At 39.1% G+C, this 70,146-nt stretch overlaps 6 protein-coding genes across 9 annotated transcripts; 5 read left to right on the top strand and 1 right to left on the bottom strand.

The window, feature by feature from the left end:
• Positions 1 to 16,518: 16,518 nt before the first annotated feature.
• On the top strand, positions 16,519 to 23,140 carry mynn (myoneurin). Its single transcript, XM_066708953.1, has 8 exons — positions 16,519 to 16,587; positions 18,129 to 18,429; positions 18,839 to 19,668; positions 20,128 to 20,287; positions 20,752 to 20,930; positions 21,270 to 21,353; positions 21,488 to 21,574; positions 21,754 to 23,140. Exons 2-8 carry the CDS (start codon positions 18,161 to 18,163, stop codon positions 22,011 to 22,013), a joined length of 1,869 nt encoding a protein of 622 aa, XP_066565050.1. The 5' UTR covers positions 16,519 to 16,587; positions 18,129 to 18,160; the 3' UTR covers positions 22,014 to 23,140.
• A 107-nt stretch (positions 23,141 to 23,247) lies between these two features.
• On the top strand, positions 23,248 to 28,152 carry lrrc34 (leucine rich repeat containing 34). The gene is made up of 11 exons (XM_066708954.1): positions 23,248 to 23,391; positions 23,556 to 23,673; positions 24,286 to 24,413; positions 24,635 to 24,699; positions 25,075 to 25,158; positions 25,450 to 25,578; positions 25,850 to 25,945; positions 26,231 to 26,385; positions 26,752 to 26,907; positions 27,251 to 27,377; positions 27,866 to 28,152. The coding sequence occupies exons 2-11, from the start codon at positions 23,567 to 23,569 to the stop codon at positions 28,058 to 28,060; spliced, it is 1,242 nt and encodes a 413-aa protein (XP_066565051.1). The 5' UTR covers positions 23,248 to 23,391; positions 23,556 to 23,566; the 3' UTR covers positions 28,061 to 28,152.
• A 305-nt stretch (positions 28,153 to 28,457) lies between these two features.
• Positions 28,458 to 32,712, top strand: LOC136753106 (leucine-rich repeat and IQ domain-containing protein 4). Of its 2 annotated transcripts, none has more exons than XM_066708951.1 (6): positions 28,458 to 28,499; positions 29,182 to 30,292; positions 30,386 to 30,559; positions 30,742 to 30,880; positions 31,781 to 31,977; positions 32,374 to 32,712. In XM_066708951.1, exons 2-6 carry the CDS (start codon positions 29,240 to 29,242, stop codon positions 32,509 to 32,511), a joined length of 1,701 nt encoding a protein of 566 aa, XP_066565048.1. In that variant the 5' UTR covers positions 28,458 to 28,499; positions 29,182 to 29,239; the 3' UTR covers positions 32,512 to 32,712. The 2 variants fall into 2 exon arrangements, with proteins under 2 accessions (XP_066565048.1, XP_066565047.1); XM_066708950.1 differs by having other exon boundaries at positions 28,466 to 28,776.
• A 277-nt stretch (positions 32,713 to 32,989) lies between these two features.
• On the bottom strand, positions 32,990 to 40,478 carry lrrc31 (leucine rich repeat containing 31). Of its 3 annotated transcripts, none has more exons than XM_066708947.1 (11): positions 40,370 to 40,478; positions 39,805 to 39,876; positions 38,156 to 38,401; positions 37,714 to 37,863; positions 37,410 to 37,577; positions 36,895 to 37,062; positions 36,011 to 36,178; positions 35,663 to 35,830; positions 35,057 to 35,221; positions 34,298 to 34,465; positions 32,990 to 33,664 (listed from the first exon to the last, which is right to left on the bottom strand). In XM_066708947.1, the coding sequence occupies exons 2-11, from the start codon at positions 39,815 to 39,817 to the stop codon at positions 33,264 to 33,266; spliced, it is 1,815 nt and encodes a 604-aa protein (XP_066565044.1). In that variant the 5' UTR covers positions 39,818 to 39,876; positions 40,370 to 40,478; the 3' UTR covers positions 32,990 to 33,263. The 3 variants fall into 3 exon arrangements, with proteins under 3 accessions (XP_066565044.1, XP_066565046.1, XP_066565045.1); XM_066708949.1 differs by having other exon boundaries at positions 38,174 to 38,401; XM_066708948.1 differs by lacking the exon at positions 40,370 to 40,478 and adding an exon at positions 40,206 to 40,363.
• A 4,413-nt stretch (positions 40,479 to 44,891) lies between these two features.
• samd7 (sterile alpha motif domain containing 7) lies at positions 44,892 to 56,921 on the top strand. Its single transcript, XM_066708946.1, has 10 exons — positions 44,892 to 45,204; positions 48,989 to 49,075; positions 50,482 to 50,620; positions 51,581 to 51,704; positions 52,704 to 52,828; positions 52,970 to 53,048; positions 53,546 to 54,234; positions 54,583 to 54,704; positions 54,830 to 54,940; positions 55,614 to 56,921. Exons 3-10 carry the CDS (start codon positions 50,518 to 50,520, stop codon positions 55,851 to 55,853), a joined length of 1,593 nt encoding a protein of 530 aa, XP_066565043.1. The 5' UTR covers positions 44,892 to 45,204; positions 48,989 to 49,075; positions 50,482 to 50,517; the 3' UTR covers positions 55,854 to 56,921.
• A 1,136-nt stretch (positions 56,922 to 58,057) lies between these two features.
• sec62 (SEC62 homolog, preprotein translocation factor) lies at positions 58,058 to 69,917 on the top strand. Its single transcript, XM_066708945.1, has 8 exons — positions 58,058 to 58,162; positions 61,104 to 61,212; positions 62,411 to 62,516; positions 63,224 to 63,425; positions 63,989 to 64,084; positions 64,588 to 64,648; positions 65,388 to 65,507; positions 65,619 to 69,917. Exons 1-8 carry the CDS (start codon positions 58,127 to 58,129, stop codon positions 66,143 to 66,145), a joined length of 1,257 nt encoding a protein of 418 aa, XP_066565042.1. The 5' UTR covers positions 58,058 to 58,126; the 3' UTR covers positions 66,146 to 69,917.
• The last annotated feature ends 229 nt before the right edge of the window (positions 69,918 to 70,146 follow it).

The following is a 70,146-nucleotide window of genomic DNA, read 5'->3' as shown; positions in this document are numbered from 1 at the left end:
TGACATGGTGCATTATCCTGCTGGAAGTAGCCATCAGAGGATGGGTACATGGTGGTCATAAAGGGATGGACATGGTCAGAAACAATGCTCAGGTAGGCCGTGGCATTTAAACGATGCCCAATTGGCACTAAGGGGCCTAAAGTGTGCCAAGAAAACATCCCCCACACCATTACACCACCACCACCAGCCTGCACAGTGGTAACAAGGCATGATGGATCCATGTTCTCATTCTGTTTACGCCAAATTCTGACTCTACCATCTGAATGTCTCAACAGAAATCGAGACTCATCAGACCAGGCAACATTTTTCCAGTCTTCAACTGTCCAATTTTGGTGAGCTTGTGCAAATTGTAGCCTCTTTTTCCTATTTGTAGTGGAGATGAGTGGTACCCGGTGGGGTCTTCTGCTGTTGTAGCCCATCCGCCTCAAGGTTGTACGTGTTGTGGCTTCACAAATGCTTTGCTGCATACCTCGGTTGTAACGAGTGGTTATTTCAGTCAAAGTTGCTCCTCTATCAGCTTGAATCAGTCGGCCCATTCTCCTCTGACCTCTAGCATCAACAAGGCATTTTCGCCCACAGGACTGCCGCATACTGGATGTTTTTCCCTTTTCACACCATTCTTTGTAAACCCTAGAAATGGTTGTGCGTGAAAATCCCAGTAAGTGAGCAGATTGTGAAATACTCAGACCGGCCCGTCTGGCACCAACAACCATGCCACGCACAAAATTGCTTAAATCACCTTTCTTTCCCATTCAGACATTCAGTTTGGAGTTCAGGAGATTGTCTTGACCAGGACCACACCCCTAAATGCATTGAAGCAACTGCCATGTGATTGGTTGGTTAGATAATTGCATTAATGAGAAATTGAACAGGTGTTCCTAATAATCCTTTAGGTGAGTGTATATATACACTCAAGGGATTGCTTTGTTGTTATTATGCTTTCACCATGAAAGGGGTCATTCTCTCAGCATTTATTTTTAAAATTGGTGCTCATTTATGTGGTCCTGGCAGGTAAATACACATAGTTGTAGTTAGAAATGTGATAACCAGAGTAGTGACAAAATAATGCTTAGTGTACAGATCAGTCGACCCACAATTGTTAATTACCATTGTTTTCCTAGTTATTATGAAACATTGCACAATTTAAACTTGAACATATATTAACCAAAAGTGTATGTTATTATTATTAAGACAAGATGTGAAAAGATTGTGAATGTTGCAGCTACTTCATCTTTCCATCTTGGCTCTCTTATTTAAAAAAAAAAAAAAAAAAAAACAGTTTGAAAGTGTGCTGCACTCTTGATGTACTGTAGAACATCCATTATTTATCATTTAAATAGCCATACAATTCCCATCTGCTCGGAACAATATCCCAATCATCTTTATTTCAGAAGGATAATATACAGTACATGTTGATGCATAAGAAACAATTTGTTCTATTCTTTTTATTCTTAATTCTGTAAATACATGTAGGATTACATAAACTATGAGACACTTTTTTTACTTTGACAACTGACTGATCCCACTCTTGTCTGAGAATAATGTATATTTAATACCACATCACCGATATACACCAAAACAATTAATGTTTTCAGATTGGGAAAGAGATTTTGTTAGGTTTGTGTTTTTTTGTTTTTTTTTATAGGCATGGAACCCTGTGGCTTCACAACGCAATGTCTGGAGTCGATTACAGTGTCAAGAGATCTCAGGAAAGAATGTTTTCACAGGTAAATGCATCTGTGGAATTGTACACATTTTAAGGTGGACTACAGTGTAATTAGCTTGAGGTAATTCTTCTCCGTGACCTAAAAGCATAATAACTAAGTTCTACCCAAAATACCTGAACTCTGTTGGGCCTACCAATTCCCTTTATGTTAAGACCTGTATATATGTCTGGTTTGTACAGACCATGAAATAGGTAATCTTATCACAGCTGTAGTCTTATATCCATCCATACCAGTGTCACATATGTTAGTCGGAGGGGATGTACTGCATTTGTATATTTTAAAAGCACTGAAAATTGACAGGAGCGCTAGCCTCCACTTTTATCCTAATACTTCTTCTCAAGGTTAGTTGCCTCTGGACTTCCCCCCTCAAAAAGTGGCAGATGCCCCCTGCTCAGCCCTCAATCACAGCATGTGCAGCTGGCTGGAAACCCACTAAATTGTATAACTGATAAAAAAGTTGTTTCCTTAGTAAGATATTCTCCTTATACCATTGTATATTGAACTTAAAACCCTTACTGTTAAAAGTAATTTAAAAGCTCTGATTTAGGAAATTATTAGCTCAATTAAGTGTTCAATTAAGTAAATGAGAGCTTGGTTGGAAGAAAAAACAGCAGGGTAGGGGGTCCTCCAGGACCAAGGTTGAGAACCACTGATCAAGATAGATATCTATAGATCTATATATAACATCACATACACACTATTAAGAGCAGTCCTGATTTGTTTCTGTTTTGGATTTATTAGACACCCTGAAATGTGTAGAATGTGTGTTAAAACAAAAAGATACAATAAGGCACTGAAGGAATATTTTCCATTTTTTCTTCATTTTGTGGGTTAGACATTCTCCACAGAAGAATACATACATAAATGATAGTGTTAATTACCTCTCCATCTTTCATCGTTGCCATAGAAGGATTCATGCTTCAAGTTTTGATATTGTAATTTTTATTGATGTACACCTCCCCTAGTCTAATGCCAGCCATGTTTCAAACAAGTCCACCGCTCTCTCTTCCTGGCCTGCTCTGCTCTGGCTCTACTGCGCTTCAGGAGACCCAGACAGCCTAGGTCTTTATGAAACCGCCATTTGTAGAATGTCTCCTCCTTAATGAAGTCTTCATCGTCAAGGGGGGGTAGAAAAGAAAAATTAGTTTGCGATTACAGGTTTGGTAAGATTTCCAGCCCATTAGCACTATTATTCTATTCTATTCTAACTTCTATACTGTGTCCCCAGTCTGTCAGCCAGCATGTACCTCTCTCTTTGCTCCTGGCTCTCTCCACCACAACGGTGGAGTTGCCAAAAAAACAAAAAATCCACAAATGGAACGTAAGCCGTTTAAGTCTGGGGGCTGGGACTCAAGGACTGGGGCTACAAGCATGCATACACTGACACGGTGCTGCTCCAGCTGGCAGAGACTGGGATATGTAAGCACTGCATGAATGCATCAATGTGCTACAATTTATAAACACAAAGACCAGACAACCCATGTTAACAGAGATGCCGAGCTGGTGTGGTAACTACCTACCCTGCACAGTGGGCCTGGAGCCAGAGTCGCCACTGCAGCCCTTGACCCAGCTCAGCCTGCCCCAGGGAGACAGATGCAGGTTATTGGAGTCCATCGCTCCAGGCTGCAGCAGAGAGAAAAACAGGCAACAGAGCATGTAAATTAGTTCTTTCCCCACATAAGAATGGCTTCAGCTGAAAAACGTTGCACTATATCATGTATTCAGACGTCAAATAATACTCAGTTGACGTTTTCAATCAAAAAGTCGATCCTGAGGAATAGTCGACACAAACTGGAAAGTCAACAACATTTTGTTGTCTAGTAGCTTGCTTGGTGGATACATAGCACACATTTATCATTTCAAATAACAATCACAATTAGAAAGCAGTTGACAAAAAACATGTAACATTTTATGTAAGTACAAATGAGACAGTCCAATATCAACATCCGAACAATGCAGGTAACTCAAGCATAAGGTTTTATATATAAAAATAACAAAATAAAACTCTAGGGTCCTGTAGACAAACAGGCGGCAGCACACCTTATCCAGCACCACATCACTAATGTGGAGTGTCTGCATGCCAGCACAGATTAACTCTAAGCCCAGCAGAAACTCCTGGTCATTTTTATTCTTCTCCTCAGTCTCCTCGGCTGGCGAGTGCTGGTCTCCAGGTCTGAGAGCCTCGGGTTCAGTGCTCTCGGCATCCAGCTTGTCCTCCTTCTCCTCAGTCTCATTGGCTGGCGAGTGCTGGGGCTCCTCGCTTTCGGGAGTGGAGGCAGCAAGCTGGGCCTGGTCTGGCTCACAGGGGCTGTCCTTCACCTGCTCCTGAGGGAGGATGCAAGAGCAGGAAATTAACAGATGAACTGCACTCCAGCTTGGTATTATTAATCCACAAGTCCAGAGAGAGAAAAAGTGTGAGTGAGCCGGCAACCAACTGCTTCAACTACAAATGTGGGCCTATTCTGGTACCCTCACGGATAGAAAAAAATTGAATAAAAAAGCAAAAATATGCAGCAATTGTTCAGTTTTCCCAAAACACTCGTGTCAAATAATAAGTGGATAGAGTCTGGAAGTTATATTCTTGAAAATGTGCCAAGTCGTTAACCTGGCTTCACACTCCTAGTATTCATTCTAGTGAAGTTACATTCATGACTTGATCATATTGTAGGCAGATTCACTTAACTTTCCTCAGCTCCGTTGCTGTATTTGTGATGGAGGTGTTTGGCACAAGCAAGATCCACACAACAAATATGTCAACTTTAAACCTATGATAACAGAAGTCTGAAGATATGGCCTCTGAGCCCCCTGTCGTGTGAAGCAGTGGAAAATTCCCTTACCTTGGCACCAGTGATGTGGAGATCCTCCTCAGTGATGGCCTTTGACTTCTTGTCCATGCTATCTTCGCTCAGGGTGGCTTTGACTGGGTCAGGTGGAGATGTGGACACTGCCTCCCGTTTCACTATCAACACACAACAGCCTTCGTTCACACAAACTCAACAGCTCCACTTAAAGAGGTTTGTTGGGGCTCACTAAGCATCCAAGTGTTATTGCTGCAGTTTTGCCTGGCAGTACCTTTACATTTGCTCCCATCTCTGTCCCTCTGTTAGTGGAAGTCTCTGAGACCTTGTCTCTATCACTGCGTACCTGTCTACCACTCTACTCACCACTGTATGAAAATATCCATCCCCCACTCTATATCTTTTTGCTTCTTAAGTCTCTCAACCGCTCAATAGCCCTCTCCATACCCATATCCTGTCCCTTGTCTGTCAGTCAGCACATACCCATCTCTTTGCTCTTGGCTCTCTTAACCTCAACAGTTTAAGTTGCCAAAAAACAATGTATAAACACCAAGAACAGACATACCATGTTAACAGAGATGCCAAGCTGTTGGGAACAAGTATGAAGAATACATACCCTGCACAGTGGGCTTGGAGACAGAGCCGCCGCTGCAGCCCTTGACCCAGCTCAGCCTGCACCAGGGAGACAGATGCAGGTTATCAAAGTTTTTCACTCCAAGCTGCAGGAGAGAGAAAAAATAGGCAACAGAGCATGCAAATTACTTCTTTCCCCACATACAGAATGGCTTCAGCTGAAAAACTTTGCACTGTATCATGTGTTCAGACATCAAATAACACTCAGTTGACGTTTTTTCAATCAAAAAGACGTTCCTGAGGAATTGTCGACGCAAACTGGGAAGTCGACAACATCTGTAGCGGTTATCTCCTCACTGGTGGTATAGTGCGTCTCAGTTTCAACTGTAATACAAGCATGCGAACAACTACACAGCCTGCCACAACCACTCTAGAGCTATCAACAAAACAGGGGTCAGAAACTGGGGTTTTGCTGAAAGAAAGTGTACAAATTAAGTCACTTGGATAGCACTATCGTTAGGGTTTTGTAGACATTTCAAAAGATGACTGTAAAAGCTTCAGAAGTGGCTCAGTGTAGTGGGTGGCAGCATGAGTACGTCTTTCAGTTACCTTTGAGATCTGGCCCAGGATAGGGACAGAATTCCAGCCTTCATCCCGAGTCGGACTGCTGCATCGCCCGGCTGCAGCGTTAGGAGAGAGAGAACAGGTGGGTTAGACACAAATTATATCCAGTATCAATAACTGTTTCCATCTTCACTGTACATTCTGCATTTTTCTTCTGTATCAAGAGCAGTCACGGCCGGTGACCTCAGAGACACGTAGGGCGAGTGGAGCTTCATGTAAATATTATTAGAACTGTGTATAAATATTAGGAGCACCATATCTTATTAATAAAATCATTGTTTTATTTGTTTTGTTTATTGACCAGAATGTTTATTTGTTCTTGTGGAAAAGTGACTTAACAATAATTAAATATTAGCAGGTATTGTAAATTATAGGGATTACTAAAATACAATCAATTTCACAGACTGTCAAGCAACAGTTAAAAAAAGAAAATGCATTTACGTTCAACTGTTGTATGTCTGTTAAAATGTGTTACATTAATACATTGTGAACATCTCCACCTAGACGACAGTGTATATAATTTTATATAGGCTATAGGATACAAGGTTTCATTTATCTGAACACTGCACTTACTGAACACTTTGTCAGCAACCCCCCCTCCCTGTCAGCACTTCTCAGCACCACCGGGTTTTTGCTTGTGTTTTTTTATGTCGTTGTTGTTTCTGTTTTTGACATGCTGACATGTATAGCATCACATTTCTTAAATCGAACTGTACTCACTATATAGCAACTTTACTCTGTGATCCTTAAGGGCTGCACATTGTTCAGCAAACTCTGTGGTCACCACAAAGAAAACTGTAATGATTACTGCAAGCACACATTGGTACTGTAATGAGCGTTACTAGTGGCCATCGATTAATTAGAAATGTAATATTAATATTATATGTGTACTATTAATAAATTTAGTTAAAATATTTGATACAAACCTTTCTGCTTTTTACACGTTGAATTTAAACAGGTGGCCGCTTATAGACCTGCAGTCACTGACTGAGAGCTCACCTTCTTTGTCCTGGGATTTCTGGTCTCCAGGTCTGAGAGCCTCGGGTTCAATGCACTCGGCTTCCAGCTTGTCCTCCTTCTCCTCAGTCTCCTCGGCTGGCGAGTGCTGGTCTCCAGGTCTGAGAGCCTCGGGTTCAGTGCTCTCTGCATCCAGCTTGTCCTCCTTCTCCTCAGTCTCATCGGCTGGCGAGTGCTGGTCTCCAGGTCTGAGAGCCTCGGGTTCAATGCTCTCGGCATCCAGCTTGTCCTCCTTCTCCTCAGTCTCATCGGCTGGCGAGTGCTGGTCTCCAGGTCTGAGAGCCTCGGGTTCAGTGCTCTCAGCATCCAGCTTGTCCTCCTTCTCCTTAGTCTCCTCAGCTGGCAAGTACTGGGGCTCCTCGCTTTCAGGAGCGGAGGCAGCAAGCTGGGTCTGGTCTGGCTCACAGGGACTCTCCTTCACCTGCTCCTGAGAGAAGATGCCAGAGCAGGAAATTAGTCAGTGTCTGAAAGTTATATTTTTGAAAATGTCATTTACCTGGCTTCACACTGCTAGTATTCATTCTAGTGAAGTTACATTCATGACTTGATCATATTGCAGGCAGATTCACTTAACTTTCCTCAGCTCCATTGCTGTATATTTGTGATGGAGGTGTTTGACACAAGCAAGATCCACACAACAAATATGTCAACGTTAAACCTATGATAACAGAAGTCTGAAGATATGGCTTCTGAGCCCCCTGTCATGTGAAGCAGTGGAACATCCCCTTACCTTTGCTTCGGTGATGTGGAGATCCTCCTCAGTGATGGCCTTTGACTTCTTGTCCATGCCATCCTCGCTCAGGGTGGCTTTGGCTGGGCCAGGTGGAGGGGTGGACACTGCCTCCCGTTTCACTATCAACACACAACAGCCTTCGTTCACACAAACTCAACAGCTCCACTTAAAGAGGTTTGTCGGGGCTCACTAGCATCCAAGTGTTATTGCTGCAGTTTTGCCTGGCAGTACCTTTACATTTGCTCCTATCTCTGTCCCTCTGTTAGTGGAAGTCTCTGAGACCTTGTCTCTATCACTGCGTACCTGTCTACCACTCTACTCACCACTGTATGAAAATATCCATCACCCACTCTATATCTTTTTGCTTCTTAAGTCAATCAACCGCTCAATAGCCCTCTCCATACCCATATCCTGTCCCCAGTCTGTCAGTCAGCACATACCCATCTCTTTGCTCTTGGCTCTCTTAACCTCAATGGTTTAACTTGCCAAAAAACAATGTATAAACACCAAGAACAGACAAACCATGTTAACAGAGATGTCGAGCTGTTGGGAACAAGTATGGGGAATACATACCCTGCACAGCAGGCTTGGAGATGGAGCCGCCGCTGCAGCCCTTGACCCAGCTCAGCCTGCGCCAGGGAGATAGATGCAGGTTATCAAAGTTTTTCACTCCAAGCTGCAGGAGAAGAAAAAATAGGCAACAGAGCATGTAAATTACTTCTTTCCCCACATACAGAATGGCTTCAGCTGAAAACCTTTGCACTATATCATGTATTCAGACATCAAATCCACAACCACTCTAGAGCTATCACCAAAACAGGGGTCAGAAACTGGGGTTTTGCTGAAAGAAAGTGTACAAATTAAGTCACTTGGATAGCAAGCACTATCATTAGGGTTTTGTAGACATTTCAAAAGATGACTGTAAAAGCTTCAGAAGTGGCTCAGTGTAGTGGGTGGTATCATGAGTGCGTCTTTCAGTTACCTTTGAGATCTGGCCCAGGATAGGGACAGAATTCCAGCCCTCATCCCGAGTCTGACTGCTGCATCCCCCAGCAAGATGGTCTGGCTCACAGGGGCTCTCCTTCACCTGCTCCTGAGAGAGGATGAGAGAGCAGGAAATTAACAGATGAACTGTACTCCAGTTTGGTGTCATTAATTGAGAAGTACTGAGTGCTGGAGTGAGAAAAAGTGTTGGAGAGAGCCGGCGACCACATGAGTTCAGTAAATCACATGAGCACAGGTAATCGCATACAGAAGACTAGGTCTGCAAGACTGCTTCAACTACAATGTGGGCCACATGCACATTCGATGTGCAATATTCACATGACTGTTTGTAGGCTACCAAAAGTAATTTACATCTTTCATAATAAAAGGGAAGTGACAGTGTCTGATTGCAAGGACATGAAGCCATGTGTACACAGATGTGTCTCTGAAGGGTGTAATACAGAGGGAAATAATGTTAAACTGACTTTATCAGGCACGGAGAGTTTCAAACCCAAGCAACAATGTACAACAATGAGTTCAATCCGAAAAAGGGTTCTCTACCTTGGCTTCCAATTCCACCAGTTCTATCTCTGCCCTGTGGAAATACCAGGAAAAAATTTACAACAAAAAAGACAGCATGTTTGCTAGTACACAGACATGTTTTCTTCAATTCACCCCGGCCCCCCAAGGATGAACATCCAAAATGTCTATTAGTTTGCTGTCTATAAGGTTACAGTGCAATTATTGTGTCAAAATGCCAGAATCTTCAGACCAATTTAAAGCACAAGGTTTAAATTGCGGATAGTTTATCACTGCAATTATGGGTGAGGAGCTCTAGACTGCAGTCTTAGTGGACCTCTCTTAATGCCCACTGTCATACCATAGGGGTATTCATTTCCTTTAAAGACTTGCTTGGGAGACAACACTGCTGAGGCAACAACACGTGTTGTTTATGTCCAGGTAAGAATATAATTTGGGTAATTTTACAGGAATTAAATACAAAATCCTCTCTCTGTAATTCTGCAAGCTCACAGTTGTCTAGGAATAAACAACCAGCCCTAAACAAAGACACTTTTTCATTTCACTTCTCAGGACTAAGATGCATTTCCAGAAGAAACTTCCTGTTGCAACCTATGCCACAGTAGAAAACAAAATGCCTGTAACTCTGGTTAAAGTTGTGAAGCACACACTGAATACTGGAAGAGAATTTATTTTGTTTTATTTTTTATTAATTTGAACTGTGTTATCATTCTCTTCAATTATTTTTTAAACAAAATGTAGGCTTATCATTCCCTGTTGCAATGAAACAAAACGGCCTACCTGAATCTCGGACAATCTTCGGATTTCACAATCCCTTTCATGCTTTGAATATTCATAAACCAATAAGGAATATGCTGTCCTATATATGCTGAAAGTACTCTCTTCAGAATTAAGCAGCTCACAGTCAATACAACGACCACTCGCAAAGTCACCTAAACACCAACAGAGATCATACAATACAAGCATTCCAAAGCTAATTAATCGAATCTTGGCAACTGATACGTATGCAACAGTGATGTCATAAGCGATTAGATTTCAGACGAGCATACGTTTACATTACTTTTGATTACATTACGTTTGATGTAGCCTACATTAATACGTTAGTTTTCCAAATTGTCAGCTTCAAACACATCGGTGGGTAATTTGTTCATGAGTGCAACAACTCTCTGTGTGAAGAAGTGTCTCATGTTTTCGGTCTTGAATGACTTTAAGCCCAATTTCCATTTGTGTCCAAACAAACAGAATCGAGTCGTGTCAACGGTTAGCTTTGCCTCCACACACGAATCGCCACCCTTTAGCGAGGCTCACACTTCACGACTTTCACAATCCGAACCGATTTTTACAACCGCGGGCTGCTCACGCTTAACGACCATCTTTCACCGGTTTGTCTTTTGCGTCGTGAAGGAGTCACACACTGCACGATCATTTAAGAACAAGGGGTCACACACTTCACGACCGAGCTGAAATGCTTTGTAGTGGGGTCTGCGACACAGCCTCGAAACTCCCCAAATATTGCGGAAACACGCGTGATCCATCCAGAAAAAGTAAACGAACATTGACCTGGACTCATCAAATTTTATTATTTTGCCTGTATTAGTTTTATTATTATTATTATTATTATTATTATTATTATTATTATTATTAATAATAATAATAATAATAATAATAATAATAATAATAATAATATTTTATTTTATTTTATTTTATTTAATAATCTGCCATAAAACAACTATTTGTATTGGTAGTATTTGAATAAATATGAATAAATATATATATATATATATTGTTTTTTTGTTTTTTTGGGAGGGTGTTATGTAGCTCAATGCATAACCCTTATAATATGTGCTAACTAGGTTCGCACAGAACCCAGCAAAGTGGGCAAAAAATACCTTTTCCTGTTTGCATCCCTATTAAGCTTACGTAGTGCAGAATGCATCAAAATGTCAGTAGGAACCTGAATGATAACCAAAGCACCACCTGAGACCTATGAAACAAAATTCAATATAATAATACTTTTGCCTAAAGCAGAGAGAAAAATGGCCACCACTTCAGATCTGAAAATCTTTTGTCAGCTTCACTCTGGAAATAATCCATCTTTGATGTGTTCTTCTTGCAAAGTGTCCGGCCCAGTGCAATTGTAATCTTTCAATGATGTCAAATATTTTGTTTTGTTCTCAGATTCACTTATTTCTTTTCATATCTCTTCTTGTTATTCCAAGCATACTTCTTTCCATACTACTTGATGTTGTTTGCAGTATTGGTGTCATTTATGCATTAAATGAGAATGGTAGTATGCATTGATCAAATACTAAAATTATTTGATCAGCGTGCTGTTTCTTTCAAATGCACTCCTTCCTATTTCTTCCATAATATTTCCATCTGCATTGATTTGTTGTGCAAGGTAGACATAACTTTGGCTTCTTCGAGTATCCGTTAATCCATTTCAATTTTCTTAGATTTTACAAAGCTGTTAAACATGACTTGTTTTAGTCAGGTTCATTTTAAGTTCAGTTGGGTTGCTTGCATCTGAGAGTTTTTGAAATTGACATCTGAATAAAGCATCCCTTACTTTATCATATAGTTTAATAAATATATGTACCAAACTGCATATTTTGTAGTTGAGTTTTTTAATTAATTCAGAATTGCTTTCTGTATCCACAGAAATATTCCCTATCATACTTTATTCATATATTATTAGATAGTGGTTCTCTCAGTGTTCTCCCCTCTCCTGCACCCAGGTCTCACTCATCATAATCTTCCTCAAGCATTCCTCAACTGATGCCCCAGTTACACACGCAATTCTGGCATCGAGGGCCTATCCTGCTGGGTTTTGTGCCAACTGAGCTCTTAATTACTTCATTTAACCTTAATTAAAGTAACAATCTGCTTGGATTTTAATTTTTAAAGTATTATTTATTTTCTATCACAGTTGTTTTTCATTCTGAGATGCTGAGTTTTCATTGCCTGGTGTACATTTTAAATGTGATTGTAAATAAAATTACATTTTAACAGAAAAGATGAGTAACAAAACAATTGTCTACGCAAGCTATGTAGCAGGAACTCGGAAGCACTGGATGTATTGTTTGTATTAGTGGAATTTATAAATCAATTTCAGGAGTAAACAATGTCATCACACTCACTTCCGGTCAAAGAGAATAAATACCCTGTCATCAACACACACCCCCAGCATTTAATTCACATGCTGGGGGTGTGTGTTGATGATGGGGTATTTATACTCTTGCCCCATCCCTAGCCTCGTTTGGTGTACCCCCAGCCCCCCCTGCTGCAGACCCGTGTGGTGATTCCCCCCCCCCCCATTGGCTCCCTTCATCCTCTCCCCACTCCTCTTCTTAGTACTACACTCTCTCTACTGCTTTCCCCTGTGCCCCCATTGCAACACTCTCCCTGCGGCCACCATGCGGCCCTCTCTCTCTCTCTCCCCCCCCCCCCCCGCCCTCGTGTGGCCCTTCTCACCCATGGCCCTCATCACTACATTCCCCTTCGCCTGTGGCCCCCATGCGCACCCATGCAGTCCTCTCTCCCCCCTCCCCGTCTGCCCTGTGTGGCTCTCGTCTTATCATTATCATATTATTGCTTTATTTTGTAATAATAACCTGCTTTGCTATTAGTTGAAGGCTATATATTGTTACAGTATAACAGAGAGGCTTTGTATTGCTGCAGGTACAGGAAATGAAATTGCATGAAATATTGACTAATCCTGTTAGGATTAGTCAATGGTCTCAGCCCAGACATCTAGTCCTCAGGTGGAGAATCCGATACCAAGACCGAGTCCAGACAGGGTCGAGTCTGAAACGAGACCAAGACCATTTGAATCTGGTCTCAAGTACTACAGCTCGGCACAGTGACTTATATGGGGGGGGGGCAGGGGGCCACGGCAAATAAATGATAAAGCTGCGTAAATGGTGTTCTGTATCTAATGAGACACCAGTATGTAAATCAGATAAATCTCTGTTTCACGTAGCCACTGAGCAGGAAAAGATGTAAACTAGCAGGGTTGATATGAAGCAAGAACATTTGAAAACACAAAATAAAGCCAATGTACAAGAAAAGAGGCCCCACAAAAAACCTGAGAGACACAAAAACAGATAGCAGAAAAGGTCAGATTTATTTACACTGAAGATAGTTCTTAATGACTGTTGCTGTATGTTTGGGGTTGTTGTCATACTGCAGAATAAATTTGGGTCCAATCAGATGCCTCCCTGATGGTATTGCATGATGGATAAGTATCTGCCTGTACTTCTCAGCATTGAGGAGACCATTAATTCTGACCAAATCCCCAACTCCATTTGCAGAAATGCAGCCCCAAACTTGCAAGAAACCTCCACCATGCTTCACTGTTGCCTGCAGACATTCATTCGTGTACCGCTCTCCAGCCCTTCAGCGAACAATCTGCCTTCTGCTACAGCCACATTTTTTAAAGTTTGACTCATCTGTCCAGAGCACCAGCTGCCATTTTTCTTCACCACAGTTCCTGTGTTTTTGTGCATGGTTGAGTTGCATGGCCTTGTTTCCACGTCGGAGGTATGGCTTTTTGGCCGCAAGTCTCCCATGAAGGCCACTTCTGACCAGACTTCTCCGGACAGTAGATGGTCCCACTGTTTTCTGCCAATTCTGAGCTGATGGCACTGCTGGACATATTCTGATTGGGAAGTAAGCATGATGTGTCTTTCATCTGCTGCAGTAAGTTTCCTTGGCCGACTACTGCGTCTACGGTCCTCAACGTTGCCCGTTTCTTTGTGCTTCTTCAAAAAAGCTTGGACAGCACATCTGGAAACCCCCGTCTGCCTTGACATTTCTGCCTGGGAGAGACCTTGCTGATGCAGTATAACTACCTTGTGTCTTGTTGCTGTGCTCAGTCTTGCCATGGTGTATGACTTTTGACAGTAAACTGTCTTCAGCAACCTTCAGCAATGTTATATTTTCACATGTGCTGTTATATGACTGACTTTGTCTTTTCCTATGCAGAAAGATTTAATAATTGTCCATTTAAAGGGTGTATTGTGTGAATACTCCTCAGTAACACAGGTACTTTTTTAATGAATTAAAACCCTTTTGAACGTATCCACAATAAATAGCACTGGTATGTGTCCTTTGTCATTCAAAAGGTATGTTTTCCACAAGAATACTGTGCGTATTTCCACTTTTAAATATATTTAACTTTGAGGCAGCTTGTAGTCATAATGATGATATCTCCTTGAAATCTTACTGAAAATAAACATTATACATAAACCACTGGTTTATACAAAAGTTTATTATCCATCCAAAACTATTACAGTTTTACCGGGCTTAGGTGCTCCTAAAAAACTACTAACCAATCTAGATGTGTATGGTAACTTCCCATGGCTTCATTAAAGGTTATATAAGGAATCATGTATTCATTCTCCATAATACAATTTCTTGTTTGTATTAAAGACAGTGGATTTTTAAGGCTTTGTGTTTCTTAGGGTCTGCGTGAAAAGGTGAAGGACTTACAGGAGCAGTTTACAGAAAAGCAGGAGGAAGCTGTAGCCCTCCAGTAATTGAGACCCCAGTTTTTTTTTACTTTTTAGGTAGTTTTACAAATGCAGGTAATAAATCTACTGATCTTACAAAATATTTAGATTTTCTTAAAGTTAAATGAAGAACATTGACTGTTATGGAAGCTAGAGCTGAGAAGCAATGGTCAGAAATAAGTCATCTTAATAAGTATGAGATTTCTGCAGTTTTAGTGCCTTTAGTGGTCAGTTAACGGTCAGCCCTTGGTCATTTAAATGCAGATCCTGAAAAGCTTATCTTACAAACATTCCCTCAGTCTTGGGTGCTGACTAAGATACATATTCAAAACCAAAGACAGACCGTAATTTAAAAAATAATTGATGTGTTTTTAAATATTAAGCTTCACTAACTTCAAAAACAGTAAACTTGTCAAATAACTTGTGCTTTTTTTATTTCCAGCAATGCAGATTCCTTGGTTCCTCCAAATCTATCTCCTGCTGCCCTCCACTGGGTTATGATGAGTTAGCACAGTGTGCACAGGTATGCTTGTCATCAATCTACTGTTATTTGTGCAAGTATATAGGTCCACCTTCTGGTTATTAAGGACATTGCAGATAAACATAATTCTCAGATTGTCCTTTTTCCTCACTAACCCTTTCTGAGAAAAAAAATCTATAAATATGTCTGTCCAGGTGTCAATCTCAGTTCTTGGTTTTTGTTCCAACTCAGAACTTGGCAATTTAATTGGTTTCATTACATTAAACATTTAATACTTCTCCCCAGTTTCTAAAAGGAACTTTGTGTACTGTATCTTATCAACAGCATATTTGAAGTTAACAGCTGAGAAACATAAGTAGCATAAATAACCCTAAATGAGAATCTAGTTAATGTAATGCATTAATTGAATACTCCAGTTGAACAATAACCATAAGACACTGGTCCTCCTGGTGTTTGACAGCCCTTTGTCTAGGCTGCTTTAAAGTTGAATTATTACTCTCAGACACTAAGAGTAAAACATACATTTGGTATCATGTACAGAAAACCAGTGATGAAGAAGGCTTTGGAATATCTGGAAGTTCATGGCAGAGGTGAGTGGATTTTTACTATACCAGGACTGACTTTAGAGCTAATTGTATTACTGTTAATGTTTATCTTAATAGCAAGTGTTTGTGTATACTGAACAAAGATCTTCAGTACTGGAAATACATGTATCACTGTCAAAACCCAAGTGCAATTTAACCTTTATGGTGTAGCCATGTCTTATACAGTAAGGCACCAAAACTACCTTTTACTTACTTCCAGTTTCAAGTGTTCAATATGCACCCACCCTGTGTATTTTCCTATATCTTTGTCAGCAAGTTGCAGCAAAAATGTTCAAGGCTAATGAGAGCTCTGCACTAGGCTGGATTGCTGACGCTGGGCTTGCTGCTGCCCCTGGGAGTGTAGGCACTGCACAGACAGATAGGGGATAGCAGCAGTGACTCCCTGTGGAACACAGCCTGACACTTCCACTTCCTCTGGCCTTACTGGGATGTCTAATATTTTGCACCCCTCCCCCCCAACCAGCTGAGAGAACCCCCACACACCACCACCACCTTGAAAGCTGTATTAAAGAGTGTGAAAATTAAATTAAATTAAAAGCACTCTTTGGTTTGGTTGCTTGGTTGTTCACAACATTTAAGCCATAAAAGTTTAAAAATAAACTGTAGAGAAATTGGTAAATGTTTTAATAGTTTGTGAAGTCACTCACTTGTGTTGTTGTGTTTTGGGGTTTTCCATTATATTATATAATGTAATAATGCATAATAATATGCACTTGGTTTTATATTGCAAGGATTACAATGCCAGTGATATGTGGATAAGTGGATGGAGAGAAAATGCACCCAGTGGATAGTTTGTGTGTAGACAGTAATCATTGAGTCTTGATCACTGGGAATACATATTTTAACAACAGAATAGAAAATAGGAGAATCAAATAGGAGAATAGCAAAAGCCGGAAATGACGCCTCTCCGCCACTAAATGGTTAAAAAAAAATTACGTCTTTGCAAAATGGCTGAATGACAGAGAAAAAAAATGGACCAAACCTTTTATCAGGTTAGTTTAAAAACAATTTTGCACCGATTTCACCACGACGTTAAGTGCTGACGTGTTTGTATAATGTGTTATTATGGTAGTAGCAACGTTTTAACGTCGACGACGTGATACATGCGTAACAACTTTGGTTTTCTAGGCAGTGTCCGGCGTGTCCTTTCGCAATAAGAGCCCTTTGTTGTGAAAATACAGCCTGGCTGGGAGACTACTAATATAAAGCACGGATCGGCGGCTTGGGAACTTCATAATATCAGTTGGACAAGCACTTAGTCGCTTAGCTATTCATGTTTTTGCTGAAAGATAGTTAAATACAGCATGATTATCACTATCAGTAATGTTAGCGTGGTTACTGAGCATTTCTGTATAAAGACAGAATTCGCACAAGCTGGTTAAGTAAATAAATGTGCGGTTATTTAGATTGTGTGTGCTTTCCACAGACACATTTGCAATATTGTTAGTCAGTCTTAGCTGAATCCATTTTGCAAGGTATTGTAAATGGTACAAGTTCGAGCCAATGTACGAATTAATCGTCCTCAGAATAGATATTGATTTGTGGTTTGGTTTAAATACGTGTGAGGCTTAGTCTTGATTTTCAATTATTTTTCTTCTTTTCCCTCCATCAATGTGTTTTATACGTTTTCCACAACCTAGCTATTGATGCATGATGGTATAGCCCTAACCTGCACTCATGTTGATTATAGGCGTCAGTAATAAAGTACTCCGACTCTTACTTGAGATTTAACAACATGCAAATGTTGTGTAAGCATTTCTATTTAATGTTATCTTGTATCATGGTCATGCATTTTATATGCTTTATAGTTAATCTATGAATTGTAATCACATCACTATTGATAGTTAAAGCATTACTTTCTCTTGTAGGAAAAAGCAAAACGCTTTACTTGTAATTTTTATCCTAGGACAAGCAGTCTTAAGGTCATGGTTTGTGCATGTGTATGTGTCTGAAGTTTTACATGTTTGTTGTTAACCATATTTATACCTGAAACCTAAATAAAATTAAAATGTATTGACAATTGAATGTAATGTGTGCAAATGACTGGCATAACCCAGTCATCACACGACTGTCTTAACTCGGTGCTTCAGTGATTCCATAACTTCATATTACATATTTTACATAGGCCTACTGTGTTAGTGAATGAAACTGGAACAGAAATATATTGAATTATTTATTTTTGTATATCTATGAAGATTAGGGGCAAAAAATGAAATAATGCAAAATAAAAACTTGCTTCAGAAACATGATTTTAAGTTGTATGCAAAAACTTGGAGATAAATTATTCACTTCCATACATGTTTTAATATAACCTCCACAAGGCTTGGCAAAGTACTTGGTGGTGGCTTTTTATCTGACAGGAGATTCTTCCTTCAACCTCATGCAAACTGACCATGACAAGTACAGTACTGTGTTTTTAATTTGCGGTTGGTGGGTGGGCCACAGTTTTGATTAGGTCCAGGCCTAAGTTTCTTTCTGACTTCAAAAGCCACAGCAGAACAAAACTTTCAACAAATAACTTTCTGTTGTCTAGGTTTAAGGGAGTGACGCCATTCCCTCTTTAATATGCAGCCTCCTCATCACTGCCAGCACCTTCTAGACCAGCTCAACAAGCAGAGAGAGGCCGGCTTCCTGTGTGATTGCACTATTGTGGTTGGTCAGTCCCAGTTCCGTGCTCACAGAAATGTACTGGCAGCATTTAGTGAGTTCTTCAGTTTGCAATGGGGGAATCCAGCTGAGAATGGCGTCACATTTCTGGACCCAGTGATGATAAATGAAGAAGGGTTTGAGAAGCTGTTGGATTTCATGTACACTGGGGAGATGTCTATTGACAGGTACGCAGTTCAAGTCGCTGCTTCTCAACAATGATTCAACTATTCGGATTCTGTTTCCTGGGAGGGCTATAGAATGACACTGGAGGTGATTGACACTTGAAATCAAAGAACAGCTGACATTCATTAATTTGTGAAGTTTTAAGAAATGTATATAGATTCAGAAAATGTGTAGATTAATAAGTGACTTGCTTAATTCATACATAGCTAAACAATCCTTCAGAAACTGGCAATTTAAGGTTGACCTATGAAACTAACTAGTTTGGGGGCATAGGTTTGAAGACTCCATATGAAGTGATTATCAAACAAAACCACCAGTTTAATTTAATCTTAATTCCATTTTGTCTTTTATTCAGTCTTCTGATGTCTTTTCCTCGTCTGCAGATTGATTTGCTTTTTACTCTTTCTCCAGCTGCAAAGTGACAGAGGTACACAAAGCCGCTACTTTCCTGAAAATGGAGGCGGCAGTAGCATGGTTTAAGCTGAAGCTGGGGTCTGTGATGGCCGACGTCAAGCCTTCTTTTAGAGAGAGTATGATTGCAGAGAGGGAGACTGATGCCCACATGGAGAATGAAGACCTTCCCAAGGCAAGTGAAGCAAAGGAGATGCCGACCACAGAGGAGAACCAGGAGCTTGTTCTTCTGCTGCCTGGGGACACAGAACGGTATACACAGGGGCTGGAAAAGACCGGAAGGAAAGCTAGAAAACCTAAGAACACAAGTGATGGCACTGGCCAACAGAGGAGGAGCACGCAACAGAAGGAAAGGAGACAACTGAAGAGTGGGTCTCAACCCCTGCAGGGTGAAGCCTTCAGTGATGCCAGCAACAAGACGACCCCGGACGGCACCGGGCAGGGAGCACCGGCCAGTGAGGAACTGGATAGTGAGTCCCTTGCTGCTATGGACAATGGGGGCCTGGCAGACCAAAGCACAGCAAGTTGCAAGCTTTCTCTCAAGCGTGGGAAAGCGCGTAAGCACTGCACGCTGAAGGAGAACTGTGCCTCAGACCCCCCCAGCGAGGAAAACAATGATAGCTTGGAGAGCACGGAGGCAGAGGGGCTGGCTGACAAACAGCTGAAAACGAAACCTATGTGCAACACTTGTGGGAAGGTGTTCTCTGAGGCCAGCAGCCTGCGAAGACACATGCGTATTCACAAGGGGGTAAAGCCCTATGTGTGCCAGCTATGTGGAAAGGCATTCACACAGTGCAACCAGCTGAAGACCCATGTCCGCACACACACAGGTATGAACTCGGCTCCACAACCTCCTTATTACAGAACAGTGCCTATGAATTGTAGTCTGTGAATTAGCCTTTTATTTATTTATTATTTTTATCCAAACCAAATAATTTACTTTGGAATCTACACTGTTTCAGACTGCCTATAAAATACTTCCACCCTCATATATTAGAAATACAGAGCAAATGTTTTATTCACAGGGTGTAGCAGTGTAGCAGTGTAGCTTTAAAAAGTAGATGATATGGTTCTGGTTGGCTGTAAATACCTGGACAGTTTATCATATCGGCCTAAATATCACACGTAATGTTTTTAGTTTTTTTATGTTCTATTTTGATTGGTTGAGAACAACAATGGTGTGCATACTGATTTCTACTTTCTGGCCTAATGCTACAGCAGTTCTAATGAGAGTTGGTGTATGTTTTTCCTGACTCCAGTTTGTGCTTTTCTCCCTGTGAATTGCTAAGGGGAGAAGCCATACCAATGTGATCTGTGTGACAAGGGTTTTGCTCAGAAATGTCAGCTGGTCTTTCACAGCCGCATGCACCACGGAGAGGAAAAACCATATAAGTGTGACATCTGCGGCCTACAGTTCGCTACATCCAGCAATCTCAAAATACACGCCAGGTGAGACTTGGTGTATTAGATGTATTTTTTCAATCAATCAGTTGGAAAAATAAACTTGGAAGGTCAAACTTTTTTTTAAATATACAAATTTAGCCTATGCTCAGAAAGTGTAAACTATTGGTCCAAATCAGAATACTCTGCATAATTTCTTCATTGTTGAAAATGTTGACTGTCCCGGGGAAACTCAACTCGCATTCATATGCCCACACAGGGATTGTTTCCCTTTGTAACTGCATAGTTTTCTCAATAATAAAAAAATTGAAAACCTGTGGCTACCGTCTGAAAAGTTACAGTATATGCGGTGCCGTACAGCACATGCAAGAAAAATTAAACAAAAAAAATATGACACTTGTAGTTCCCTACTTCTGGATATAGATGTCATGTGCCAGTGGAGGGGTTCACAGCTGTCTTTTTTACAGTGTGTTGTTGTTTTTGTTGTTTTTCTTTTGGTGGTGGTGGGGCAGGAAGCATAGCGGTGAGAAGCCGTATGTATGTGACCGCTGTGGCCAGAGTTTTGCCCAGGCCAGCACGCTGACCTACCATGTGCGCCGTCACACCGGAGAAAAGCCCTACATCTGCGACACCTGTGGGAAGGCCTTTGCCGTCTCCAGCTCCCTCATCACCCACGCACGCAAACACACAGGTAGGAGAGGAGAACAAGGTGGAGAGGTCACAGAAGTTCCTCGATCAGCAAGTGAACCGTCTATTTGTATCTACATTGAAGGAGAAGAATATTATTTCCACCTGCATTATACAATGCTTAAATGACTCGTGCTTTACGTGCAACCAGTAGGTGATGCATATTGTTTAATTTTTTTTTTTTTATTATTATTATTATATCATACTTTTTTTCCCATTAAGAAATAAATGGTTTTGATTGAAGACGCATAGCTGAGGCTCCTGCTCTGTGCAGAAGGCACAAATCAGTCTTTCTTTCTTCCTGGTTTAATAACAGTGGTGGTGTTATGTGTATTGTGTGTAGGCGAGAAACCATACATGTGCCGAACCTGTGGGAAAAGCTTCATATCTTCTGGAGAGCTCAATAAACACTGCAGATCTCATACAGGTAGGTACTGTGTGATTTGATGGTCTTTGATGGTCTATAGAACTATAAGAACTCTGCACCATTTGTATCAGTGTTTACTGTTTTCTTCAAATGTTTAGGTATGGTTAATTTACCTCTTAATTTAATTGTTGCAGGTGAAAAGCCATTTGTGTGTGAATTGTGTGGAAACTCTTATACAGACGTGAAGAATCTCAAGAAGCACAAAGCAAAGGCTCATGGAGGTAAGTACAATTGCAGAAAGCCATAGTCTATCAATTAATACTTTCAAGTATTGCTTAAATGCATGATTACATCTGAAATTATGTCTGTTTCTATGTTTTAACATGTCTCAAGTAGGGGGAAAAAATCTTGATCTCAAGAAGATGTTTTGTATTGATTTTAATTGTTCTTTTGTCTGTAGTTGAAAAAAGCCTAGATCCTAGCTCTAGCTCTGCTGCCTTTGAGGAAGGAGAGGCGTTGCAGAAAGTCTCTTTACCGGACACAGTGGAGCTCAAGTCAGCGGATATACCACTATCCCTCACTATTCCCGTGGCCTCTGAAGAGCATCAGATGCTCCTGTCAGGCACAGACAACTCCTCCATCCCTTCAGACCAGCTGCTGAGATCTGCAGTAACAGGCTATTCAGAACCCCAGTTCATCTTTCTGCAACAGCTCTACTGAATACGCACATGTGGACACCTTATGGGAATGATTCCAGATCAATACTGACTCATTAACAACACTCTGCAACTGAAAATCTTACCCGTCACTGTAAAGGGCACTGAAAGTGAAAAAGCATGACATGCATACATACATAAACCATGTAAAAGGTTGAATACGACTTGGTGGTGTTGTCTTTGTGCAGTGCTAGGGAAACTGTTAATGCACTGTGTATGCAGAAATACTAACTTAATAGTAGAATCTGAAGGCCCATGCATTCCACTGTAAGGGATGGACATCTTTCCATAGACACCGTTTTGTATGTTTTATTTTATGCATTATTAGTCAGCCCATCACCTGCAGTTACTTTGTGTTTTCAGTTCCTCAAACTAATTTGTTATTGCTTGTTTATGAACTGCAAATATTAATATGTCTAGAAAGTAGTCTTAGCTTTTTAGATGGCATATATATAGTTTTATATATTATTTTTGAAGGGGAAATTCCACAGTGAGGGAGGAGTAATTTAAAACCTAACCCCTCTTGACCCCTCTCTCTGTGTAATGTAGCTGTAGGTAATACTCTTAGGCACACATATGCCTAATCATCCCCATTCCCTGTGAATATAAATGACCTGTAGTCTGTCCCACAGAGAAAATAACAGTGAAAGGGTATGTGTGTTATATGGTATACTCCACTAGTTTTTTTTTTTTAACCTGTTAAAACGTTTTGGGCTTTCTGGTGACCAACTATAAATGTACTGTTTCGGTAATGTTTTCGAAGCGGATCAGAGGATTTACTATCACATGTCTAGGTGTTTTGAAAGTTCCCGGGAAACAGATTGATGTCCTTTATTTATGTATATGCATACAGACACAACCTGTAAACAGTAAAACGATAAAACTATTATAATAAATACCGGAGGGAAAACATTTATAGAACACTAACGGGGGAGAAAATATTCGCTACCCACGCTTGTAAACTGTATTATTGCTATTATGTACAGCATTCGAGGGATTTATTGTGCATAATTACTAGTACTGAATCTTTTTTTTTCTAACCGTGTCTGTAGTGTGCTCTTTATAAACGGAAATGTACATTGAGACTTTTTTGCCATCTATTTAAAATAAACTGTACATATATTTTTGTTATATCATGCATTGTACTATTTAAGAAGTGATTTTCGTATTTTCTGAGCTATTCGTTAATAAATCAAGTTTTGGACAATGATGACAAATTAAAACTACTGCACTTTAAAAGTCTCGAATGATGTATTGATGTAAGTGAGAACCGCGGTTAAAGTAAAGCACTGTGCACGTGTATTGCCTACTGCAACGCGCCTGCGTGGTTACTATAGGAACAGCAAGCTCTGCAGTCCTGTGGAGTGAGGTTGAGGCAGGAGGTGAGTTGTGCCCTTTTTAACGTATGCAGTCGTTATTTTATTGAAAAATATCAGAATCATGTATTTGATTCAATATATATTGTATGGTAAAATAACTACGGTGTCCTAGGGTAAGTTGCACCAAATAGTCGCTAATCACTGCTTTTGGTTTGTTGGCCCCGCAGAGAGTGACGTAATGGACAGTGTCGCCGAGCGCTATGCTGCAGTGTGCGTGGAGCTCAGGCTGCCTGCAAACCCGTACATCTTGCAGGTGCTGCAGGAGTCCCATAAGCAAAGCTCTCAGTAAGCATTGCCCCCATCTGCATTCACTGTACACTGATCGTGCCAAACCTATATATATATAAAAAGACCGGTATATTTAATCATTACATCAATTAATATTAGCTTAACAACATCAGCACACCATATTTAAATCACAACTTTTACCTTATACATTGATCAGTATCTATAAAGGCCTGGTCTTAGCTGAAATGTTTCTCAGCTTCGCTTTAAATAAGCATAAAGCTACCAGATATCAATTAATATTAGCTTAACAACACCAGCACACAATAGTAACATTTACATCACAACATGTACTTTATATTCTAGGAGTATACCTAGATTGGTATTAATAAAAGCCCCATCTTAGATTAAATGTATTTGCACTTTTTCATATTTATTTATTTGAAAGTATTACTTCTCTAGTCTCTTGCCCTTGTGGAATGACCTGCCAGTAGCACATTTGAAAGCCCCATCTTAAGCTGTTTAGATACCACTGTAGACCAATACCATTTTAATCTTCCCTTAATGACATTCTCCCACTGTAATGCATGCATTTTTGTATTTACACATTGAAATGTGTAAATTATTAATAATTATTAATAATAATAATATAACACTATTCATTTCAATTAGGTCTTCTTCCAAAGATGGGAATATAATTAAACTTACTGGCAATAACCGGCTCATGACTGTTCAGAGACTGTCCGATAATGATGTTTTAGCTCTGTCGAAAACTCTCACCGACAATGTGTCTGTGACAGGTACGTTTAACAGCTACATGTCATACACAATCACAATTTTCATGTCTCAATGTTAGTTATGCAGTAATTCATATGTCCTCAAGAAATCTTTAATAAAACTCCTGTTTGATTTGCAGCTGATTAGGAACTCAGAAAACTGCCCAAGCTGGTGTGTATTTTTTCTGAACATTTAGATGCTTCATTGAAAGACTTTTTACTAGGCTACTCGTTTCTGTTCTCAGGCCTGGACTTGAGATACAACAACATAACTGATGAAGGGGCAGGGCACCTTGGGTCTCTCCTACAGGTACCCGTTGTATTAAAGGACTGTCAAATTCTTACTACTGCTGTTACTAACAAAATATTAATCTGTGTTTTGGTTTAAATACAGATCGTTACAATGGGAAAATTCCAGATGGACGACTAGGTGACTAGAAAGATCAAGAAGAAACATTTTAATTTTAAAAAGGGCATTTGCACAATGTCACTAGATGGTGCTGAAGTCCCTTGTAGGTTATTTATCAGAAATCTAAAATTAGAGAGCTATGTATTCAAGTTATTCTTATTCAGTAGTATTCAAGGTTACCTCAGCTGTGCAGTAATCACCTCTTCTCTGTTCTCTATTGCTCTACTGCTTAATACTTGTAACTAATGATTATATTATCTTTGCTGTATATATTAGGAGAATGGTGTTCTTCAGTACCTCAATCTAATGGGCAATGACATTGAGGCCAGTGGAGCAGAGGCCATTGCAAAAGCCCTGCATGTGAGAGGAATTGCACCTGTTTTTTTTATTTTTTGCATATGTTTATCCTATATTTTAAATTTTTATTATGGTTTTCAGAATTTCAGAATGTTATACATTTAGCAGCAGATACCAATTAGCTAAATTGATCATCTACATGTTTCATATCCACTTAGTAGCCTCACACTCCATATACTGACATAATACCTTAGAAAAGTATAAGCAATATTCAATTTATCTTTATGTATATGTTTAAATTATATTTTATTATTTTTGGTTAGGTATAAATAGTGTTTTTTCCCCTTTTTAAAGTGCAATGCAACACTGATGAAATTGCAGATGACGGCCAATAAAATGGGGAACAAAGGTGCAATGCACTTTGCTGCGATGCTACAGATCAATTCATCTCTAGAGGAGCTGGATGTTGGAGATTGTGATCTGGTAATTTACAGCACCTTAAACTAGTTGGAAGGAGAAGGGGATGACTGGCATTCACAAATATTATTATTATTATTATTTTTATTTTTATTTTTTTTATTATTATTATTATTATTATTTTATTTCTTGGCAGACGCCCTTATCCAGGGCGACTTACAACATAAGTGCAAAACAAAGTGCAAAAATACAGTTAAGTACATCTACAGTTAAGTAAAAATATATATATCTGAATAGGGGAAGGAGAGCATAATTTAAATTTTCTTTCCATTGCCAGGATACACAGAGTTTAATTGCCTTTGCTATCGTCTTGAATAACAACAGGAACATATGTGTCATCAATCTGAGTCGTCCCCTACTGTACAGCCAACAGGTAGGAGCAATAGGAAAGACAATGGTTTGCGGTATATTGTCTATTATGGCTGCTGTGTTGTATTCGATTTGTTTGGGCCTTTACAGCTCTGCAGAAAGTAAATGGAAACTCTTTAATTGGCCAACTAGCCCAAGAGCATGTCTGTAGATGTAAGAAAATGCAAGGAGATGTACACTTTTGTTCCTGTCTCATAATATAACATGTAGAAAGTAATGTATCTTTAGCAGAAGAGAGAGGGGAATAAAAGCTACAAAGAGAGATGCAATAACTTTGTGTCAATCTCAGGAGGAGACTACAGTACACATGGCTCACATGCTGAAAGTCAACCAGCACCTAAAAGAACTCCATCTGGGGAAACACGAGATGAAAGACTTTGGTGTGGAGAGACTTAGCGAAACCCTGAGTTTTAACGGCACTCTTCGTTATTTGGACCTCCACTGGTAATTCAATCTCTCTTGTTATTCTTAAGAGGAAGAGTGAACCAGTTTTAGTCCTTCTTGCACTAAAAGATAAAGAGGACATAAGATAAGGCTCTTCTTACCTCGTCTAATTCACTTCTTTCTTTCTTCCCCACATTCTAGTATGTGCATGTATAATTTCTCACAATGAATGATTGAATTGAGTGTCTTAAATAATTCCAGATTACAGCATATGAGGTAAAAAAAAAAAAAAAAAAAACATGCCAGAATCGCCAGAATTTGTTTGTTGTCATCATAACCACTAAACAAATAGGCCTAGAGCTATACATGCAAGTGCATATAGGTGCATGAAGGTCAATAATTTGAGTTCTGTGCATTATTTGGTAGCAACAGCATCACACGTGATGGTGCAAAATGCCTGTCTGAGCTGCTGAAGCAAAACACACCGCTAGAGATACTGGACCTGTCCTCGAACCGCATAGAGGATGATGGAGCCATATACCTCAGTGAAGCCATTGCCTTGTACAACACAAATCTGAAAGCGTAAGTCATTAACAGTGAAAGTCTTTGAAAATTTGAAATATCAAAGTGATGTTTGCTTCAGCTGTAAGGAGAGATTATTTTAGCTACAGCTAGCAAACATGCGCTGAGAAATATAAAGCATACATAAAGTTATTATATTCGGTCAGTGCATTCCCATCCTGTGTCATAAGACCTCACAGTCTTACTTACCTAATTAATTACATTGTATTACAGTAAATAGACCCTTTCTTCAGCAAGTTGGAGGTTTCAATTTTAACTCTATGAGAATTAAAAGGACTAATTAACCATCTAAGTAGTTAATCTAGTGGTAATTGTTCTAAGCAATATGCTTTTCCTTCTCAAGGTTGTCTATTCCAGGTAATAACATTGGGACACAAGGGCTGGTGTCTCTTGCTAAAGCTATGAGAGTCAATTCCACGCTTTCTCACATCTACATATGGGGCAATAAACTGGAGGAGCCAACCTGTGTGGTAAGATTACATGTTGGCCACATCACCTTTTCAGCATATTACTGTTAATTCTGAATTGATCTGCAAGATAAAGAACAACAAAATCTATAAACCTTGCCAGGATTCAGATGCTCAATGTTGCAACTCAGACTTTGTAGCCATCTGATCCTCACTGAACTCAAAATAGAACTGAAGCTTGCCTGGCCAGGTTTAACCAATAGTGTTGCTGAGAATAGTTGCATGCAAGCAGCAAAATATCTGCTGCAGAAAGCCACTAGGGGGAACAAAGACAAATATGTGATTTTTTTGTTTTTTAGTATCTTAATGATTGTATGAGTCACCCATTTTCAAATTCTGTCATGTATTTCATTTCTTTAATTACATTAACACAATTCACAACCACTAAACTTTGCTCACAGAGGTGTTTGTTTTCCAGAGTTTTTGTTTGAGAAATAAAACTAAACCTGACTAATATTCTCAACATCTGCCTTTATATTACCCTCCCCCAGGCATTCTGCAGCATTATAGAAAGTGGGCGCCTCCCTCAGGAGAACACAGACGTTGCCCCGTACAGAGTTGAAGGTCGCACCCATCTCTCAGAGCTCTTCCATGGGCTCAGGAGACACTACTACTGGACCCCAACCTATGGCACGGATGGTGATCCTGCCTGCAACTCTGTGCTGGTCTTGAGGGACACTGCATAGAAAAGCCCCCACACTCCCTACCAGCTTTATGCTTATCCCTGTATAGAACGTTTCTGCTTTTATTGTATTGTATTTTTTAATAAAGAAACTTATGATCAGAACATCTAAGTTCGTCTGTAAATGATTCTCAAGACAATGATGCATTCTATTTAAACATATTTTAAACATATGAACTTACAAAATAAATATTAAAACAAACTGCATTCGTAGTAATTGCAATTTAGAAGGTTTATTATTATTATTATTATTATTATTATTATTATAATTGACCGGCTATAATAAGATGGATGCCTTAATTTAGTGAAAGTACATTTCGTATTGTGTTTATTGCCTTTGGGTGGCGTGGTGACTCTTTCTGCTTTCTTTTTGAGTATCCTAGCAACATCTCAAATGAAACAGAAACCGTATTTGTGTAACTCGAATGACCAGCACCACGAACGTAATAATATTAATACAATATCTGTTCAGATTCAATGACCGCTTACAACCCGAGACTACTGTATTTAAAAAAATGGTTTCGAAGCTTCAATTATTTTATTAGACATGAGAACCTAAAGTAAGATAAGCGTCCTGTGCTTCCATGGCTAAGACCCGACACTGAAATCACAGCGCCGTGAGCAGCAGTTTTATTCTTTTACTGCTAAAATATCCATTTACTGTTTGGGATTGAGCTATTGGGATAGCAGAATTGGGATATCGTTCCAATCAATGTAATTGTAAGTACTTCATATAAAATAAAAGTATTTAATTTCATGGAAACATATTTATCTTCCTAAAACTTATATAACACTTTGAAAATCTATAGAATGTCAATTATATATATATATATATATATATATATATATATATATATATATATATATATATATATATATATATATAACAAATTTGCTTTTAAACTTTTCCCTGTGATAATTATAATTATAATAAAATATGCTACTGCTATGCTGTATACATTTATTGCGGAAGTTTAAGCGTAGTTAATTCATGTATGGAATAAATTATTGAGCAGATAAAAAAAAAGTTAAAAAAAGAAAAGCTTCTGAATATAATTTTGTGATCAGGGACAAATAATATCATGATAAATTAAATCTAACTCTTGTTTTTCTTTCTGTCTCCAGTGTGGTGAGACAACCTAGATTCACCTGTGGTTTGCGTTTCTCTTTCTGTCTTACCACGATGCTCTCAATCAGATTCTGTGACACCGTCACATCTTTTCCCATGAACTCAACAGCTTTTGAGAAAGAAGCCATCAGCTGTAACATGCCCAGAAACGTAAAGGGGAAGGTTTTATTTCTGGACTGTTCAGCCCAGAAGATAACCTCATTCCCCCCAGAGATCCTGCAGTTGCAACATCTGGAGGAGTTGCATTTGGAGAAGAACTTTATCCAGACCATCCCGGAAGACATCAGACTCCTGAAGAGCCTCAAAGTGCTGTACCTCCACAATAATCATGTGGATAGGGTGTGCAAGGAACTTGGAGAGCTGGCACAGCTGCAGTGTCTGGATCTGAGTGATAACCCTCTGACACCAGCTTCAGATTTTTTTCAGATCCTCACCAGCCTGTATTCTCTACTTGAGTTAAGGCTCTATAATCTGGCTTTACCTTATTTCCCGGCCCAGATCTGCAAAAAGGTTTACAACCTGGTGCTGCTAGGTCTGTCAGGGAACTGTTTCACATCGCTTCCAAGTGAAATCACCAACCTCATTAACCTAAGAGAAATTTACCTGCGGGGCAACCACCTACAGATCTTTCCTCTGGTGCTTGGAGAGCTTCCATGCTTGGAAATCATAGATGTTGAGCAGAATATCTTGGATTCATTTCCGGATGAGGCCTGCAGTTCTTCTTGGAGAAAGCTCTTTTTATCCTCCAATAGACTTTCCTCCCTCCCCAGCTCTCTCTGTAGCTGTGGCCACTTGACCATCCTTGATGTCTCCAGCAACAGCTTGAGTAATCTGCCACACAGGCTCCATGCCTTAACAGGACTCCTGGAACTGGGGTTCTCCCATAACCAGCTGGGAGCCTTCCCATCTCAGCTTGGTAGGATGACCTCTCTGCAAGTTCTGTACTTGAAAGACACAGGGATCACCAAGTTACATCCTCACTTTGCCCGGCTCAAAAGAATACGTCTATTGGATCTCAGCCAGAATGGGTTCACCCAGTTTCCAGAGGAGATCTGCTCATTAACAGACTTGGAGCAACTGTCCTTGGACGACAACAGATTAGATGAGGTTGAATTCCAATGTGAAAAATTAGAAATTGTTTTGTTTTTATTCATGTTGATAACTTACAGCTTTGTTATTTTCTATCCCTTTGATCCATAGATCCCCCTACACATCAGGAGCCTTTTCAAGCTGAAAAGTTTAGGCCTGACAGGGAACAGATTCTATTGCTTCCCAGAGGCTGTCTGTGGCTTGGAGGCCCTAGAGAGGCTGTACCTTGGCCAGGACCAGGGGCTCAAGTTGAAAGCTCTACCCCAGAGTATCTCTCAGCTCCAGGTAAGACTGAAATGAAACCTGGCCCAGGAGCCCCATAGTAGGACTGAATTATAGTTTAATCAGAGTGTGTGGAATAGTCACAACTTCACAATCATTAAATCAGTCTTTTTACATCACAATCATTATTCTTCTTTCATGCAATGCTGTTATTTTCCATTTATACTATTTACAATGAATTCCAGAATCTCCGAGAACTGTACCTAGAAAACAACAACCTAGAGGTACTTCCCGAAAATATTGGGCTTCTCCCAAACTTGAAAATCCTTGACTGCCACAACAACCAGCTCCTGTCCTTACCAGACACTCTGTGCAATTTAAAAGGTACTGAACCTTGTGCGTGCAAATGAAAAACCACCACATTGATATCCTACAAGAGTGCAAGATACACCACCACTAACACAGTTATCCTCTGACCATTTGAATACTTGGAGTTAAAATATAATGGGAATATTGTGACCATATGGCTTCATTGTCGCACGAGGGCACTTTAGACATGGCTAGCTTGAAAAACGTCCTTAAAACATACATTAACACTTAAACCAAGCATTACTGCACAATGGAATATTGTTAATGAATTATCCTACACAGCAATAATAATAATTAAAAATAAAGGCTAATAAATTATTTGCATGGCAAAGTATTTATTTGTATTATTTTTGTTGTTGTTTGGATTTACTAATATGTCACTATTTTTCTGTTAATTTACAATGAATTCCATATAAGAGGTAAGGTGCAATGAATCTCCATATCAAATCTGTAAGACTGATAGGTTGCAGGAATAGTGAACAGCTAATCAGTGTTACCTGTTTGCTGTGCACGCTAATTAAGCTCCAATATGCATCTCGACAATGGTATAATACTTCAATTACACAATAATACCTTTCAGTTTAAGGGTAACTATAAAATACTCTCCTTTCTGAAAGTGTCCGGTGACAATAGATCCTCTGCATGAGTGATGAGAAAAAAAGCAGGTGACAACACCGCACTGTATGTGGCTATGCAAATACAAAACCACAAACTGTCATAAACAGACAAAAGAGCTTGGGGCGTAATTGTTGGAGTGTAAAGGTGAGAACAACAAAACCATTGTGCTACCAACGGACAAAAGTGAAACATCTGTTTAGTATAGTTTGTATCTCTAAGGTTTTGCAGACTAACTAGAGTGCAAATCACAAGTACACAAGCCTCTATTCATTTATTCACTTCCCCCCCATCTCAAAGCTCTGAAGAGACTCCTCCTTCATGACAATCACTTGACTCGTCTCCCAGATGATTTAGATGGACTGGTGGCTTTGGAGACTCTGCTGCTGCAGCACAACCCTCTCTCCGACCCTCCTACCGTAGTGTGCGATCAAGGCATTGCTGCTATATACAAATACCTACACCACACGAAATGGAAAAGGGCAAACGCAACAAAGGTATTGTTTTTTTTTTTTTTTCTTATACACTGGTTCACACTGGATGCATGCAGTACAGGAATCAGCTCCACATTCAGTGCCATGTAGCATGCTGGTAGGAGGCTAGTCTCTAGTTTTGCCTGACTGTTTGGCAGTTAACCACTAGAGCACACTATCCTTCTTATCCAGTGCTCGAAAGACACAATCCAGCAGAACCTGTAGGTTTCTTGACTTCATGTACATCTACATCTTTTTAAGTAATACATTAGTCCTATTAAATAATTAAGAGAAATTCAAATGTAAAATACTCCACGCCATCGAGGATCAAGTTTCAAAACCCCTTATTTACATGGTTACAACATAAGGATTATTGTCTTGCACTTGTTGACGTCTCTCATCCCGTCTCCCCCTGCACAGATTCAGGCGTGGTGGCGTGGGCTGATGGTGCGGAGACGACTGGGACCATTCACAGAACTGAAACAGAATGACAAAAAGGGAAAAGGGAAAAAAAAGGCTAAGAAAGAAAAGAAGGCAAAGGAAAATAAAAAGAAGTGAAGGAGATATTATTATTTTATTATTATTTATTTCTTAGCAGACAGATATGAGATGTTGAACACATTTCAAATGTTTTGACTGGGGAAACTGTCTGAATGTAATAACGGTCCTACGGTCACATGCTGCTCACAACTGACAAATTTTTTGTTTTTTCTTTTTCTTTTTCTGTATCAAGTATCATTAAAAATGTAAATTAATGTATCCTGAAGTTGAATTATTTCATAATCCACAAGAAACAATGATTTTACATCAACACTTTTTGATCTATTAAATCTATTTAATTACAATCATCTCTGTGTACATAACTTAAAGTCAGCGTGTGGAGAATTATTAGTTAAAATTAGTTTTTTTGTCATGATTATAATCATAGTGTCATAAATTGACTTTTCAAACAATCACTATAAAAATATACAAGCTTTTAAAATATAAAAGACCAACATTTAAAAAATTAAAAGATCAGTCTTGCGAAATTTTTGGATCAAATATTGTGCTTACTAATTTCCCTATTGGCACAATGAAAGACCAGCATAAAAACCTTGTTGAAGTCTTAATCATGAGTAATTAATGTGGAAAACAATCCCATCATACTGTATATAAAATGTATATGAAATCATGCATTCAGGGTCTATATTATGCCACCAAAAAGTTAGTTATTGAAAATATATTGAATGTTCAGTAACATGGTAAAAGTTTATTTCCACAGTGAGAATGGGGTTGAAAACTCCAGGAATCAGTATTTTCTATGTAAGCAGTCAAGTTTCTCTCTTTTTAATTATTTTTGATCCACCCCACTGCTCCACTGGTTCCTCCCCGTCTGGCTTTGGAGTGGAGAAGCAGTAGTCGAAGCGCACATTCCTCTTGCTCTCTTTGTTGAAGGCATCCAGGCGCTCTGTGTCCTGCAAGCTCAGGAGCCAGCGCTGCATAGCAAAGTCAGTGAGGGCAGGCAGGTGGTGCAGGGCACTCAGCAGACTGTCCAGCCAGGGAGAGGGATCCCGTCGAGATGAGGGCCGCAGGCTGATATCCAGCTCCCCCAGCCCCTGCAGCCCCCCCACCTCCTGGAAAAACAAAGCCCAGCCCTGGTCCCCCACTGTGTCATTGTACGTCAGGTCTAGAAGTCTCAGGCTAGCCAGTTTCCCAGACTTTGAAACAGATGCTGCAAAAAAATAAAAAACATATATTCAATATGTGCCACTGCATTTCCTACATTTCATGCCAGGTTTTCTCACTCCTGGTCCTTAAGAGATCCATAGGTTTTCTATGTAACTTCAATTTGGCAAAGGCAAAAGGAAACAAGCAGTGATTTCAATTAGGTCATTAAAAGCCTGGATAACAGCTTCCAACCAGGGATGTCTGGATAGTAGGGATCAGCTCAGTGCTTTAAATGTGTATCTACGCATATTCTTATATGTTCTATGTCTACCTTCAGCATAATATAAAATGTAAGTTCTCATTATACATAATACAATTAATCAACAACAATTCTAGGACAATTCTGTAGAACTCTAGAAAGGTTTTGTATGTAGTTCCTCTGGTATTTTCAAGGCTGCTCCTGTCAGATGAACAGCTTAGAAACTTAAAAATCTGTGTCCAAAATGCAATGAGGTTGAAAGCATGTGATTTGTGCCTTTGAAGGTTCCACAGTGTACATACTCATGCATTTTCAGAAAAGCTATTTTCCTGTTGTATCGGTATTCTGTACGTTGTGATTTCAAAGGGAGAGGCCAAACCATCTCTTGTGTGATTTTTCCATTCTGAGGTGTTCTGTGCATTGCTCTCTCGTGCATACCCAAGTGCACCATGTCTTCTGTGGTCAGGTTACAGCTACTCAGCTTCAGTTCTTGCAGTCTGGGGTTGGGCTGCAGAGGGTCCAACAGTAGCTTGAGGCTTCCTCCTACACACTTATTCCAGGACAAGTTGAGGGTCTCCAGTTCACTCAGCTGCAGCATCAAATCTCCTGACATACGAACACAGACCCACAAACACACACACACACACGCACAGAGATACACTGTACTAATTAGCTTGCTTAAGATAACTGTGTTTCATTATCAGCATTTGATCTGTTACAGGGAATAATGTATACCAGTGTGGGGTTTATTAATTCAAATTTAAGATCATATACAAAGCATTTGGAAGGTGAATCACTTTTTGTTTCAAGGTCAACATGTTCACTATTCAAGCATGTTTTTTTGTTGGTCCTCATCTCCCACATATTGTACAATATTCCCTATATTCCTTAATTTATTCTGTTGTGTTTTTGTATTGTATTATTATATTTGTTTTATTAAGATGTTTTTCCTACATTGCACTACAGTAGTACCTTTGCATCATGAAACCCTTTTGATTGCCAACCATCCTGCACTAAAGCATAGGCTAAATACATTTAAAAATAAGGAGAAAGAAAATAAGATGATTGTAATTTTTGTAAAGTAAGATGTAGAAAAATGTCCAAGCTTAAGAGGTTTCTGGAAACAAGTGCTGCCATCCTTTAAATAGCTTGCCCCCCTCCCCTCCCTTAGAGCCCTTAGAGAAGTTAAAGTGGTACCTAGTGATTGGTAGGAGGCCTTGGTTAGATTGCAGTTATTCAGCACAATGCGTTTCATCTTACACAGTGGGAGACTGGGAAACAGTTGCTGACACATACGCCCAATCTTCTTATTGGACGATAAATCCAGCATCGTGAGGTCACAAAGGGACGGAGCTACCTGGTCTGAGGAAGAAAATGCATAGAAGTGCTAGAAGGTATTCAGGTGTTTGCTGATCTTTGAGTTAGTGAATTGATCAAATCACTGGCTTATTTTTTGGGAGAAAAGCTGGCAGGTCCTTTCAGCCCATTACAAGCAAAATTGTACCTAGTCATGCATGGAATATGGAGATACTAGAATTAATCGAATAGCTTTCATAAGCATTAATTTCAGATTCAAATCTTGTAAGGAACAATTATGCAAGCTTTTTTTGTACTCTAATGCATTGGCAGGGACATCTCTTCATTGTGCAATTTCACAATTACTATTTTCTATTTACATGCCCATGTTAAGAGTAGGAACACTCCCCAAAACCACATATTAACATTACAATGCAGAAGTACATCCATTAAACCCTACAACATTGTGGGTCACATGACTGACTTTCTATTGTTGGAATGACTCACTGAGTCCCTCCATGTCCTCCTCTGTCAAGCAGCACAGGTGTAAATCCAGATTTTGCATGCGACTCAGGTGGCCTATCTGAGCAGCTGCCTGTTTAAATCCCCCTCCAGCTTCCTTGTTACAAGATAGGTCCAGCTGCTGAAGAGCCGAGAGGAACGGAAAAGCATTGCCTGGGAACACAGTCACGTTACACACAGGGTCATATTTTCAGAAAACACCACCAAAAAAGTTATGGATGTATTCTTTATATAAAGAGACACTCATTACACTGGATTGTGGCAATCTTGATGATTACAGTGTGAAAGTGTGTCTCGTTTGCTACTGGTGTGAGCTTGACTAGGAGCTCTTACCCAGAGTACAAATGCTGTCCTGTTGCAGTCCACACATCTGCATCCTGAGGACACGGAGACGACAGTTGTTTTTCAGCTCTTGGGTTAGGTCCTCCAAGCCCCCTGCCACTAGTTTATTGGCAGACAAGTCCAGCACCTCCAGGCAGGGCAACAGACACAGTCGCTCACCTGGACATACACACACACAGCATCACTGAAGTAGGGCCTTTTGTTTTGCTTTATTGAGAGAGCTTCAGTGGTTTAAATCACATACTAGAAAAATAATGTAATACCAGGTATATGTATATTTCAAAAAGGTATTTTTTAATTGTTATTTTGTAGGAATAATTCTAGTGTTTTTGTTCAAATCTACTAAATGTTAAAGCACATACTGACACTGACACTTTCTAGTTTAATTTACCTTTACATTTTCACAGAATAAAAAAAATCAGGAGCAACAAAACCTGGAAAATCAACCTGCTTGTGTAAATTGTATTTGTTTGGGGACTTGGAAGTGGCTACCAGTGACTTCTTCAGGGGTCCCACACATCTTAAACATCAAATTCAAGGAGTTTTCAAGGACTTTCCAGGCCCAATTCACTCAAATTCAAGGACCCAACATTATTTACTGTTACAACACTGAGAATTTTTATAATGAGAACTAGCAGGCTTTACAGAAGCTCACAGACAACATTTAAAAAGAAAGAGAGGCTTGAATGTTTAAGTAAAAAAAAAAAATCAAAAGAACTTCAATTTCTATTCTTGCACAAAATATGTAAATTCAAGCACTTTCAATGACCCATGTCTATTTATGTCTATTTTCAAAAACTTTCAAGGCCTTGATTTTCTCTCAAATTCACAAACTTTCAAGGATTTCAAGGACCCATGGGAACCCTGCTTCTTACCCAGAGATTTTGCATCTCTTGCAGTGAGCTGACAGTCCACTAGGTGGAGCTCTTTCACCCTGCAGCCAACTTCCAACTTGTGCGTCAGAGTGTGCAGGTTTCCTCCAATGCAGTTGTTCCAGGACAAATACAGAATCTCCAACATGGGGATATAGTCTAGTGCCTCTCCTGAATTACAACAGGACAAAGAAATGTTGGAACACAAATACTGTAGAAATACTGGGTTATGTTTTCTTCAATATGTTTATAGCTGCTGGAAATGGCCCAATTATAATGTTAATAGATTAAAGCAGTAGGCCTGCTTTTGAAAGTTTGCTCTGCCAAGAAAAAAAAAATTAATTCTCTGCATTCACACTGTAAACTAAGCTTACTTCACTGTGTTGCTTAAAACAAGAAATCTTTAGGGTAGCCTAGGGAACCAAATTGTCACAGATTAAATAGTTGACAGAGAGGTGTTCCCATGTTAGCTGTCTGGGATCTGGGAAGGAGCAGGACACTAAACTTCTAAGTCCTACCTAAAGCGGTGAGGTCCTCTGCAGTCAGTCTACAGCTGCTGAGCTTCAGGGTCTTGAGTTTATTTATGTGCTGAAGGTGAAAGGTCAAAGCCTTCAGTGCTCCACCAATTAAATCGTTCCAAGAGAGGTCCAATTCCTCCAAGAGTGTCAAGAAGGGTAACATTGTTGCTTACAGAAAGAGAGAGAGAGAGACCAATTGTAAATGTAATGTGACATTTTCTATATGAATTTAGGTATACATCTTACTATTTTTCAACATGGCACAAAATTACAATTAAAGAAACTTGTGCAAATTGACCCTCACCCAGTTCCACCACATCAGTGGCTGTGAGATCGCAGTGGTTGAGGCTAAGACTCCGGCTGTCGGGCTTCTTCCCAAGTTTCTGCGCGAACATCTTCACCCGCCCCCAGCCCACCACGGAGCACACCTCTCCACCGGCAGAGTCGCTGCACACTGAGGACACAAAAGTGAGCATCTCAAACCACCCCTCACAAACAAGCTGACCAGCAGTGGGCCTATACCGATCTTACGAACTCAACCTCGGCGTATATTTTAAAGTATTTTTTTTCCCCCAAATTGAAATCCACAAGTGTGGTGTCAATTTTAAAGATTAAAATCGGTGATTTAGCAGACAGTCCAAAGATGTGTTTATCGTTTTGTGGAAAACATCTCAAATCACTATAGTGGGTTGCAACTTATGTCATGGCTTCTTAATCAACCAGAGGTAACGTCTTGACAAACACACCTGCAGTCTGTAGCCCACCTGGTTCCAGGTTCTCCTTGCCGTCAGCCCGGGAAGTGTCGTCATTCTCACTCTCTTTGGTCTGCGAACTGCTTTTCCCCCTTTTTTCTGAGTCTTCAGAGGGTCTAAAAAATCGGGTCACGGAGGGCCGCTGGCGACGCTCAGTCAAAGATTTCTTCCTGCGGATTTGATTCATGATCAGGTCAAAGGGAGATCTCCTCTGGGTGCCCTCCCCTCGCTTCTGGAACTCTGGAATATACAGTCAGGGGTCTCCTTATTCCGCAGACCGGTACAGGCACCTTACATTCATTGTTGTGAACGGCTCTAGTTTTGGGAAGTATTGACTTATTTGCAAGAACAATATAGGCCTTATGGTCGCGTTCTTGCAGCACAGATTTTAGAGGTTCTGCACAAATCCCACCAATCCTACTGGGCTACATGAACGCGACCAATATACTTATATATGCTCAGCAAAAAATAAACATCCCTTTTTCAGGACACTATATTTTAAAGATCATTTTGTAAAAATCCAAATAACTTTACAGATCTTTATTGTAAAGAGTTTAAACAATGTTTTCCTTGCTTGTTCAATGAACCATAAACAATGAATGAACATACACCTGTGGAACGGTCGTATAGGCAATTAAGGTCACAGTTATAAAAACTTCGGACACTAAAGTGACCTTTCTACCGACTCTGAAAAACACCAAAAGAAAGATGCCCAGGGTTCCTGCTCATCTGCGTGAACGTGCCTTAGGCATGCTGCAAGGAGGCATGAGGACTGCAGATGTGGCCAGGGCAATAAATTGCAATGTCCGTACTGTGAGACGCCTAAGACAGCGCTACAGGGAGACAGGAAGGACAGCTGATCATCCTCGCAGTGGCAGACCACGTGTAACAACACCTGCACAGGATCGGTACATCCAAATATCACACCTGCGGGACAGGTACAGGATGGCAACAACAACTGCCCTCCATCAGTGCTCAGACTGTCCACAATAGGCTGAGAGAGGCTGGACTGAGGGCTTGTAGGCCTGTTGTAAGGCAGGTCCTTACCAGACATCACCGGCAACAACGTCGCCTATGGGCACAAACCCACCTTCGCTGGACGTGATTTCCTGCAAGACAGGAATGTCAGTGTTCTGCCGTGGCCAGCGAAGAGCCCAGATCTCAATCCCATTGAGCACGTCTGTTGGATCAGAGGGTGACAGCTAGGGCCATTCCCCCAGAAATGTCCGGGAACTTGCAAGTGCAAGAGTGGGGTAACATCTCACAGCAAGAACTGGCGAATCTGGTGCAGTCCATGAGGAGGAGATGTACTGCAGTACTTAATGCAGCTGGTGGCCACACCAGATACTGACTGTTACTTTTGATTTTGACCCTCCCTTTGTTCAGGGACGCATTATTCAATTTCTGCTTGTCACATGTCTGTGAAACTTGTTCAGTTTATGTCTTAGTTGTTTAATCTTTTTATGTTCATACAAATATTTACACAAATAAAAGCAGTTGAAAGTGAGAGGACGTTTCTTTTTTTGCTGAGTATATATCCTAAACAAGCAACACAATCTATTCCAATTGTGCTTGCAGTTTGAACTTTTTCTTCACTAGGAAACACAATCTTTTTCTTGAATACGAAGCTATTTATTACATACCTTGGGTCTCCATTTACAGTGTGGGAATTGTACCTCTGAGCAGAAGGTGATATGGGATAGTTCAGTATTATCCTGGAAAACGGTAAGACAATAAAATTAATACATCAGCTGGAGTTAAAAATCCTAATTATTATTATTTTTTTAATATTATAATATCTCATTAAAAGCTTTAATCCAATACTGTAAAGAAAGGTGTTCACTGAATCGAGAGAGTTGCATATAGTTACAGGCTGTCTATACCTAGGCAACAAGGAGGTGATCAGTAACAGAATGTCAATGAGTTGACATATTTGTAAATAGGCTTATATCTAAAAGTATGCATCTTGCTTTCTCTCATGTTCCATATTGGAACCCTGGTGAATATAACGATACTTTAAGTTCGATTGGCGGTGCTTTGATACCTGCAGGAGCTTGTTTTCATAGGTGCAGCAGAGCAAGATCCTGTTTCTGCCCAGTGCAAATAGGATCTGAGGTCCCAATCAATCTATAGAATCAATTTCATGAAAGTTGTTTTTGGTAAAATGCACTTTAATGAGGCACGACCTGGAAAAGTTTTTAATTTTACCGTATTTATTGACTTCGATCGTTACCCCATCCGGTTTCCTTTTCTCTCTCTGCGGGTTTTGTTGTTGATAGATGTGTCTCTTCCCAAGACAGTTTCATACAGGAAGTAAGTCTGCCACCGTACTTTGAAACCTAAGATCAGGTGAGTATTTAAATGAGCCGTTTTGGTTCATGTGATGACTTAACTAGCCTGAACGCATAAAGACTTTTACTTGACCACGAAAGACTGACACTGCATGACCAATCTAGAACCATAAAGGATATATATTTTAAGATTATTGTATACCTCGCTAATAACATCATTGCTAATTGTTTGTGTACTTGTTTTTATTAGTAGTCTGGTATTACCCTTAATCATAATCATAATCATAATAATAATAATAATAATAATAATAATAATAATAATAATAATAATAATGCTTATTGTTATTATTATTGTTGTTATTAAATTATATCACATACATCATAGTAAAAACTGTAGATAGAACGACTGTTACCACTTAAGGAATCTACAGTTCTAGAACTGTGGATCCGCAGTTTCTGATGTATATTAACATTAACAAAATTTAACATCACAAAATTCATAAACAGTAAGTGTTTTGGCAATAATAAAATGTCAAAACTACAATATCCTCTAAAATGTAAAATATTATAAACTATTTTAGTGGTGTTTTATTTGTGTATGTATTTATTTCTATACGTTTTTATTCCCCCAGAAATGGTATGGGGATTAGCAGAGTTTCAGGGGCTTTGGGTCCCGTTCGGCTGCAGCGAATCAAGAATGCACAGAGCTGTATTTAAAGGTTAAATCAGCTCTTATCCTTTTGCCTCACCGTGACTCTATAATTCAGAGCACACTGGGAGCCAGGAGGACAGAAATCCTTTCAAAAAGATTACACCCTGGAGATGCTTTAATTAGAGGTTTAAATGTCTTAATACGCTATGCTTAATTGTTAAGTACCATGTTAGTGAATCAGTTCTAGTACTGAGGGGAAATGGTCTATCTGGGTTTACCACATTTGTTCAAAGTGTGTCGAGAAACGTCATCACAACTGGTGCAATATCTATCTATCTATGTCTACTTTGTTGGAAACCTGTCTCAAAATTAAGCAGGCCTGCTTTTAAATCAACTTCAGTGGGCATGTCACGCACTGTCCTCCAGAAAGCCATGGTAGTAAGTGTTGTAATTTAGTACACCGTTAAACATGGGTGTAAAAACTGGATGCACAAGAACAGATCTTGCATTTTAAGTCTTCGACACCGGATCACGCATATTGAACAAGGCGCCTAATTATGTGCTTGTTGGGACATTAGGACCCAGCAAGGATCTGTTTAAAACGGACAACAAAGCTCGCTTAATCCACTGGGGTTTGTGTGTGTGTGTGTGTGTGTGTGTTTTTTTTTTTTTTTTTTTTTTTTTTGCAGCCCCATCGCTCATCTGAATTGTCTCTGTGCGACAGCCGAGAAATAGAAAAGACCTAGCGTGCATGGTTTCAATTTCAGTTCAGTTGCCTATGTTTTATGATTTATACTTGCATGCCAGGTCTGGATTGCTCAAATAAAATTAAACTTGCTCCCTCATTGCATTCCTAATTGCCAAAGTGCCAGAAAGGTGTATGTTTTCAAACTGCAGTTATGTATGTAATGCAAATGTTAGTCGTCCTTATCAGGTTTCTATTGTGGTTATCTGGTTTGAAGGCAACGTGGGCTGGTTGCTAATGCGCCACGTCATTTGACACGTTATTTGTCATTTAACAACACCTGGACGTGTTGAGGGTATTGCTTGCAGCTAATGCCTTGACAGTTGGGCACGAACTTGGATATGCACGATAACAATAAACACTCAAACCCACAAACTAATTAGTAATATCGGGGTGCGTCCATTAGTGGAGGGAGAAAGTGGCTCGCCTGGACGGTAGTAATATTAATAATGTCCAGAAATTAAAAAAGTGAACCTTACAGGGGACTGACACATGCGCAGGCTAATTAGATCCTGTCCTGACAGACGCACTCTTTTTAAAATATGCAACAAAACTGTAGACGGTGCAGGACATCGGATGGCCTACATGTCGGCCTGTGAATTATAGTTGTCTCATTTGTAGGAACCTTAAGCGTAGATTTAGACCCACCCAGAAAACATGAACCAGGATTAGGCGACAAGTACTTCGTTGCTTGGTCGACAGAATGCAAAAATGCTGACAGTGGCTGCAGGCTGCTGCGGATTTGCCCTTGTCGAGCTGGACGGTTTGTAACTCACTGCTGCCCCCTAAATTTCAAATACTACCTAGCAAGTTTCAGAATGAATGTATTCAGGATACTACATATTAATCAAAGTTATGATTTTAAAGCTAATTGCATCTCATATGATATATACCTTTGTGCTAATGCATTAACCAAATGTAAGGAGTGTCTTATATGTTGTTGTATAAATGCATTTTGTAGTTTGCAGTAAAGGGGATTTATATAAACCGATCAGCCATAACATTATGACCACTGACAGGTGAAGTGAATAACACTGATAATCTCGTTATCATGGCACCTGTCAGTGGTTGGGATATACTTGGCAGCAAGTGGATATTTTGTCCTCAAAGTCGATGTGTTAGGAGCAGGAAAAATGGGCAAGTGTAAGGATCTGAGCGACTTTGACAAGGGCCAAATTGTGATGGCTAGACGACTGGGTCAGAGCGTCTCCAAAACTGCAGCTCTTGTGGGGTGTTCCCGGTCTGCAGTGGTCAGTACCTATCAAAAGTGGTCCAAGGAAGGAAAAGCGGTGAACCGGCGACAGGGTCATGGGCAGCCAAGGCTCATTGATGAACGTGGGGAACGAAGGCTGGCCCGTGTGGTCCGATCCAACAGACGAGCTACTGTAGCTCAAATTGCTGAAAAAGTTTATGCTGGCTCTGATAGAAAGGTGTCAGAACACACAGTGCATCGCAGTTTGTTGCATATGTAGCTGCATAGCCGTAGACCAGTCAGGGTGACCATGCTGACCCCTGTCCACTGCTGAAAGCGCCTACAATGGGCACGTGAGCATCAGAACTGGACCACGGAGCAATGGATGAAGGTGGCTTGGTCTGATGAATCACGAGTTCAGGGTGTTGACTTGGCCTCCAAATTCCCCAGATCTCAATCCAATCAAGCATCTGTGGGATGTGCTGGACAAACAAGTCCGATCCATGGATGCCCCACCTCACAATTTACAGGACTTAAAGGATCTGCTGCTAACGTCTTGGTGCCAGATACCACAGCACACCTTCAGAGGTCTAGTGGAGTCCATGCCTCGATGGGTCAGTGCTGTTTTGGTGGCAAAAGGGAGACCTACACAATATTAGGCAGGTGCTCACAATGTTATGACTGATCGGTGTATATTAATAACCTTTTTTTATGTGTCTGTTGCATGGTTTATATGAAATGCAGACAGACCAAATACCTTGTTTCACCTGACCTGCTTTTGTATTTAGCTTTACTTAAATGCATGCACAGAAGGAGAAATACATATTTGAAATCTGAACACCTGCTACACAGAACATATTTGCTTTGATTGCTGCTTACTGTGTATTATAAATAGAAGTTTCTGTGTTAGCATTATTATTTTTGTTTATTAAGCTACACTGTGCAATGGTTACAGCAAGAGCAAAATAACACAAGGCAAAATGTATTCCATTGGGAAAACCACATTTCAGAGTAAAAATAAATATTCGCAGCAAACACTTTTTCCATTTTGGAAACTCAAACTTGTTTTCCATAGTATTCCAACTGGAGTTATTTAGGAGTTTTAAAATGTTAACTTTCAGATAATTATTCACCTTAATATTGGCAGTTATGTGTGGGTAATTCAACGAGGTCTACAGGAGCCTTGTATTAAAGCAATTAGATCAGTGGAAAGACATGTCTAAGCGCTGTATTGGTTTTGCAAACTGAAAAAGGCACTCCCCAGCCAAATGTTCAGTCTCTAATTAGCAAGAACAGGAGCATCCAAATGCAAATCTTGTATACCTAACTATAGACTAATACTCTTGATCCTGGCAGTATTTTTAAAATAATAATTCTAGGTACTGCTTGCAAGCTGTAAGCGTTTAAGCACAAACTGTCAGATTAGGAAGTCTGAGAAGATGATCCCGGCAACACATTTAGTAGGATTTTTGCAAACTAGCAGTCGACGGTCTTAGGCCAAGATTCTAAGCCACACAGCTGATAATTGATTCTTGCTACAACCCGCCACAACAACAAACTACTGAAGAAAACTATTAAAAAGGCTTAAGCAAAACAAACAAACAAACAAACAAACAAACAAAAAAACTGTCAGATTCCAGCTGCTACAGTCAGTGTTTGGATCCTCCTGCTGTTGAAAGGAAACAGTGTATTTAGTTGTCTTACACACTGTCTTAAGTGCTAACAAGAGATTATCAGGGTAAATGTTGGAAGAGTATTAACCTTCCCAGCTTAGACACTACTCATGTAATTACATTTTCACCATTGTGGGGTTGGAGGGGAAATTGCTGTGATGTCAGGAAAGAGGGAGGGCTTAACCAAGGGGATGAAGAACACTAATGGAGATAAAATGAATCTGTATTTAAAGTTCAGTTTTAGTTAAGGCAGCATTTCTGGCACAGAAGGAGCAGGCGGGGTTTTGTTGTTTTTTTTCTCCTCTAAGCTGCCAGGGCACTGTGTCTTTGGCGCTGAAGCGAAAGTGCCTCAGCGGTTGAGGGGAACTGAAGTGTTTGGTTTTTGCGGGTTTTTTTATATTTTTATTATTTTAGAAGGAGTTGCGTTGTTGCTCTGCATGCTGGCTAGAAGATGACTTGGTCCCATTGCTCTCTGCAGGCTCGTCAGTAGGTGAGTGTGAACCATCTGGTTTTTACTTGTCCTCCTTTTGGTGTTCTGTGATGTGGTCAGGCTTTCTGCCCCTCTTTCAGTTGGCTGCTGTAAAGATAGTATCAGTTCCTCCATGTGCTCCACAAACCTTCACCTTTCTTTGAAAATTATTTGTGGCAGCATTGTGTTCTTTCATTCAGAAATACAGGCTATCTCACTGACAGCCCTAGATGTGAAAACATGTTTCTGTACATATAATGGAGGCAGCTTGGTGCTGGTTGGGTTGCAAAAACAGGCTTAATTTAAATACTTATTTAACTAAGCTCCTAGGAACTGGTTGTTAAAGCTACCTAGCAATTCAGTATGGAAAACATTTTCTATCATGCTTTGACAGACAACATTGACTTCCTGGCTTATTATGTCCTACACACTGGCCTAAGTGATTTTGTGGTTTGCGATTATTTTATAGTATTCCTGTCAATCCTAGAGGTCATTTGTGGTGTTTGAAAAGAGCTGGCTTGCTTTCTAGAGAGGTGCAACTTTACAAAATCCTGTTTTTGTACATTTTCTATATGAAGTTAACGTTGTGCACATACTCAGAGATAGTGCTATATGTCTTCCATCTGTGTCAAATGTATAATCTATTCTGCTTTAAAAAAATGGGGAACTACTTCATTTGTAACAATTTTTGTTTGTTTGTTTTAATTGAAGTGTGTTGACACTGATGACACCTCTCATAATTGATTATTGCAGTAGTTTTCTGTCCAAAAAACAAAAACACAACTTGAGCACAGGCCCAAACTATATCACATGGTTCTATTTCAATACATCAAGGTGTCACGCAGTTGGAATTGGAGCTGAATAAAAGGCAGGTGGTTTACAAATCAATATTACTAACCAAACACAGGCAATATCTAGTACGCCAGAGAAAAATAAAATTAGTCATACCAGGTTTTTGCATGAGTCACTCATACAGATGTACACATGCACAATATTTGCACCATAAGGCCTATTTGACAAGTTTAAACAAGTGTTGCTTTTCCTGATGGGTTTGTAAAGTACAGAAAACTGAAGGATTGTTTCACCTCAGATTTTATGTTACACATAACTTTGTGGTTGTTTCTTAGAATTGTTATTATTACTCAATTTCTTAGCAGATACCCTTATACAGGGTGACTTACAATTGTTACAGTATATCATATTATTTTTACCCATTTATACAGCTGTGCATTTACTGGAGCAATCTAGGTAAAGTGCCTTGCTCAAGGGTACAACAGCAGTGTCCCCCACCTGGGATTAAACCCACAACCCTCCTCTCTGGAGTCCAGAGCCCTGACCACTATTCCACAGTGCTGCCCACTGCTGAGGGGAATTGGTGGGTTGGCTTGAATTCTGCATTGTTACCCATATGAAAGTAATACAGTCTCACCGCTGACGTTTATTGCATCACCCTCCAATGACAAAAAAAGAAATACAATATTTTATTCTGTGAACTGATCAAGTGTCTTTTGAGCTGTAGTTGTGCTTGATTTGATACTTTATGATTATTAATATTCATTATTATTGAAATTGATACTCAATGAAGGATTAACAAATCTGATATTTCAGGTTGATGGATGGAGATCTTGATTCAGTGAAGAAAGTATAAGGAAAGTGGTCAAGGGGAGCAATCAGTGATATACAGAGACCACATACATGTAGACCATTATGAGACCATATATATATATATATATATATATATATATATATATATATATATATATTTTTTTTTTTTTTTTTTTTTTTTTAAGGGTACTTGGTATTGTTTTCAAGTTTGCAGCCACAGTGCTGGAAAAAGTGAGAACAGTCTGTAGGCTGTGTCTCACTGTTTGCATGGATGTGTGGGTTTGTGGGGTTTTTCCTAATGGTGAAATCTTCAGGAAACTCAGTATGAATACCTGATGAGCTTCCCCCTCCTACTCAAACACTCAGAGAGAGGTCTGAGCCACCTCTTTCTCTCTTTTGTCTATAGAGGCCTACTTTGCAGGGTATCTTCTAATCTTGTATCAGTGTGTTTCCATTTCCTAGCATGTGAAAGAGAATTAGAGAAATTAAAAAACAATGAAGTCACTATAGCATTCCCAAACAAGGACACTACCACACTGTAACATTGTTATTTATATATTAATATATGTGTGTGTGTGTGTGTGTGTGTGTGTGTGTGTGTGTGTGTGTGTGTGTGTGTGTGTGTGTGTGTGTGTGTGTGTGTGGTTGTATACATGAAGGTTTCAGGAGAAATAAACACCAAAAATGGAATGGTGTTTCCAAAACAATGATTTGTGTGTGTATATATATATATATATATATATATATATATAATATTGATTTATTTATTTTCTGGGATGTGTGTCTGCGCCACATTTTGACACTCTTAAGTAATCTGATTACGGCGCAGATTTGATCCAAAGGTGTTTTCAGGACGTCCTGGAGACTAATGGAGGGAGATAAGATTTAGCACTTGAGTGTATTGTTAGGGCTGCTTACAGGCAGGGTTTGCTGAGGGTAAAACTCTAAAGGCTGAGATTAACTCGAACACATCTCTTTAAACTGCTGTATAGCCAGGATTTAGCTAATAGGATCACAGGAGAAGAAGGGGAGGAGAGGGCGGGTGGAGGGTAACAACACTGTATATAGAGGTTGACAGATGTTACTGGCAGACTTTTGGACTAACGGGATTAAAATGCAGGGATTAGATGAGTTTCATAAGGAACTCTGGGTTGGTTGCTAACATGCCAGCAAGACGAATCGGATAATTGCCCTTCTGGATGAACTAGGTGTAATCCCTCCCAGCCCTAGTTCAGAAATATGATCATGATCTCTTTGTGATGATCAGCTCTTTTTCACCTTTATAGTAGTTGATAGAGGCCTGTTTCAAAAATTCCAGTCATAAGGATGCAAGAAAAAATATGAGGAGCATAAAATACAGTCTTTATTATACAGGTTTATTATAATTTATTAATTAACAGCTGCTAATTAAAAAAAAAGAAAGAAAAACTCCTGATTGACATGGAGAATATTTAGTTATTCAATGCAGTGGATTGAAGGATGAAGCCTCTTTTTTACCAATGTCTTAAGGGAAAAGTAAATAAAATAGAATATATTCATTCAGGACATGGGGGGCAGTGGCATTGCTATATTTGTCTCTAGGGCACCGAGACCCTAATACCACTCCATCCTGCTTGTGATCAGCAAAGAGAGTGCTGCACAGACATCCTTGATGTCTCCCCACCACAAAATAAACATATTGTACAACCCTAACAGGATGTGTATATGTTTATATGTACGTGCAAAATGTATCTTGATGTTGCTGTATCCCAGTTCACTTTGATGACAAAGCTGTTATAACTTTAAGATAGTGACCACATGCGCAACTAAAGGCCTCAAACAAGGAGATAAGATCACCAACCATCTACACCCCTGGGGTAAAAGCAAAGATTGCTTTTTGTTTTGTTTTGTTTTTCAGTTATTATTATTATAATTTTTTCAAGTCTGTTTGTAAAGTGAGCTTCCCTTGTGGTGCTTTCTTTTGCAGAGCACACTCGAAAGGAGTTTAAAGCGCCCTCTCTCAACTTTCCACTGTGGTGCAGTGGTAAATCTGAGCTGGGACTTTCCGCTTGTCTTGTGATGCTGTCAGACTGAGACCTTTTAACCGCTTAGGCCTTTTAACCGTGCTACCAAAAAGACAAGTCACTGGGGCTCCGATCAGGCTCGCACTGAACGTCTCTCTCTCTCTCTTTCTCTCTGCTTTCGGCTATTATTGAAACAGGAAAGACAAAAAACGAAACAAGGGCAGCTACCTGAGAGTGAAAACGTTGGAGGGGGAGAGTCAGAACATACAGCGAGGCTCCTGCAGGTATGTGATAGACATATTCAAAGAGAGAGAAACCACAAAAAAAGTTAATAGTTAAAACTAAAACGTCTTTTGCACCAGCACTAAATCTATATTGAAAATATAATAAAATCTTTTAAGTTTAACATAATTTTTCAAAGAGCAGTAGACTGGATTTATTATTTCATTTGACTTTCATCCAAACCCCATAATCCTTTTAACTTAATGTCTGTTGCTGTCTGTATTAAGTTGCTGGTTTAGGTGTTTGTGCAAGAAGGTGCAGATATAATCAAATCTGATAGCTTTTAAAAATATAAAAACATGTATGGGCATTATTTTAAATACAGGGATATGACTGCCTTATTAGAGACCTTGCCAGGACTTTCACATACATAATTTGGTATGGGACCTAAATGTCATTTGTTATAGACAAACTGGTAGGCAGGAGGGTTATTCTTGCTGTGAGAAATATTTTCCCTATGTTGCACTGTGCACTTAATTAAACCAAAACTAATGTGGGTTTGTATCTGAAGGAGTTTCGTATGCATGTATGTAGGGTGTCAGTTTAAGGCATTTTAAGTGTGTTTTGTAAAACTGTCAGGTGGTGGGCTTACCCTGATTGTTTTTATTTGATAAAGTTATGTTTTTGTTGTTATTATTTTAATAAATAAAATACTCAATACAATCTCACAATATCCTAGCCAGAGAGCAATTGGTTCTCTTACTTCCATTCCTGTATTATTTAAAGAGTCAGAGGTGTCATGGGGGTCCACGGAGAAGAATACATATATTGAATAGGATTACATTTGGGTTCAGGAAAGATTTGGCATGAGGATAATGGATTTGCAAAAAAAAAAAAAAGCAAATGCCTGTCATGTGGAAGGATTATCTTCTAAAAATATGAGGTTACAAATTACAACATAATAGAACAGCAATTTTTAGATTTTAGTTTATTTTGAAGGCCTCTGAAGAAATGCCTTACATCTTTAACCACTGTGCAGTAATTCTTGTAATCTGACAGACTATGATATACAATTAAGCATTTTTTCATGCTGCATGCTAATATATTGTACATAATGTCTTACACACAAGAACTGCTGTAGCTATAAATATATGTTCCCCCAGAGTCATATTGAAGTATACAATTTGCAATATTTTATTTAATTACATGAATATATTAATAAATATGTGTCTTTTAGATGCTGATTTACAAACCTTTTATACAATTGTATGCTCTTTATGGGAGAATAAAAGCAAACAAACACTACTGGAGTAATACACTGGAGTTAATATGACGATGAAGCCTGCTCCTGCTGGGCTTCCAGTCATTTAGAGCTCAGCTGGCAGGATTATCAGAAGGGCCTGTGGCTGTGCAGGTCTGAGGATTGCAGAGGTGGCAGTCAATTAAATTGTTGTGATGATTTTTGCAGAGACGTTGCAGTGTGCCGGGACGAACCCTGAGTGTCATGACACCGCGAGAGCAGCTGAGAAAGATGTCAGCATTGGGAGAGCAGGGAGCTCTGGATGAGAAGCACTGGTATCGCCTGGTTAATGGCATGGCAGCAGGGGGTAAGAGTCAGGCAATGGCATCTGTGTCTAGGTTTCCACAGCATATCTGAGACATATTAATATGCAAGTTAGTGCACTAGAAATCACATATTTTGCCACGCAGGTAGGCATGTACGTGCCCACTAAATTAGGGTAGATTGCAACACAGGAGCATAAAGAGCAATCTCATTGTATGCTCATTATATTGGTAAGTGTGAGAGACTGTGTACCTGATTGGGCAAAACTTGCAAGCACATTTATAAAATGTGATAAATGTATATTAAATTTGGGAATTCACATGACAAACTTTCAAACTTCTCACTCAGCTCCACATACTTGGATTCATTTTTTTTTTTTTTTAATCTTAACTAAAGATATACAGATTGCTTCCAAATTCACTTGGTTAGGGAGTTTGATTTTTATAAATTTTTGAAACATTGAACTAATTAATAGCAGTTCCAGTCTCGCTCTCTCTTTTTGGTTTAAACATGAGCTTCGTAGTTTCCAGTCTGTTTCATACCTAGTTGGTTCAGTAGCTCCAGTTGGTTTTTGTCCATATGGAGCTGCTGTAAAAACTGTTCCTCCAAAATAAACTAATGTTATGTTGTAGAGAAACCCATACAAAGCTATCAACAGCAGTAGTGGGTAGGCCTTTGATCTCCTGAGCAGAAGGTTGTTGGGACCCCTGCTGAGCAAGGTACTTTACCTAGTAAAAACCCAGCTGTATAAATGGCTATGTAAAATTAATATGATATGCTGTAACAATTGTAAGTTGGTTGCTAAGAACAATATAATTATAATTCATTATGGATACTAGCTATGTAATTATTACATTTAAATAACTATTTGAAATGTAACCCAAGAGTTTTCTCTCTATGTTCATTGTAATATAATTCTTCCTATTCCAGAGGAGAACAGGTTAAACACAGATGGAGGTTTGGCTTGAGGAATGATCGAGTGTGTTTCTGGTTGTTTTGACAGAATTGAGACAGAGACAGGAGCTGATAATGCGGAGCCAGATGGCCATGAACCCTCAGCTTCTAGCTCCCAGTCAGCATAGGCTACAAGGCATTCCTACTCAGTTTGAGCCCCGGTTCATGGAGAGGTAACTAGAGTCTATTCATTTCACTGAGTCTTCTTAGCAAAGCCCCCTCCTTACCTCTGACCGACAACATCTACAATCATGAGTATCTGTTAATGACTATAAAATGGGGTTACAGATATCATTTACAGAGTTCTTTCACACCTCTCTCAGGGTATTGTACTGGTGTCAGTTTTTATGGGCGTCCCAGGCACGGTTCCTGCAAGACTTTGCGCCTAGGCCCTACTCAGTGGTCTCACCTCAGCCAGGCGTGACAAACCCTGTCAGATTCCACCCGATTCGGGCTGTCTGATTCGAGCATAAGCCCTGGAGGAAATATCAGGTGTTCAAATCAAGAACAAGAGCGTGTATTTCTGCAGAACTGTGGCAGGAAGCTCACACGGTACACTGCTAGCACTTTGTACCTCATAAAGCAACACCTCTCTAGCACTCTACAACTGATGGTTCACTTTAATAACTAAACTATTAAAAACAATTGTGTTGTTTTTGTGTAATGTTATGTAAAAATTCTTATCACTGATGGCATTGTTTCATAAGGGTACATAACTTGCGTTTTACAAATTCTTGCTTCCTATCCTGGAATTAATTAACTTATTATAATAAATAGTTTTTTGGTTGTTGTCAATGGCCTCTACTGATGATTAATTGCATGTTGTTAATGAAAGGATGATTATGCACATGTATATTTTGTGTTAATCCCTAGTTATTATAAGTTCATGAATTATGTGCATTATCTAAAAAAAAGTTTACCCATTCTAGCTCATGTGTCCCTTGATTTGTTACAACAGCAGCCTATAGTCAAGCTCCTGTGAATTATTAAATCTGTTGAATTTTTACATCGGCAGCCTTCTAAGTCTGGTTATTTAATTATTCTGAGTATATTATTTGTATGTTCTCTCTACTCTTTACTTGACACATACTGGAAAGAGTGTTACTCAATTCAAGTCATTAAAACTGAACTGAAAGTCATGAAAACTGATTCACTTTTTTTCTGGCATTTAGGGAGCTTGTGCCTCCAACTGAAATGGTGCCCTCTGAAGCCAGGCAGATACACATGGGCTCCCACCTGGGCCCCCCCATCCCTCCACACTCCAATGTCCTGCCAGGGAGAGGCTTTCCTGGAGCAGGTAAGCTTAAATAAATACATACAAAATAAATAAGCTTAACAGAAACAAAGAAGTTTAAGTTTCTATTCACATTGGCAGTAGAAGATTGTCTTCCTTGTGTTCAGTGTCCTGGGGTCTTACTGTCTGTTTGTCCATCCACAGGATATGGATTCCTGCCCTCTGAGCCCATGGAATCTGTAGCTAGGCGACAGGAGATGATCCATAAGCAGAATCTGGCCAGGTAGCAGCTCTTGTTCAGAATATATATATATATATATATATATATATATATACAGTGGCGGAAAAAAGTATTTGATCCCCTGCTGATTTTGTACGTTTGCCCACTGACAAAGAAATGATCAGTCTATAATTTTAATGGTAGGTGTATTTTAACAGTGAGAGACAGAATAACAACAAAAAAATCCAGAAAAATGCATTTCAAAAAAGTTATAAATTGATTTGCATGTTAATGAGGGAAATAAGTATTTACAGCGTAAGTGAGCCAATAATTGACAGTTCAGAATTGGGAAGGTGGAATGGAAAACCTATTTGCCAATGTTAAATAGATTTAATACAAATAATTACTTGTATGTCTTACTGGTGGGATTAATACATTCTTCAATACATGAAGGAATGGCAGTAATGAAAAATGCAAGATCTTTACCCTAGCAAATGAGATGGACTTTTACCAGATGTAACCATGCCTGTGTCTTTGTTTTCTCCTCCCTTTTTTCCCAGGATGGAAATGAATGCCATCCTGCACCAGAAGGAGCTGGAGAATGCCCACCAGAAAGGCCTGATGGGAATGGAGGCGCCCATGATGTACCCCGGCATCCCCGCCAATGCCATGGCGTTCCGTGGCAGGCAAAGACTCCCTGAGGGCCACCTTCCAAGTGATGTGTTTGTGCACCGCTCCACCCTGGAGGACCTGCAGGGCAATGCTGTGCTCATGTCCACCAGCCCCTACCCTCCAATCAGCACGCTGCACAGAGAAAGGGCACGGAGACCTGGGAGGAGGGCAACCAATCACAAGAGTGTGGATGGGAACGCCCTGGGCCCCAAAGGCCAATCAGAAGACAAGAACGTGGAGCAGAGTCCAGGAGCTTCAGGGGAAGAGAAGGAGGCAGAGGGCAAAGTGGAGTCAGGGAACGAGACCACAAGCAAACCGGATCAAGTTAAAATGGACGTTGAGCTGTCTTCAGGAAGTGTGAAAAACTATAAGGAGTGTGAGCCCGGGCTGAGGAAGAGCTGCAGTAATCATGAGAGCTGTACAGAGACACCCAACTGCAACACCACCTGCAGCACCAGTGACAAAGACCTCCCAAACCCCTGCTCCACCTTCCATGACAAATACTACCCTTCAGCCAACCCCCTGTCAAACTTACCTTATGGGTTTCCTATCCCTGGAAATGGACTGTTACCTCCTGGTGAGTTCAATTCCACAAGACACAAATTACAATTGCTACGATTTGATTTGGATAAGATTTGGTGACAATTTAAACCCCCCACTTTAACATTATCTATTTCTTTCTTTGAAACTCCCTTCTCTTTTATTATTAATAGTACGATTACTACTGACAAATGTGAAGTATTGCATTTATATTTAAATGGTCAAACTATTGTATCCACAACAAAACAAATGTTATTCAATATGGTAGATAACATTTACAGCATAATTCAATCAGGAAGTAATTCAGGAAATGATCACAGAATGTTGTAAATGCCCCTGCCTATCTTATAAATATTAAATATTTATTTTTGTGTGTTTGTCTTAGGGTCTCACAGTGTTTTCCTCAATGGGGAAGAGATGTCCTCTGTTGAAGACATACGGAAGTGGACAGTGGAAGATGTCTACAACTTCATCAACAACATCCCAGGTTGTTCAGAATATGCTCAGGTTGGTATTTCATACTTTCTCAGTTTTTTTTAATGTACATTGTAACTTTGTGTAGTTGTTGGTTCATTTTCACACTGACACACTTGTAGTCACCTGAGGTTGATAATGCCTTTAAACCTCCACAGACTTTCAAAGATCATGTCATCGATGGGGAGACCTTACCCCTCCTGACAGAGGATCATCTTCTGGACACTTTGGGTTTGAAACTAGGGCCGGCTTTGAAAATCCGATCTCAGGTATGTGCTTTTGCTTGTGCAGTGTGTATGGTTGGATCCCTCCTTAAATCACTATACCTCCAAGCTCCTGAACCACAAACCCACTTCTCCAAAAGGTTAGGCTTCTCTCACAAGCCATGTCTCCACACAAAATCCAGGAGAGTTAACATCCCTGGAACAGGCTCACTGGGACACAGAATTCAATCTATTGGAGACATTAGTCTTTGCTCCTCTCTCCTTCCACGATTACTGTATTTATCATACAGTACAGGGGGGCAGTATTCACTATCTACCAGAAATCAGAGATTGTCATGGGGGTGCTAACTCTGGAGTTGCTTTGCTGGAAGTCAATGGAGAATATCAGAAAAGTCACAAAAATCATTAAAAAATAACATTTTATGCATGTTATATTGCCCCATCACCCTATTTTTTCCGAAAGATCCATCAGCTTATAGTCATAAAAAGTATATTTCACCAACCCAGAACTGTCCCTATTGTTTTACATTATTTTATTCCAGACACTGCCATGTAGGCTACAGCGGAGTGCGAACTGCGCACGTGCAAACTCCAAAGGGGAATCCTTTCAGCAGAGCTCCCTCAGCTGATACTTACCAAAGCCAGCCGGTTAACTGCTTTTGTTTTTAACTGTTTCTCTGTAAAATGCATTAAAATCCCCTGGTTTGCCTTGATTCAGGTGTCGCGGAGGCTGGGCAGTGTGTTCTACATGATGAACCTGCCTCTCGCTGCCACTTCCCTGCAGGCCACCCCAGAGAAAGCCTGCGGAGACCAGTCATCTGACATCAACTCCCCGCTCAACTGCAACAACGTGGATCTGCTAGGCAGTCCCTGTGCCCGGGAAACGGAGAGCACCAAACCTCCCGAACACAACGCAAGCCTTGAAAACCCGCCTACGCTCACTGAAACAACAGCCTGACATCAGGGACATATGTGCCCTAAATGAATTATTCACTCTCCATTTTCATTTTGAATGCCCTTCAACTTCAGTTGTTTGAGTTGTCTGATGGGTCTTGATTTCCAACACCATCATTCCAGGATGCTGTGAAACAGGTCAGGTTTTTAACTAAGCCCCTATGAATTCAAATGTGAAAGGAATGTGAACACTGAAGGCTTGCTAAACTGATATTGTTGCTACATTACCAGACAACATCATAACACTATAATATATATATATATATATATATTTTTAATTCTCTATATATATTTAACCCACTTACCTACATGAATTAAATACTGATGTTTGCTCTGATTGGTAGGAGGGATAGTAATCTTTTTTAATTAAAAAATAAAATACTAAATAAGTGAGAAGCAATTGCTTCTAAATAAGCAATACTATAAATCTTACAAGTGTTTCATGCCGCATAGTAATTATAGAGGCAATTTTAAAAACACATTCTTTGTCAAAGCATTCTGGAATCATTGGGCCAAGAAGATTTCCAAGCTGAACTTGTATTTGTAACTAGCAAGTGTCTAGAATCCACTTAAAAATCGGACTGTCTTTTTTTTGTTTTTCTGACCAAAGAGGATCTCTGCTCTCCCAGCCTTAACTGGGGGTATTTTCACCCTTGCCTTTAGGAGATTACAATACATAACAAGATTCCTTTTTCTTGGACAGCATGTTAGCTTGTGTTAAAGAAACCAACCTGTTCACAAGTAAAGAGACAGTTCCATATCTGAATCTATGTATGCACTGGAACAAATGTCCTCAATTAGCCTTGAAGGTGAAGGACTATTTCATGGAAAACAGTTATTTAAGAGAAAACTGGAGCCATCACTATTTTCATTGTTGTTTTTGTTCGTGGTGCATTACTTAATATTTATACATCTCCATTATTAAATGAAAGTTGCTGGTTGTATGTATTCTTGAGAGAAAACAAAAATGTTTGTATTGTATAGGAACTGTTCAAATACCCAAATGAAAGTATTGTATTTTTGTAATATATGGTTTTGCTAATGTTTGTTACAATAAATACATTCAATTTTATGGACTTTTCCATTTTTTCCTTTCCAGCATGCTGTTCTTGTTATTCTTGACTATTCTTGTGATCATAACACAAATAGCATTATGAATCTGGGGGTATTCTCTTTGCTCCTTTCAATTTATCATGCATTGACAGATTGTTTTAAACGTTGAAAATAGATAATTCGTAGTGTTATTATTTCTGGAGAGCTAAGACAAGAGTAGTCCCAGAGCAGTGTCTGAACGTAAACCGCAAGCACACTCAGTTAAGTAAAAATAATGCTTCATTATAAACTAGTGTGAAAGTGTGTTGGTCAGTGACCTTTCATCATCATATTATAATACTGGCACATTTAAGGGACAAAGTTATTGGATTGCACATTTAAGGTGGCTCAAAACAGCTATTATACCCATCGGTTGTCTCACGGTTGTTGCTTAAAACTTACAGGATTGTCAAATCGGAAATGTTACATAGATTTTGCCAAATGTTTTCTTGCATTTGCAGTGAAATACTTTAATCAGCTGCAGTCCTACAAAAGTAATAACTACAAATAGATTTTATTTAAAGAAATAACAAATGACTTTTAAGTAATTTAACAGATGCATTTATCCAAAGCTATATTTGCATAGAACAGCAAATACTACAATGAAGACAGATTTTTAAGCTTCTCGTTCACTATTTGAAGGTATGTATAAAATCTATGGCTATGAATCATCAAAGCCAGGGTAGAAGAAAAAACAAAAGCCTGACAGTGGAATACAATACTACCCGGATGACGTTCAGAGGCCTCATATTGGATTGTAAGTTTTGGTTAGTATCAAATGACATCAAAAGCAAAATAGGGATTCCACATAAATGCCCATGCATTTGTGATGGTTAGCAATGAGATCGTAAATTATCTCAATGCTAACCAGTGAGTATATTCGTCAACATAGCATTGGCATATAGAATAGCAGTGGCCCTTAACAAATAGTCAAAAGATAATAGAATTGTAAAACAGAAGTGTGCAGATGCTAGAAACAGCACCGACCGCACAGACAGCGTATCTCCAGCAAAAGCGTCCGTAAGAAAGGCTAAACAGTTTGGGGTCCTGGGATTAGTTTGGGACATGCTTGTGTGTGGTTGTATCACATAAACCAGGTCTGTTACAGGGCTCGTCTCTCATCTCGTTCCGCCTCGCGATGTTTCGTTTCCTGTCCACGTCACACGGAGACTGAACTGGCGAAACATGGCGGAGCGCAGGAGACACAAGAAGCGAATTCAGGTAAAAAAAGATAATAATCCACATAAAGCCACAAGAAATACATTTAAAATACAAACTATCAATAGCAGGAAGAGCTCATGGGCTACAGAGTTAGTAAGAATTCAATTTGAGAACTGGAACTAACACTGTTTATTTATTTATTTCTGTGTTATAACGAGAGACTGGAGGCGGGGACAGTAAAGACCTGAATTTTTTTTGCAGGAAGTAATTTGGCAATGCTGTATTGACGAATATACTCATTTTGGTGTTTGATCAGACAGAAGGCACTGACAAATAAACGTAGACGTTAAGCTGGACTGACTTTTCTGGATTCCTGGTTCTGGGGCACTGTTTGTGCTCGGATGCGTTTGATGTTGCCTGTCGCCAGTGAATCTGAGCAGCACATTGATTTAAAGGGGGTACCACTCTGCTACTGACCAGATGTGTTGGCACTTTTTGCTTCAGAAATAAAAATACAAGTAAATGCCTAAACCTATTGAAAAAGCCAAGCCCAGTCTTACCTTTTTGCACCAGCTCTAGCATTAGAAAGTGAAGCGCTTAACATACATAAACAAATCAGCCTATTTTGATAAGTGTGCTGAAAATGACATATTTGCATAGCAGCAGCAGTTACGTGTCATTTTCAGTGTGCAGACAAACATCTGTAAATCATAGACACAGCTTGTAGATGTATTTTAATATGACATGCTTCCAGTAACTACTAATCATGTGTTTTAACGTTAGCTTTATTATCTAAAAACACAATAGCATCCGTGTTACATTAAATTTGATAATAGACCTGCATATTATCGCAGTGTCTGTCGGCGATATTTTGTATGCAAAACCCAATGTTTAATCTCAGTTGCAAGCTTGACAGGACTCCTCAGCATTAAGGGAACTATAGGAATCGCTACAGTAATATCAGATGCCCCATGAGGACGCAATTTGGGAAGATTAAGCTCCCTTTTGGCACTTGTTGTATATGTGTTGCATCTTCCCTAGTTGTCTGTTTACCACACTTTTTAATGTTTGTGTGAATGTCGACACTGTGGTATATATTTAACTTGTGCATGCAGACAATAGTTACAGTTCATGTCTTTTACTTAAATCCACATCCCCTACCCGTGAAATCAGTTGGAATATGTGTCTGTAAGGGAGAGAGAGAGAGAGTTTCCTATGAGTTATTCCCCTGTATTGAATTATATTGGCTAAATAAGCCATGATGTCTATCTTAAAACAACAACAACAACGTGTACATGTAAATATATATGTAAACCAGGTATTTACATGGAAATGTATTTGATGTATCTAATCAATTTCGATAAATAGATAATGAATATTCAGACTATTTTCTAACTGGATTCAGAACCTGTGTATTGTCTTGAATTTATTAAAAATGCAGCACATGTTGGATTGGATTCATCTTTTTAATTCTGTCATGTGATAAAGCAAGTCAGTATCTGTTAAGTTAATTGCCATACAATGAATATGTGTCATTCAGAGGAAGAAGGGAGTCAAGTTTTGTTTGCCACTAAGGACATCGAAGGATTGGAGACTTGTGGGTTGTTTCATTTTGTATGCCCCAGGTATTGTTGCTACATACAGATTACTGAACAAAATGCAGCTGGTGTCCTGCCTTCACTTTAATTGGCTGCTGATCATTTGTGAACTGTTACATGATTATCTTTTGCAAGAGGATTGATAGACATTTGAAAAGGGAGACCGGGTACATTAATATGATGATGGGTCGGAGCCTTCTGCAATTGCTTCTCACTAAGGCTACCTGACAGATAATCCCATGAGTTTTAGAAAGGCTGAGGTTTTGGTATTTGACTGTGCCTTCCAGAATGCTGTAGGTTGTAATTTCTGTGACATTTTTCAAGTTAAGCTGTTCGTGCACTCTTTCCCTCTCACTTGGCAGTCTTATGTAAGGATAATATAGGTAGAGGGGAAAGTTTTATTGAGCATCATGTTGCAATCCTGGTGCCTGTCTGTCTGTTAATTAACTAGCTATGTGGCAGCAGGGTTGATGTCAATTATGTTTTCTTTGGTTGGTATTGTGTATTCCTCAGGATAGCATGGGTATATGAAGTCTAACGCTGGTAACTTCATATTACAATTTGTTAGAGCTTAAGTAGTTGGTCAGACTAATTATTTTAATGTCTATACCATGTCTTTTTGTTTTTTACACGGATCTTATTAAAAACTCCTACTGAACAAGGCTGTCTTATATACAGGACATTATTTTACCTGCTCTGTGTTTAACATGGAACTCTCCCACTTTAATTTAATTTCATGGGCCACATCAACCCACTGCACCTACCTAATAGGGCAGAAGACACAAAAATAGAACAGACAATTGTGTCCCATTAAGAATACATTGGATGCAAATGAAAGCTGAAAATGACATTCATATGTCAATGTGGTATTATAGGCGTAGATACGAGATGTCCATTGCAGAGCAGTTTGATCAATGTATGTTTTTTACAAGCCATATGCTGCTTTAAAATGGCAATGGACTAAATGGAAACAATTTAAAAATAATCTTGGCACATTTTTCTGTATGCATGTTCCGTGAATAAGGTAACAATCACATAATACCCTGGTATTACATACATCCCAGCTGTAGGAAGTGGCACTCGCATATATGTACGGGGGTAATGTATTGATGTATATCATTCCATACTGTAAAGACAGGTTATTTGCTTGGTGGGCAAACTGCCCACTCCAGTGTAAATTGATGTTAGTCAAAGTGGAAAGTAAGAAAAGATCCATTGATTCCATAGTACTTTTGACCATATGAGATGTCCTTTTTACACTGCCAGCATATACCATAAAACTGGAGGGAAAAAGGGCTAATTAAAAGTTAATAGGGTTTAATGTCTTTTTAAACAATGTTTTTGTGTTGGTTTTTCCAATAGTAAAAATAATAATCTAAAAAGAAAACTCCTGTTTGTTACAGGAGGTGGGTGAGCCCACCAAGGAGGAGAAGGCTGTTGCCAAGTATCTGCGATTCAACTGCCCCACCAAATCCACCAACATGATGGGTCATAGAGTGGAGTACTTCATAGGTATATGTTCAGCTGTCATAGTCCCCAACTAAGCCTACATTACTTGTTCTTAAGAGTCATTTCAATCTACTGAGTTTTGATATGATTTTATATGTATTTCATAGTGTAGCACTTCACTGTATCTTCTGCATGACTCCCTGCTGTTGGTTTTTATTGTTTACAATGCTCACTAAATCAATAAGTTCTGAAAACACTTTCTGAAAGCTAATATTTAAGAGTTGTACTAAGGAATATTAATTTTCTTCATGCTTTGCTTTATTACCCACTGGCAAACTACTCACACAGGTGAGTGACACTTCTCAGTATCACATAATTTTAATATATGGGACCAGATTATTAATGTTTTTTGTTAAAAGAAATTAAGAATATATTTGATTATACTAAATTTTATTTGTAAGTCTTTTTCCCCAACAATACATCAGCCTTGAGTCACAGTGACACTTCTGCTAAAGTCAAAATACACACTCCATTACACTGCGATTGATTTGTATATAATTGGCAATTTTTTAATCTGACCTTGAGAACTGTTGTATTTCATAATATCATTTCAGAAATGACATTAGCCCAAAACTGTTAGAAAATAATTGAAGAAATAACCAAGAACCAGGGAAAAACCTACAGTAAAATTCCTACAGTCAGACATGAAATATTAAGAAAACATGACTGATGCACATTTAATTACTCTAACATTATTAGGTAGACCAGGTTTTAGACCACATTTTATATAATTGGTGCACACCGCACAATATTAATCTGCTAATTGGAAAACATTCTAGCAGCACAATTATATTGAAGGGTAACTTATGTTTTATTGGCATTCAGAGATGTGACAAACATTTAATTTTATTGTAACACATATGTACAATTCCAAAGCAGATGGCCCCATATTAAAATTAGGTAAAATGTATTTAAATGAATGCTTGAGCTTGTGCACAAACATTCTTAGAGGCCTTGCATTAGGTTGCACTGGTACATCTCTCTCCACATAAATTCTTCTGTTATCTGTACTTCACTGTGATAACAGATGTTAGATTAGTAAATTAGCAATTCATCAAAATCCACCTCACCACAAACTAACCATCTTGTATATTTTTTACCTGTAGCTCCATCACTGCAGAATTAATCAATCATTGTTATTTATGGACAGATAGGATTTATAGTTGATCCTTGTGTGTTATCTTTGTATTTCATTCTTCAGCTTTGAAAGCAGTGGACTGTCTTCTGGATTCCAAGTGGGCAAAAGCAAAGAAAGGAGAAGAAGCATTGTTCACTACCAGAGAGTCTGTGGTTGATTACTGCAACAGGTACTGGCTCTGCCGGGGAGTGTGTGGTTTATTAGATCATTAAGCATGTCACTGTTTTAGGTAATTAAACCCTCAACAGCACGTTAAATAAAGCCCCTACAGAATTAGTTGCAACACAAACAAATGGCAATTACAGGTCTGTCCAACTCACTTTGTAAATGATTTACTATGACTGGTACAATCAATCAGATGTATTTTGCAGTTTTATCAAGAATGCAAATGGAACCGGACTTGTGCCAAAGTTGTGGGCTGCAGAGGGGTTAACATTACCTTCAATTATGCAATTACAGAAAAGAATAAATAGAAATGAATATTGCTTTTCACAGAAGAAACCGTTTAGTACATTAACAGGACTTGAAAATGTCTGCGTTTCCCAGGGCTCTACTTTTGGAACAGCTTCCACTGTGTGAGCGAGCGTCCTGAGGTGGCCTCATACAGACCCTGCATTGTGTGCAGGAAGGCATGTGTCTGACTCAGTGTCTGTGCTGGGAGAGAGGGTCAGTGTGTAATGGCTGGGCTGCTTAGAGTGTGCCCAGTTCAATGCATTCACTTACTACCTCCTAGATCTACTGAAATATTTTTCTTTTTCTTGGCTATTTACCCTATTTGCTTGTTTTATCTTTTAAAATGTCTCAATTGCAATGGTGATTCAACTGCACCGACCCCCACCAGCCTATATACCTTAACCCCTTCTTCTCTCCTCCCAGACTTCTGAAGAAACAATTTTTCCATCGAGCTTTGAAAGTGATGAAGAAGAAACCAGAAAAGGAAATCAAGAGAGAGAAAGAGAAGGAGAAAGAGAAGGAAAAACCCAAGAGTGACAGTGGAAAGGAGGAGGACAAGAAGAGCAAGAAGGAGAAAGAGAAGAAAAAGGAAGCTGAGGCTACAGACACCAAGAAGGAGAAAAGTGTAAGAAGGGATTTGTTTTCATGGTGCATGAGAGGAAGTAAAAAAAAAAAAAAAAAAAAAAAAAAATCACCTGGTTAGAATGTGCACTTATAGTCATAATTGACTTAGACTGGGATTTTCTGGTGCACGACTGCTCCTGCCTGGGTTGATTGGCTCTGTCCGGTGCCTTACCAAGGTGTCTGTCAGCTCTAGAGGGTTATGCATTAGTGCTCCATACAGCGTAAAAAGCAGATAGTCTTTACAGGTACATTTAATAAGCTGTGTCTGTTTGCATCTCTCCTGTGGCAATACGAGAGTCATAAATCAGCATAGTTAATTAAAATCACAAATTGGAAACATTCAATGATAAGTCCATTTCCTTTATTATTGAGCTATACAGAAACATTTGCATCACGTCCTGTTACGTTTACCTTTTTAATCAAATCTACAGTTGATTGACATACTGGCATACACACTGACATATTTGGAATTCCTTGTTTCTCTGTCCAGCTGTTTAATACTGTGTATCTTATGTTTTTAATAGTTATAGTGGAAACACAGTCTAAATCCATGCATCTCTTTAGGATGAAAGTCCTGGAACGCCAAAGAAGAAAAAAGAGACTAAGAAAAAATTCAAACTGGAGCCACATGATGAGCAGTTGTTTTTGGATGGTAGTGAGGTCAGTTATTTAAAAGTATCATACCGTTGGCAGTGCCACATTTTCCAGTTTTATAACTATACCATTCTGCAATTAGACCTTGAATGCCCTCTTATTGCATAATCATTTTAGATAATAAGCAAGCAAGTAAGTCAAGGAAGCTGACAAAATATCATTCTGACACTGGGCTAAATTCGTGTCAGCATTAATTGCATGTCTCTAGATCACTCCTGAACTCCATTGTAGGGTGCATTATGAATATATTAGTATTTGAAGATAGACAAAAGCCTAATCAGTATTCCATATTATTTCCAAAGGTCATTTAGAATGACCGCTACTTGCTTATTAAATTAATACATTTCATATCTTGTCAGACTGCCATAAATGTTATAGATATAAAGTGAAAAGAAAAACACACTAAATAATAGGAGATATGCTCACGTGCCTGTTTTTTACTTGCACACCTCCGTGTTAATAGATGTACTTTGTCATTGTTGATAACCACTTATTTATTCTCTCTGCAGGTATATGTTTGGATTTATGACCCAGTTCACTTTAAAACATTTGCCATGGGCCTGATATTAGGTTGGTGTTTAGTTTATACAAACTTTCTTCAGATGGTAATTAGATCATATAGTGATCCAAAGGGAATATTTAAAAAGATCATAGATTTTAGAAGTGTGCTGCATATTTTATTTTCACAGTAAAAGGGTGTTTGGGACTTTGTTTTTAGTTTTTATGACTGCTATTCAGTAAATTGTTTATAATGTATTTTATATAATTGGCACATAAAAATAATTCTAAATGAGCCAAATCTAAGTTCTCTAGAAAAAGGGGGGCAGCGGTAACTGTAAAATTGCAAATAAAGATGAGCGGGCTTTTTCAGGGCTGTGTCCATCAATTTAACATCTGAATACAGTCCTCCCTACTTAATTGGAGCTTGAAAGCAAAATCCCTGCTTTATAGTGAGTTCTTATTAATTCATAGTTTTCTATAGAAAGTGTTAATCAACTCTGCAAGAGGAAATTGAAAATCCTCTCTATTGAAACTAGTCAAGCATTCATTATCCAAGATTAAGGTTAACAGATGAGGGATTGCCTATGTGAGGATGCTTAAGACATTCACCATGGTGCTAGTTTTAATAGAAAATGTTACACTCAGCAAGTCTCATATGTTATTGACAGAAAAGTCAAGTTATCTACCTGATAGAAGCTGTAGAAGATAGATGCATCTATGTTGATGTCTGTAATGTATGTATAAAGATGGTGGTTTGTGATGAATCTGCCTTTATTTGCATTCAAACTTTTGTGTTATTTTGTGATAGTGATCGCAGTGATCGCAGCCACCCTGTTCCCGTTATGGCCAGCTGAAATGCGCGTTGGCGTGTACTATCTGAGTGTTGCAGCTGGATGCTTTGTTGCCAGTATCCTTATGCTTGCAGTTGGTAAGTAGCCTGATCTGTTCTCTTCACAAGCAAAATCTATCACACAAGAAGCTCTGAACACTGCAGTTTATTATTTATGAACTTATTTATTTGTCCTTTTCTCGTCTCCAGCTCGGTGTATTCTGTTCCTGATCATTTGGGTGGTTACTGGTGGGCGCCATCACTTCTGGTTCCTCCCCAACTTGACTGCTGATGTGGGATTCATTGACTCCTTCAGGCCTCTCTACACCCATGAGTACACTGGCCCTCGCTCGGACTCTAAGAAGGCTGTGGTGGACAAGGCGGACACAGCCGAGCCTTTGCCGACCGCCACGGTGGCAGTGAAGGGCCAGAAGTCCGACAGTGAGGAGAAGTCCGACGGCGAGAAGAAGGAAGGAGAGGAGGAGGACGGTAAGGCAGCCATCAGCTCGGCAGCAGAGGGCTCAGGGGCGGAGAGGCAGTCGGACACGGACAGCGACCGGCGGGAGGACGAGGGATCTCAGCACAGCAACGGCAACGACTTTGAGATGATCACGAGGGAGGAGCTGGAGCAGCACACGGAGGAAGAGGAGGAGGAGGAGGAGGAGGAGGAGGAGGGCGAGTATGAGGAAGAGGACGAGGATGAAGACGAGTCAAAGCCTTTACACAAAAAAACTTAAAAAAATTTAAACAGAAAAAAAAAAAACTTCTGCTCTCCACATGGACTGCTGCTTCTACCATGCAGAAGAGAGAAGCTTGTCTATGTTGGTTGATCTTCCGATTTATGTTGAAACACACCTGGCAATTATATCTGAAAAGATACCGCAAAGACACACAAAAAATAGTTATAATAAACAAAATCAGCCTTATTGTTATTCTGAATCCCTCCCTCTGTCAAATGACTCACACAATTTGAAGATTTACACTTTCCCCTTGGATAAACTGTTTTTGTTTTGTTTTTGTTTTTTCCTTGCTCTCTCAGTTCTGTTGTGGTGTCTTTGTTATTCAAACAGTTCCTGTTTTAAGAAACTTCTGAAGCTGTCAGCGTAATAGCTGTCTCGATTTAAGTATTCTGATGTCTTGAATATGTTTTTGTAACCTTATAAAATATATATGTGTATTACCATCGTCTTGTTTGGGCCCCCCATAGAATATATGCAAAGTTATATTTCTGTGTGTGTATAATTGAAAGAGTAGAAATAAGCGGATTCGATTTGATTTGAGGTATTGGAGTAGAAACGTTTTGACACACCAAAGCAATTGGCTAATTGATGCTTAAACATGTGTATTGTACATGGGCACGCACTAGGAAATTCCAGGCTTCTATTGAAATTGCATTTACTTTTCTGAAACAATACATTTTGTTTTAAGAATGGTTAATGATTAGGGAGTTTAGAGACATTTTCTAAGGGGGCTCTCTAATGTAAATGCAGAATTCAAGAGTATGAAGAAATAGTACAGTAATGATATATACATTATGCAAATGAGTGACCTGTGTAATAGACAAAGTGACCTGGCATGCATCACTCAATAATGGTTAATTAGAATACACAACAGTAACTGATGGATTCCTATTGTGAATCCCCAGCCACTCTAGACCCACTGTGCAAAAGTCAGATACTATCAAATAAAAAAAAATAAAACTGCCTGCTCTAAAAGTGCTATAAATGTTTCACTCTGAATTACTTCATGCTAGAACAGTGCCTAACACTGAGTAGGCTATGTAACGGTTAGCCATGTGTATGTTTCTGTCTGTGGACCTTAAACATTTTAACAGTGCTATGTACAATGTTGCATTCCAGTTTAATGAAGAATGTATGAAGAAAGATCAATTTAACCCCCCCTACCCAATAACAATATTGTAGTCCTTTGTTTCTCATGGTCTTGATAGACTACTGTATTAAAAAATACAGAAAAAAGGGCCAACTTTATAATCACCTGGGTTGTAGCAACCATAAACATTGTAGTTATGTATAATGGTTCGAAAAAATCTGCTTATTTGAGAACTCTCTTTCTCCCCTGTATTTTCTAATTAAGACCAACGATGTTAGATTGTTTTTGTTGGTCACCAACATAGAAAATCTGAATTCTCTTCAGTGAATTCTGTCCGTTGCCCCATTGCCACATGCAGCTGGCCGATGTTTGGATCAAACTTGGAGTAAAAAAACGCTATAGCCGTAATGGGGGTGTAGGAGCTTGTGTGCTCTACTCAGTCCTATTGTGTTTTAGTTACTCTGTTGGGATGTCTTAATCTTAAGAATCTCTTTCCATGGTAACCTTGCCATGTACCAGGTAAGTCCACATTTTTATTTCCATTGCTTACTTGAATTAAACATGGAAAGAGAACATTAAAAGTAATACAACCCTTTGGAGGAAGAGTGTTTATTTTACATACAGAATGACCCCAACATTGCTAAAGCAGTCTATGTGGCACTTCACTCATCTCATCACTGTCGAAAAATAGGACGGGGTGCATGTTTTTTCTCTGTTTTTTTTCTGCAAAGTAAAATGTTTTCCATCTTATCATGTGCATCACAGGTAGTTCCTGGTGTAATTAATTTAATGCAAAACTGTGCCAAACACCAGAAGTTATTTTGATATCAAATTAAAAGAAGCTATAAATGATATTGGACAATCTTGTGTGTACACTTGATAGTAGCTTAATATCATATCGAGTACTAAACACCACAGCAAACTAAATTCATTTTACAGTTGCAGTAATTCTTGGTACACAAAAGCATTCCTGTCCTGCATTGACTGAAACGTTTCTTAAACTGCAGTTATTTTTTCAAATTGTCTAGAATTATAAAAACCTATTCATATATATATATTTTTTTTCATGAAGACTTTAGTGCTTCTCTCCTGACACTTAGTGGCGTCTGTTGATTTTTGACATTGTAAAATGTAAAAAGGTTGTAAAGAGTTTTCATCACAGTGTACTATGTAACATTTTAAAGTAGATTTAAAAAATATATACATCTGAAATGGGGATTACAGTCCATGTAGACTTCAGATCATTACAGCGTATGACAGTTTTATTTTGAAAATATTGTTTTAAGTCAATTAAGGCAAAAATGTTAGGGCATGACTATGTTTTCCATTGAAAATATTTCTGTCAAACACCCATGACCCTTATGTGAAGCAACTATTTGTTTATACACAGTTACATTAGTGTCATTATGTTGATTTATTTTCATTGGATACCATTTTTAAACCTCCCTCTGAAAATCAAGAAATTAAATTAAATTAAAACAGTGGTTTAGAAGTGCTTGTAACTTTTAGACATCTGGTATTGAAATAACATTGTAAAAGGCATAGAGAATTGTAGTTTAGTTTCTTCATATTCCATAATTTGATATCCAGTGCTTCTTCATAAGGTTTATATGAAATGTGTGGACAATAATTGTGTAGCTGGTTTATAACAGCTGGTAAAAATTGCAAGTAGTGTATACATCCTTATTATGAATTTCATAGCACCTGTTTTTTAATTAAACCTTTTCAAATACTAATTTATTTAAAAGAAAAATGTTTAATTTCTTGTTTAATGTGTGTCCATGGACCGTACTCTAACACACTTTTGTCAAATCAAATGTATTGTATACTGAACCTTTTTTTCTTGATTTACATGGTCAGATTTTTGTCTCGTTTAATACAGCTGGTTGGTAAGCAGAAATCATCCACAATGTAACTGTGAATTGGTCTTGGTAGTGCCAACTCCTGTCATTCAACTTGGCAGTGTTCTTTTGCGATTGTATCCACCTTTGTCTATAATATTTGATGCCTTCAGTGTAAAAATAACAAAATAATCCCACTTGCATACTGTCAAATATTATTGTGTAATCCTTAACTTGGTGGCTGTTGTGTTAGTGAAAGAGGAAAGAATTGCTTTCCCCCCTTAAAATGCTCACCAAACAAGAGATCTGGATACTTCTAAGCCAACCCTCCTGCAAAACGTAACACTTACACTTTGTTTTCCCTCATTGGCTTGTTACTCCAATTTATTTTCCAAAGTGTAACTCTTCAGAGAGGACCATGCCATCTGTAGTTACAACTGCACAGAAAGTAGCATAGTTTTCTATACTTTTTTCCCTGAACAAGACATGCATTTTCTGTGTTTCCATCTGTCTTTCTAAAAGAAAGATTTGCCAGTAGCTGTATTGTAGATATTGGCAGGTACATTACTTCAAAATCTCAAATTGTATTTGAGTGTTGCACAGTATCAGTATGTTGTATATTGTAGTATATATGCTGCTTCACTTCACACATTTCAGACGAAAGACTATCCCTTACCTTTTTGGCAATTTTAACTTCCTTAACCACTTAGTTGTCCATATTTGGATTGATATAATTTAAAGGATTGTCTTTGCAGTTACTGGAATATAATATAAATAAATAATGTCTATCTGAAAGTATATCTGTATCCTTTTATTGCAATAAATATATAGAAAGCAATAGTGTTTTTTGTTTGTTTGTTTTTTAAGTATGCATGTACATAAATATTCACATGTATACATATACCTGTATGTATGTATGTGTGTGTGTGTATGTATGCTGGGATGACGTGGGTTGGGACACAAGACAACCTTTTTCAATATATATTGAATATAGCTGGAAAGGTCCAACAAACCTCATATCCTACAATGACGCTTTGCACTTGCTCCCAATGATCCACACTATTTCA

This window comes from Amia ocellicauda, chromosome 7, assembly GCF_036373705.1.
Source record: "Amia ocellicauda isolate fAmiCal2 chromosome 7, fAmiCal2.hap1, whole genome shotgun sequence".
NCBI lineage: Eukaryota > Metazoa > Chordata > Actinopteri > Amiiformes > Amiidae > Amia > Amia ocellicauda.
This window is presented reverse-complemented; position numbering and strand designations above follow the sequence as displayed.

Coding starts and splice junctions, on each gene's coding strand:
- mynn (XM_066708953.1), top strand. CDS start 18,161: ATGCAGCCTCCTCATCACTGCCAGCACCTTCTAGACCAGCTCAACAAG. Junction 18,430..18,838: donor GGGGAGATGTCTATTGACAG/GTACGCAGTTCA, acceptor CTCTTTCTCCAG/CTGCAAAGTGACAGAGGTAC. Junction 19,669..20,127: donor CCATGTCCGCACACACACAG/GTATGAACTCGG, acceptor TGAATTGCTAAG/GGGAGAAGCCATACCAATGT.
- lrrc34 (XM_066708954.1), top strand. CDS start 23,567: ATGGACAGTGTCGCCGAGCGCTATGCTGCAGTGTGCGTGGAGCTCAGG. Junction 25,579..25,849: donor ATGTTGGAGATTGTGATCTG/GTAATTTACAGC, acceptor TTCCATTGCCAG/GATACACAGAGTTTAATTGC. Junction 26,908..27,250: donor TACAACACAAATCTGAAAGC/GTAAGTCATTAA, acceptor TTCCTTCTCAAG/GTTGTCTATTCCAGGTAATA.
- LOC136753106 (XM_066708951.1), top strand. CDS start 29,240: ATGCTCTCAATCAGATTCTGTGACACCGTCACATCTTTTCCCATGAAC. Junction 30,560..30,741: donor AGAGTATCTCTCAGCTCCAG/GTAAGACTGAAA, acceptor AATGAATTCCAG/AATCTCCGAGAACTGTACCT. Junction 31,978..32,373: donor AAAGGGCAAACGCAACAAAG/GTATTGTTTTTT, acceptor CCCCCTGCACAG/ATTCAGGCGTGGTGGCGTGG.
- lrrc31 (XM_066708947.1), bottom strand. Junction 35,831..36,010: donor GGACAGCATTTGTACTCTGG/GTAAGAGCTCCT, acceptor CTGTGTTCCCAG/GCAATGCTTTTCCGTTCCTC. Junction 33,665..34,297: donor AGAAGACATGGTGCACTTGG/GTATGCACGAGA, acceptor ATTTTTTTGCAG/CATCTGTTTCAAAGTCTGGG.
- samd7 (XM_066708946.1), top strand. CDS start 50,518: ATGACACCGCGAGAGCAGCTGAGAAAGATGTCAGCATTGGGAGAGCAG. Junction 54,235..54,582: donor AAATGGACTGTTACCTCCTG/GTGAGTTCAATT, acceptor TGTTTGTCTTAG/GGTCTCACAGTGTTTTCCTC. Junction 54,941..55,613: donor CTTTGAAAATCCGATCTCAG/GTATGTGCTTTT, acceptor GCCTTGATTCAG/GTGTCGCGGAGGCTGGGCAG.
- sec62 (XM_066708945.1), top strand. CDS start 58,127: ATGGCGGAGCGCAGGAGACACAAGAAGCGAATTCAG. Junction 64,085..64,587: donor TGTTTTTGGATGGTAGTGAG/GTCAGTTATTTA, acceptor TTCTCTCTGCAG/GTATATGTTTGGATTTATGA. Junction 64,649..65,387: donor TGCCATGGGCCTGATATTAG/GTTGGTGTTTAG, acceptor ATTTTGTGATAG/TGATCGCAGTGATCGCAGCC.